Source organism: Amphibalanus amphitrite, unplaced genomic scaffold, assembly GCF_019059575.1.
Source record: "Amphibalanus amphitrite isolate SeventyFive unplaced genomic scaffold, NRLGWU_Aamphi_draft 001058F_arrow, whole genome shotgun sequence".
Taxonomy (NCBI): domain Eukaryota; kingdom Metazoa; phylum Arthropoda; class Thecostraca; order Balanomorpha; family Balanidae; genus Amphibalanus; species Amphibalanus amphitrite.
This window is the reverse complement of record NW_024882552.1, coordinates 119582-191670: the sequence shown is the minus strand read 5'-3', so window position 1 is coordinate 191670 and position 72089 is coordinate 119582. Positions and strand designations below refer to the sequence as shown.

The window sequence follows — 72089 nt, the reverse complement described above, 5'->3', positions numbered from 1 at the left end:
TGTGCAAACTGGAAACTAACTACAGGGTGTTCCAAAAAAAGTGAGCCCCCAACTAAGATCGACTGTACCTCTGCAACCGTGCATCCTACAGCTTTGGGAAGCCGCTCATTAGATAGAGCAATCAAATTCCATCCAGATAGGCTGAAATTCCGTTACATATCTCACACAACACGGCCAGCATTGTGAAAAGCACAATTCTGTACCAAACTCTTGGTGAAACATTTAACGGTATCGGATATGGTTGAAAGTTCTTCGCATCTGACTGCATATTTCAGTTCACGTGCTTTTATTCATTCTTCGCACATGAACTTTTATCATGAAAATTGAACACTGAATGGATGACCTAGTTCAACCAGTATTTTTACCACTCCGATATCGGTCATGCGTTGCCGTCAGCAATAGGTACACGTTTACCGCCGTCGCCGTGTTTCACCCGATCTCGCAACACATTTTGTTCTGGTCGTTCTCGGTGTAATACGTAATCATTCAGAGCCACACTAGGTAGCCTACTAGATTCGATTTTGACCGTTCTTTCCAACAAGGGGTCTCTCATTATCGTAGGACGTACGGTTTTGGAGATAAAAGCAATATAAGTAAGGGGGCTCACTTTTTTTGGAACACCCTGTATTTACGGTATTTCCGTTTCTTTTACGGAAAATTAATAATATTTCTTCAATATCTCATCTTGGTATTTCCCTACAGCTGATTAGCTATTCTTATCGCATTGTCATGAATAAAACATAGGGCGTCACATCCCGTTTTATCTTTTTTTATTTTACCCTGAGAGATATAGGTACCTACCGAATGTCCAGAGGGCCAGATGCTTTCAGTTGTTCTTATCATATCAACCAATGACGGTGAATTACAGAATGTTTTTGGTGTGAGCAGCCTAGAAACATCTTGACTGGGGCTTGGAAAAATCTCAGTACTGCGCTTGTGGAGTGCAGGTGATAGTTGAAACAATACAATACAAAGAATGCTGTCAGAAGGGACGAAGAAGTATCAGCAGCGCGGTCAGGCCCGACAACTATTGGGATTAAATGCAGTTACAACGGGACTGCCATCGGCACGTGGATAAGTGAGCCAGCACTCCTCCAGTACCTACACCTAAAACCATGTTGCCGTGTTATCCGCGTCATTTTTGTCGTCTGTGTCATTTGTCGGTGGATGTAGTTCAACAAAGCTGCTCCTGTGGAGTGTGCCTGGGAAGGGACACCTCAGAGACAGCCTTGTTACTTTCTCTTCGAGAGATCAATTTCAACGGGAGCGGCTTACGATGTACCGATGGCGGTCAAGTGTTTCAGCATGTAGCAGCTATTTGCTCGCATTTGTTGCAGCTTTTCATTTAAGCATTCTAACGGCATATTGCTCAGCAAAATCCTGCCAGATGTAGGGCTCAAGCTTTTATTTTGAGATGGTAAATTAGACAGTTTTTACTGCTTAGCTGATATTACATAATGGTAAGGGAGCAAGGGAACCAAGGAAACTAAAAAGGTTTCATTCCAAGGCTGGTATTTAAGCGAAACATTATTTATGAATGAGAAGAGGAGAATTTTCTTTGTTTTTGAAAACTGTTTAGCAGCTCAGCAAAAACCATGGACACATTTTAATTGAGCCCGCCGTGCAGTCACCATCCACAAATGCAGGTAGTTGATTTAGGGTTCAAATAATCAAGAAGATGCGCAAGAAATTCAAATTTGCGCTATAGCAAAACTTAAGTTTAGCACAAGGAGTCCACTTAAAAACGAAACGTTTATATGCAACGGTTGGTTAAATTTGCGAGCAGGACGTGAATTAATCAACCCTCGCATTGATGTACATTATATATTAATACATACTTTACGGTGCGTTCACTGGAGATTAACCGTGCGTTAATTCGAAGGTAGCCGTGCACCAATTTAAATTGGTGCACGCGCGTGCAGTGACGAATTCCTCGACTGAAGTTTTTTCGGAGGGGTCATTGACTTAATTCTAAGAATTCCCATAAAAGGCCCTTTTAGTGTCATGGACTAAGTTTACTTTTAATTTAAATTCGCACCGTTAAGCATGTATTAATTAATTTAACACATGGTTTCCGTGCATAAATGGTTTTAACGCACTCGTGGATGGAATGGAGCACTTGTGCGTTAATGCACTCGTTTCACTCGTGCATTAACACACTCGTGCTCCAATCCATCCACGTCGTGCGTTAAAACCATTTACACACGGGAAACCATGTGTTAATATATATTAACACATGGTTTCCCGTGTGTAAATGGTTTTAACGCACGACGTGGATGGATTGGAGCACGAGTGTGTTAATGCACGAGTGAAACGAGTGCATTAACGCACAAGTGCTCCATTCCATCCACGAGTGCGTTAAAACCATTTATGCAAGGAAACCATGTGTTAAACTAATTAATACATGCTTAACGGTGCGAATTTAAATCAAAATTAAACCTAGCCCATGCCACTAAAAGGGCCTTTTATGGGAATTCTAAGAATAAAGTCAATGACCCTTCCGAAAAACTTCAGTCGAGAAAGTCATCACTGCACGCGCGTGCACCAATTTAAATTGGTGCACGGCTACCTTCGAATTAACGCACGGTTAATCTCCAGTGAACGCACCGTAAAGTATGTATTAATTCAAATTAATTTCCTTTGATTACAGCTAATAACGCAAGTCAGATTGAGCTGAGATGTCCTTGCCCTGAGTTGAGACTTATCTTTAAAATCTATAAACTATAAATTTCAGCAACCACCTGTGACATGTGGCCTCACTAACACGTAAGCGAGCCGCAGTTTGCGAAACCCCGGTTATCTCCTATTCCACCCGCATCCAGCGTTTGATTCTATTGTCAATCACTTATGTAAGGCGCCGAACTTAATCCATGGTTTATCCTGGTAATGAGTTGTCCATTTCACGGCCTGCAAGGTTGCTGTGATTTATGTTTGTAAGAGCTGAGTGACGTGTACTTGATGAATAAGCATCCCGTTCGGTTAACTGGGCTGTTAAGTATTGCGAAAAGCGACTACTGAACTAGCAAGACTCGTGCCATTAATGGGATGACCAGAATCGCGTAATCAGGGAACAGTTTGGGGCAGGCGATGCGGTCACTAACACGGGCAAATGGGGATGACCGTGAAATCGATTATAGTCCAGTTAGCGGCGTAACTCTTGAGCAATGCTCAGGTGCATTCAGTGGTATCATGACATTTTTTAATGAGCGAAGCAGGGATGGCAACTGACAAGGTTCCTCTAGGAAATTCTGCTGTGAGCAACACCAAATGATTAGGCACCATAAACATTTAACAAAAAGAGAATAGATCAACATAATATGCCCTTAGAGTATAGTGGTGTGAGCTCAAGTCATTCATTCTACTAAAGGTGTCGCACATTTTTTTGCACACAGACATAGTGGACTCGAAGCCTCTATTTTGACTTATGCTCAATCACACAAGTTTGTGCACATACGTTTTGAAATAGATTTTGTCTCACAGTCTCCATGACCCAAACATGAGTGGTTTATGAAATCCACAGATGTTCTCTGAATTCCAGTGAAGACACTCGACACCTAGATATTAATGCGCTTTTTTCTTGGCACCTGCACGATAGATATCGCTAAATCGATTACTCACACAACTTGTTTGGAATGCGTGTCAATGTTGTAAAACATTGCGTCAATGGCAATATTTTGTGGTAAAACCTGTAGTTCTGACAGTTTGATTAAGTGGGTAACGCAAACCACACATGCGCTTCATGGCATCAATTTTGCTGAAAATCTGCGTGCGCTGTTCAAAGCGGATTCATTAGGCAGATGATAAATAGTATGTGTTGATCAGCATGCAACTTCTCTCCTAAGAAATAAGAAACAGATGTACAACTCAACTTCATTTTCAATAAATTCATAAAACTCATACAACATAGATAAGACTCATTAACAATTTAAACCATCACTCCTGCGCAGACAACATAGATAATAGAGCGATCATTTAGCCAGTGACATAACTTGATCATTGATTAATTAAATCGACCCACTTCGTGCATGCCACTTCCCAGATTTGCTATGCAACCGGAGACTTCTACTACACTGGTTAGTTCTACACTTCGTGCTACCTGGATTTGGATAAATAACATGTTGATGATCTTATTCGCACGCATTTACATTGTCATCTACCTCAAGGTTTATCTTCAGGCGGCTCTAAACTATGGAATTTTCCCTATCTTCAACATGTAAATGCCCTCAGGCGTCCTCCTGGTGACGTAGGCACGGGAGTGCCATTGGATAGGAACTATAGACTTCGAAGCCCTCTGAGCTTTACAGCTCCACGAAGGATACAATTACATCATGAGTTGCAACATCTCTACAGGAATACGGGCGCGTGATATCACCTCCGATCGCCGAAAAAATGTCCGTCACCATTCCCAGATCAGCAATGAGTTAACAACAGCTGTGTGATTCAATGCTCCCTGAAGAAAGTAAAGAACTTTCTGAAGAAAAAAGGCCCAACCAGACTTGTAATACCAGCTTTATTTTCCCGAAGATAAAAACACCAATTTGTGACTGGAGATGAGGTTCAGTTGACTCGATTCGGTTCGCTTTGGCTTGTCAAGTGGGATCACGTGGTTTTATTAGCCGGGATCTGCCCCGATTGCAGACTACTTTGTGGTAAACAGCGAACCCAGAAGATCCGCAAGTAAATAAGGATAAAAGCGGAATGGAACAAAGTTGCTCAGTGCCAGATTAATAATGGCTTATCAATAGCACCAGGAGATGATTTTTTTCTCATCATATTTCATCATCATCAGATGATTTTTTTTCTCATCATAGCTGACCCTGAATCCCAGTGAACTGGAGGGCTCATTCGTGATGCAGATATTCGGCATGCTGAACAATGACTTCAGAGAAGTGCTGGAACTTGCCGCTGGTGGTCCGGTAGATCGTGACCGGGTTCGGACTCCTCGCATGCCAGATGGCCTGAAAGACAGCTTGAAGTTTGTTTTACAAGGCAGCTGCGAGGCATCCCGGCGACTACTAAGGCTGCTCACCTGCTACTGACCGTGCTGCAGTTGACGTGTTACACTCTGTTATTACTTATTGTTATCAATTGTCGCACAATGCGATGCTAAATAAATGATGATGATGATGATATATTATTAACGAAGGTCAACCGTTAAATGCATTGACGGTCAATCAAACACCAACTGTACAACAAAATAGCTAAATACAGTGTTAGAGTAGGAAATCATTTTCAGTTAGCATCGCGTCTCTAGGAAAATGAGATAAAACTAATTTCCTAAAAATTGGACAAACCAGGCGGTTTCACCATAGTTTCGGCTCTGAAAATGACGGTTTTTAGCTAGAAGCACTTTAAAGAAATAATGAACAGCCCGAATCTCTCATAAATCGTAAATGGAAAAAGAGTCACGCGGGTGAAATATAAAAAAGTTTAATGCAGGAACGATGTTTGACGGTAATCATTTTGATAGCAAGTCTAGCACTCCTAAGATAACTTATAGATCCTCCGGATGAATTTGATTTTGTAGCAGAATAAAACAGATGTATTAAAGGGATTATCAGGGTTTAAAAATTGAAAGGAATCGGCATAAATTTCCAATCAATGAACTCCCCAGACTCTGCCGATTCTAAAGATATGCATAAAATGTAAATCGGTACCAAAATTTGCGAGATATAGCCGTTTCAAAATTGACAAAATTGTACTTACTCACGCAAAACAAGTACTTGGGCGGCCAAGTTGGCCCATCACTAAAATGTAAACAAAGAGCAGCCTTGGGAAATTTCGCCAAGGCCGCCGCACCGCACTGTCGATTTCCACAAGACGGGCCTTGTCTGTTTTGTTTTTGTCTGTTGTTTTTAGGGCCTTGCAACAAGACTTCAGTGCTTGGCATTGAATTTGGATATGAACAAATTGAAGATTTGCTTTTCAATAAGACAGCAAGAGTTATCAACATTGCTAAAGTTATTATTTTGATTTGGGTGTGATTTGAATAGCTTGAGCTTGTTTGCTGATCATCAAATCTTGATTAATATCATTTAAATGTCAACAATTTTCAAGGGTAAATTTGAGTGTTTTATTTCAATAAATTGAAATGTAAGTGCATCAGGCACAAGAGCTAAGTTTCAATCTGATTATTTTGTCAAGAGTGGTCAATCTAATGTAACGTCTTGCGTCTAGCTTACCTAAGTGACTGAAGAAAGCGCTACCTACAGTTTTTCAAGATCTATGTTGATCTGTTTTTTCGAACAACAGGTTGTACAACATGATGTTGTGACATGACCTCTGTGTCCTGTACGTCTCCCCTGCTGCTGCAGCAGGCTTCAACTATAGTTTGTTATGGGTGGGCTCTCCGTGAACGTCTTGGTGCGTTTCTACATATTGCTGCTGTGAAAGGATGGTACATGAAAAAATATGTAACTTGTATGTTTTTTATTGCCCTGGTACCTACTTAATGTATATTTTTGTTGTTTATGAGTGATAAATGAATATATTTTGAGGAAAATTGAGGCATTTCAGTTTTAGTTTGTGGAACAGAACAGAAGAAGCTGCTGAGTGCGGATCATGCTTCAATTGAGAGAATCATCCTCAGTTATCTACATATAGGCATGCTTTGTAAGCTCCTTGCATTTTGCCAGCTTCTACTTGCTAGTCAAAGTTGTAAGAAGGGTTAGGGAGAACAATTGGTACACATGCCACCATGTGCAATCACCAAACGAATGAATGTGAGGGCCAAGTCCTTCACACAGCATGGATGCTTATAGGTACTGCACTAATGTATAATGTTCATTATGTTCATATTAGCAACTCACCCAGGCAGCCTGCCTTGTGGTATTTCTGAGTTTAAGATTTTGTAAGACTCACACTAATCATAAGGTAAATTATATTGATATGTATGGATGAACAATGTGCAAAGGGGTCGCACGTGCCTGCTCAGTGCTCAGCCATGGATGCACGTGCCTTCTCAACAATGGGCGTGCTTGCAGACATCTCCATGGACGAACAATGTGCAAAGGGGGGGGGGGCGTGCCTCCGCGGCCGCCTGTTGGCTCAGCCGCTGCTGCTGCTTGGCGCCGCTGCTGAGCGCTGCCGAAGACGCCGCTCGCTGCCGGAGCTGCCGGAACAGTCACCGGAGCTGCCGCCCGCTGCCGGAGCTGCGGGAGCCGGGCCCGCCGCTCATCTGTCAGGACCGCCGACGGCAGCACGCCCGTCTGTCAGGGTCTGTCAGTGCCGGCAGTGGACGCGCGCGGGTGCGGGCCGGGTACGGACGCGCGCGGGTGCGCGCCAGGTACGGGTGCGCGCCGGCTATGGACGCGCGCGCGCTTGCGTGCCGACGATGGGCGCGCGCGCGTGTATGCCGACCATGGCTGCCGCCCGCTGCCGGAGCTGCGGGAGCCGGGCCCGCCGCTCATCTGTCAGGACCGCCGACGGCAGCACGCCCGTCTGTCAGGGTCTGTCAGTGCCGGCAGTGGACGCGCGCGGGTGCGGGCCGGGTACGGACGCGCGCGGGTGCGCGCCGGTACGTGCCGGATACGAACTCGCTTGGGTGCGCCCCGGCTGTGGACGCGCGCGGGTGCGCGCCGGGTACGGACGCGGCGTGCTCGCCGGGTAAGGACGCGGCGCGCGCTTGTGTGCCGACGATGGGCGCGCGCGCGTGCATGCCGGCCATGGCCGCGCGCGTGCGCCCCAGCCATGGACGCGCGCTAATGCGCGCCCGCGATGGGCACGCACGTGCCTGCTCGGCAATGGATGAGCGACGAGCGTGCCTTCTCGGAAATGAGTATACATGCAGACATTTCATGGATGAACGCTTTCAATATGTTCAATGTGTTGAGACGGATCTGAGTAAACTGGAGAGAAACTAGGATAGTTTTAGTCCTGCTCAACTAGTTCTGCCAATAAGTACAAACACCACCTTGCTGCAAACTGCTTACCAAATACCGCATCTGTTGTACCCTTGCATGATGCATATGTACATACAGAAAAAAATACAGTCTGTTGAAATCTGAAAACATACACTGCTGAGCACTGTGGATGAATCTGTATGAACCCTGTGGCTCAGCGAAACCTTCTGGCCCAGGTTATAATTGACAGTGAATTAGGAATCAATCCTTGCAAAGAGAAAATAGATCTGCTTTAGATGAGCATAATGAAGAAGCGTTCCTGAAGTTGAGTTAGTGACTTTCCATCATCCATGCCAGATGGCCAAAACACACCATTTAAATACTGTCCCAAAAATATATTTCAAAACACTTATTGCATGGCTATACACACCAGCTTACTCAGTCACCACACTCAAACCAAGGCCATATAAGGGTAGTAGTATAGCAGGCGTCACACTTGTTTTTTTGCAACCATGAACGAACGAAGAGAGGCGCTGTAGGTTAGGTTTGGTTTGGTAAGGTTTGGTGAGAAAGCATCTCTGGGTATAGCGCATCTCCTTGGTTGCAAAAAGAAGTGTGACGCCTGCTTTATGACTACCCATATAAGTAGACTCAAACACAGTCTACTGATACAAACGTCACTGGTCTCAAGTCTGCGCTCAATGCACCAGATGTACACTACTCACAATACGTCAGGACTCAACGTCAGCCACCAATTTTCTACATCAAAATTCACATCAGGTTTTCAAAGTAACAATGTATGTGCCACTTCTGTACTTTGTGCTACAAACACAGAATAAATGATATCAGTCAGCAATGCATTGCTCATTGTCAGCCAAAGTCTGCAAAGTCAGTCCGCAGGCTTTGCAAGTAAGTGCAAAGTCTGCGGAGATCAGTTGCTTTACACACCACCAATATCATGCTGCAATGTGCTCAAAACATGCCTATACACCAACAACAAAGGACAACCATGAAGCACCACTGATAACACTTAACCTCAAAGCACACAACATGATAATTTATTTATTTTGAGTACCTACAGAAACAGAATGTCTCAAGGCCACTCGTGCTCACTCCGAAATCTGCCAGTCGCTCAGCCTTGAACATTGACATTATTTCATCTGAAATCTATTTTCTTCACTTGATCAAAGTTGATCTGCGTCATACATCTTACAACGGATGTCTCGAATTATTGGTAACGTTCAGCACTTAGCATTAAAAATGATAGGTAACTTTGATTCAACACTAGTTCCATCCAAGCTTCTTCATTGCTTGAGCTATATCACTTTCAAGTTTAATTACTTAAACTAAGACATTCTTGAATTACACTCGGGATGAGCTTAGTTTGAACGTACACAACACAATTTTTAATTTGAATTATTTTGATAACCCACAGGATATCTAGAATGAGAAGCTGAGAAGAATGAGAAGAAGGTTGTGTTCGTTGTGCTACGGACCTATGCTATATTTCCCTATTTTGTCTTGGGAAAATATAATGGAGCATGTAATCCATTATATTTTCCCTAGATCCATTATATTTTCCCTAGATCCATTATATTTTCTCTAGAAATATTTAGAAAAGTCTCCGCTAGTGTAAACCCTATGGGCGTTTAGAGATGGACCACCAAGTACTCGCAAGTTTACGCGGCTGGCAGCCGCGAAAACTTTGGAGGCCCACCATTGGAAAATTAGGCAATTTTGAGACGAATGACTTTGGATTGGGGCTTCAGTCACCTTCTTCTACACGTTTCACTGAGTAAGTCCGAAATTTTGGAAAAAACCCTGATAATACCTTTAATCAGCTTAAAATAACTGCACAAGAGATTCCAAAAACATCGTATCATACTCACAATGACATTTGTGATTTGAATACCATGACTCGAGTCCTCTTATAGATGGTTTTCAGACGCTGTGATACACCGGCGAGCCAGCAAGCCAATTTCACCCATCTGAAGTCATAAATGATCGCATCATAAGTATCTGTTCTCTCATACCTATGGCATCCTTTTTACCTACACTTTCATATCGATGACTAAATCACAGAGCGGGCTCACGTAATCGATAAGCTACCGATGGGGTTTCCAATGATGTGACACTTTCCAGAGAACAAAGTTGGCTTCCATCACCTCTCTAAGCGATTAGGTATATATGATAGCAAAACTTGATCATTTAAGAGGAGACACGGACTGTGTTGGTTATACAAAGATAAATGAATAAATGGATAACGACAGTAATTTAAAGCTTTATCTGTCTCATCTGTCTATCTCACATTGCATTTTTTTTTATCCAATTTCGTCCACCGTATTCCACCGGTTGGAAGCCATTTCGATCAAGTAACAAATCTTCACAATAGGGTCGTTTTTCAACATGAGCAACGCGAAAATGAATATGTGTGCGTTTTATCGTATAACTCGTGCCAATCATTCCATAATAATGCATCATCCCAAGAAAATCTCCCATTTTCCAACAATTTGCTTATGACATCAACATATCACTAATAATGGCTTAGTGGTAGCAAGTTTTCGACGTCATATATCATTGATGGTGACCATGAATGCTTGTAAAATTTATGTCCGTTCTCATGTCATCATCTATTCTTTCTGCTTTTTGGTTGCTAAGCATAGTAAAAAGTCATTTATAGTGCATTCAGATTTTGAGATAAAGGTATTGATGGATATATAGTCCAGTCGGGAACGGTATCAAAGCTGTAGATAATCGTAATAGTCTTTGCACAGCTGGTTTATAGCACATCAAGTAAGAATGAGTCACGATCGCAATCCCACACCGCATGTGATGCACCTGATGTTATCAATTATATAATTTTCCCCAACAATATACCATTGCATTACAAAGAACTGATAAAAATATCACTCAGCAAAAACTTATTGAATGAAAACCATTATTCAGTAATCCAACCTGTTTTGATTTAAAAGACCTCAGCTTCTTTTGTTTACGATTGATCAAGTCAGGGGCGTCGTTTTGTATAGGCCTGGTAGGGCCCGAGCCTTACCAATGTTTATTTGGGCCCTACCAATGTTCGCTGAGCCCTACCAATCTTTTGTCACTTATCAGTTGATAAAAAATCAAAATAAACAGATAAGCAAATATTAAATAAGCACATATGCAAGTACATAAATAAGGTTCTAGCCACAGTAGGTGCATGTAGCTGACAATGAGGTTTCACGTGTCTAGGACTCCGGTCCTTAATGAATTTTAAGAGGCTCGAAAACGCAATTGGTTATAGAGGTCCATAACTGCCTCTGAGTCCCGCATACCACGCGACCGCCCCCAAATAGACCCCGATCCGTCTCCACACCAGCCGCTGGAGGCCCTACACCGACTTCGGAAGGTGCCGCGGTGCTCCAGAATAGGCCATAGGTATATTGATTTGAGTGGGTGATGCAGCCTGATTCCCCAGGGTTCAACGCCAGGTCATTACCGCATCAGACCCCGAAAACTGAAGCTCGTAACTACGAGGGGCGTTCAAAAAGTTTCGGGCCGAACAATGAAGGAGCTGGAATTTTGGCCTGCAAGGCGGTGTGTTAAATGATGTGTTATTGGGATGTCCACTTACGCAAATTAAGTAAGTGGCCATTAATTAAGTCTCTTCTGTGATTGATTCGGGCTTCTATTCGTAGCATAGTTCGCCATTTCGGATAGGATGGGCGACGCCCAGAAGAGAGCAGTGATTCGTTTCATAGTAGTTAGTGCAGAAAAGGCACCAAGCGTTAACCCTCGCCCTGGGCATTTTTCATAACACGGCCTGGCAGGGGGAGGGGTCGATGCGACCCCCCTCCGCTCGTCAACTTTCCAAAACAGGGGCACACAATTGATGATGTGCGTCCATTCGATAAACATCGAGGAGAGGCTATAGGGAAGCTGACGTAAAGTGTGCACCTGATCCGCGACCACGCACCTGCGTACATGGGCGGGATGACGAACAGTGAAGCGATGAGCTTCGAGTTGTTGTCACATCCACTTTTTTCTCTCCGAACCTTGCACACTCTGGTTAGTGGTTGCCACCTCTTCCCCAACATAAGAAAATTAGCAGCGGCAACCTCGCTAACAGCAGGGAGACGAAATCAGCCGTCTTGGACGTGCAGGATGGGTCCAACCAAAACCCACTTGGTTATGGAGGCCTTGAGGGCTCTCGCGAAGCGCTGCGCGAAATGTGTTTGTCTTAACGGTGTTTATTTGAATAAATGAACTTTTTGGTCTAATGAGTCGATGCTGTATCTCTCTGCTCCTTCATGGTCGGGCCCGTAGCTTTCTGAACGCCCCTCGTACTGTCATCCTTTTATTTTGGCAAGCAGGTCTTTCTAACTATCGTTGTGTTTCCAGTCCTCGTTAGTTGTCGAACCCTTCAATTGGCGTGGGTCTTCAAAACCGTTCCTGGCCCCGCAGCCGTCTTTTTTAGTCGGCTTGGGCCCTCAAAGCTGTTCCTGTCCCCTTTCAGCACAGCCGTCCTTTTAAGTCGATGTGGGCCTCTTTCAGAATGGCGTGCATTCCTCCGACACTATTGCCTATATATCTGCACGTTTTGTGCATGGCGTCCGGTGTGGACCCAGATTTCCAAAGTTTTTTTTTTGTGTTTTTTTTAGATTTCGGTTAGTCTTGTCAATGACCAGGGCGAAAAATAAGTGGCCGAAATCCGATGAGAAAGGCAGATTTGGGGGTACCCTACCTTGTAAGCCCCGTCATATATGGCCAGCCGCCGCCTTTGGGCACTACCAATCATTTTCGGAAAACGACACCCCTGGATCAAGTGGCACGGCCGTAGCATGCATGATAAAATAGGTGTTTTAAGCTGTAATAGAAATACTTTTTAAATACGCAAAACAAAACCTACCAAGACATATCTGTTGAGTCTCACTTTTACGATCAACCGCAAGTATAAATAACTGTACTGCCGCAAATATCAAAATCAAAACCGAGAGCAAGACCGATATCTCTGAGAACGCATCTTATCACTTTTGAACACCGAGAGGTACGGGTCTAGCCATACATTCGTTTGCCCGTCTGACCATGAAACGAGTCCGTCTGTTCACCCGTTGGGGTGTGCTGGGCGGCGCAGTATCTATGGAGCTGCAGGGGCCAGCGAGAAAACTGTGCTACAGGGCCACTGTCTAACACAAAGGAACTAATAAATCACACTCATGCCTAACTGAAATTACATAAGGTTTACCTCTGTGACCATGCATTATCTACTTCTTCGATTCCCTACGAACCACACGAGACCTCCCAGCACGAAGCAGACATTGCGTAACTCGGTGGACAAACCCGTAACTGTAGAACAACGCATAAACGGTTCAGCTATGACAGATCACCTTTTGATCGATCGAAACTGAAACAGTGACCATGCAGACAAGGACTTATTGTTCCAATAATACTTAGTGTCCTGCATGCGTACGGAGCATACATTCTTGGCATCCCAATGGCGGCTAAAGCATGATAATTCCATAGACAAAGGGCTCGAGTCAGAAGACTTTTCCAATGATTTCTGCTGTCACCAAGTTGCGTAGTGAGCATCGGTGACGAGTAACATTGATGAATTTATAACTATTAATAACTAGCCTCTTAGTTTTCATATAAAATAGCTAGCAAGCGTGTCATGGCCAGTTAAACAAAATTATTTGATTCCCATGGGGGATGCACACACAGCTATTGGCCCGCAATGCTATGCAGTTCAAGACCCCTTTATTCACCTTCGTTTCTTCCAGCAAACAATATCCTGACCACCTCTCTCAGCAAACAGCTTCCCGTTAGTCATCGCCACCCCACTCCCGACGATCTTCCCCGAAAACCTTGACGTCGTCTCCGCTTCAACAACAAGAAGACCAACCGAGCTGACAGATCCAGCGCACTGGTGTCTGCACTCTGCAGGGATACCGCCACCTCCCCCTCATACCCTATTGGGCGGCGCATCTCCCCGGAGAGCCAATCACCGGCCGCATCTCATCCCCATACTCCACCCTACGGTGGACATGCGAGTGAAGGACGCGCGCGGCTCGACTTTCGTTTTTGTTGGCGGTCGACGCGTCGGTGGCGTCCACTCGACTGCGGGGTGCCGTCGAGGAGCGTCGTCGGTGCCGTCGGAGATCGTCGGTGTCGCACGGAGAAGTTCGTCGACGGCGACGAGAGGAGGATTGCCGACGCGCCCGAACCAGGCGAGTGCACGCAGAATGACGGAAGGGGAAACGAGTCGGGGTAACGAGAAGGGAAATGAATTATCCTTATGGAGGTCATTTGACAAGCAAGTTGTGTCTCCAGCGAAATCATCTACCTAACTGTTCAGTCGCGATGATGTCCTTGTTATGTGTCATGTCATTAGTTAATAATCATTAGACAAAACAGCAAAAGCTTGAAGAGTATGCCATTTGTAATGCGCCACACCAACAAACTTTTAACAGCATCCATTTAAATTATTGTTACATAGAAATGTTGATGAAAATTTAACTAGTCAAAGGATCGCCGTCATTTGACATGATTTTAAAGACGGAGCACAATATTCGGAAGCAGGCACCCATTAGTGGAGAAAAAAAAACAAATCAGCAGGCTAAATAGTTAAGTTAAATGCCATACCTTGCTACCGGCTCTTCCACGTTCAGTATCTTGCCCATCTAAAGGTACAACCCATTTCACCAAACATCATTCACCTTCTCTTGAACTGTCGTCAGGAAGATGAACCTCTCCTGCCGTATATCCTCAAGCCGCTTGATGGGTGTCCGTAAAAACTGGCTGAAAAACGTGCATCGCCACGGCGGGTGCTGAAGGGAGGCACGCTTCCGAATGCGGCAGAGACTAAGCTCAAGTCGGAGCCTCAGTCATAGCTTTAGTCGGAGTGTCAGCCTGAGATTCAGTCTGTCAGACGGAGTTTTTGAGTGTCTTTGATTGCCTTTGTTTCATTTCAGTCTCACTTTCAGATTTGGTCGAAACATACAATTTCGGATCTAATTAGGTCCACGAACAGAACTGGTTTTGATTCGGCCATGTTTTGCACAATAATCGAAATTATCGCTCTGATTCAATCAGCGCTTCGGCTTATGACCGTCCCCCAAAAGTGCATGAAATACAATCCATGATCAGACATTTTGCGGCATTGGGAAGAAACCAACAGCTGTCTTTGCACACAGTATTCCACAAAGCAAAGCTTGCTGTTTTGTTATTGAATTCAAAGTAAATCTTACTTGCTAACGCTCCGCCAGCGAACCGAGATTGAAGATTCAGCTATATTTAGTAGGTATGCGTTTTTGCGCAGCAAACAGCCACCTATAAATGCTTTCACGCACACCACGGTATAAACTCGGGTTGTCGAATTCGCAACATTTTGCATGACTGGGTCATAGCTAACGCATCAATGCGTCATTTGCGGAGAAATACGGAATGGAATGAGCTACCCTTAATCTTTGCGCTCATAATTCAGGTATGCAAGACTATCAATTTCTACGCTGTCAATTTTAGAAACATCGAGCCTAAACTGGTCAACGCAGCAAGCAAACATGTTCAATCCTTGTTTGCAACATTTCCAAACTGGCTACATCAAACACTATTTTTCTCCCACGTGACATGTCGCGTGTATTGTGTCATAAGTCACGTGACTGGACATGCCGAAGACTAGCCGTGTCAAAACCAATCAGCAGTCCGCTGTTCCGGTGCGCGAACAACAAAAACAGGCAAGCGAGCAGGCACTTGGGCGCGAGCGCAGGCATGTCACGCCCGCAGTAAAAACACAGCATCGAATGATTGGCACCCGCTCGCTGTTTACTGTGATTCAGAGTGTGAGAGTTCATTTTATAGTGGATCTGATAAGCCCACTTTTTACCCATAAAGTAGCTCATGTTTCATTATCACTGCTTCTTATCGTTTTATTACAGACAGCGGATAATTATTACGGGACCGATTGTCAGAACGTGCAGTGTACTTCATGCTAAGTAGAGCTTCTTGCACAGGTCCTGATCCTACCGTCCGATCAAGGAATCGAAGCATTGGTGGAAATCCATAAGCCAAATTATGCGAGATTTGCCAATCAAAGCTGGACACGGTCCGTCCTACTCCCCATCAGGGGCTTCAAATATCGGGCGCGAGCTCGAACACAAGCTCTTGCCACCACTGGGAATTCATGGTCTCAGTGAATAAAACTCAATGGATCCAACGCTCTACCATCTAATCATAAAACACGACGAGGAAAAACGAAATCCCATTGCTTGGTTTCAAGCGCTTCATCGTTCACTCCAGAATCCTACGTTGCGCAATCGTCAAATCCCATGCAAATGCGTCTCGCTGGGATACGCACGAACTCGACCCTATAGGGCTTCTGTGCAGACCATAGCTGCCTCGCCATCATGTTTATATGTATGATCATCGGTGGCACAAGGTCCTCAAGAGCGGGTCAGTGGGACGAGGTGTCTGCACGTCAGACCTGCATCGTGAACGCCCGAATAAAACGCCGCCTGGACAGAAGTGGGCACGGAGAGATGAAATCGAAAGTGTCCCGGTCTTCTTGTCTTGACGGACATCCGATAAGACTTGAAGTCGTAGTAAAGTGAAGCGCGAACGAGGAGCGTAGATAGATGAAGAGGTCCTTTCAACGTTGACGTGTTCTCTAGTAACATCATGTCTGCGGCAGAGACAGAGCGCTGACAACAGCCCTTGTAAGGAATGGACAAAAGTTTGATTTACTGGTGGTATGTCGATGGCACAGAGCTCTGCCATGACAAGGTGTCGTGATAGCTATCAACCCTTTTTCGTAATTTGATAGACGCGTGGATAAGAAGTTACATACACAGAAGGAACGCTATAAATATAAATACAATGATCCCGTAGCATCATTTTCAGAGGGTTTGTCAAGCTCCTGTAAATACACAAAATACAAATGTTGCAAGAACAGTATGATAAGCGGTCCATGCAGCAAGTTAAGCGGATTGTGAGAGTTCACCCAAGAGTACGACCACAACGTAGATACACGGCCGATATCTTACAGTCGTAATCTCCAGAACAGTGATGCTGTCTCGTGTTTGAGTTGGATTATCGTTGCGAGTTATGGCTTCTGTGGCGCAAGGTGGCATAGCTGGGTCATCTGAAGTTGTGTGGACATAATTCAATGGGAAAATATCGTGTCAATTGGGTATTATAACTCATTGTGTCAGCGTATTTGTGGTAGGCAAACAACACACGGTATCCGAAACGGAAATGCATGAGATTTTCTTAATTAATCAGTATGATTTAAACCAGTAAAACGCCTTTTGGGCGAAGAACGAGCGAGCGAGATAGTGAGCCCTGCACGTGCGGAAGGGCGAGAGGGTGCTTCAAACGGGCTTGCGCAAAGCACCCTTCTAACTGGTCGCTAGCGGTGTGCCAAATTTGAACGCAATCGGCCCAGCCGTTCCTGAGATCTGAAAGCGGCATTCTGCACGTGCGCACGTGCAAACGGGGTCCAAAATGACTTTTGCACGGCACCCTACTAACTGGTCCCCAACCGTGTACCAAATTTGAGCGCAATCGGCCCAGCCGTTCTCGAGATCTGGAAACGCCCCCTGCACGTGCGCACGTGCAGTAGCACCCTAATCGCAACACATGGGAATGCATTGCCTGGTGGGTGCCTACCTGTATGCCAAGTTTCAGCGAAATCGCCCCAGTAATTACCGAGTTACTGAAATGGGAACAAATTTGGCACCTCTTATTGTTGTATTTTGCACGTGCACTGGGAGTGACCCACATGCATCGAGAGTATCCTATTTTGGGTAGAAGGGATGCTGCTACCCTACAAAAATTACCGCAAGTCAATCGCCCAAGCGGCTGCTGAGATATGAGCCTCTCAAAATCACTAATTTTGCAAAACAGCTTGAACACCCTTGACTTTTCACGTGGCACGTGCCACGACGGTCACTGAGATGTATCAAAAGTAGTCAATTACGGGGTAGAAGGGATGGGGCTACCCAACAAAAAAGACCGCAGGCCAATCGGTCCAGCGGTTGCTGAGATATAAGCCTCTCAAAAGCGTTACAGGCCGGGCCGGGCCGGGCCGGGCCGGGCCGGGCCGGGCCGGGCCGGGCCGCTCATACTGAGATTTTTCCGTTATATTGAAAAGACTCACTTCGCTCGCTGCGCTCGCTCGCTCGTAATCAGACGATTGACAGCGGATTCGATGTTACAATCGCCAGCGGAATGATTTTTCATGTATTCTTAAGGTTTTTCAACCGTCACATAGGTCATCTAACTTACTATTCAAACAGAATCCGTCTGTCTGTGAGTCTGTGAGTCTGTGTGTCCGCACATCGTGTAGTGGGTTCAATTAACCTCGCCTACAGGGCAGACGGTATATCGTAGGAGGTTGAAATTTGCACACCTTCTAGGTGACAGAGCGGGTCAGCGCCTTTTCTAGGTTTCGACTCGCTGGGGTGCACGGTTCGCGCGTGGCGCGCGCTGGAAGAACGCCAATGAAATTTTGATCGGTTCGTAGATCTTCATTGAGAGCCGGGGTCGACAAACTTTGTGCTTTAAATGCATGCCGATCGGTGGCGGGTGCCTCGCATTGGCGGATGGGCAAGTTTTTAATTTGAATCAAAAGTGGCGAGAGAATGTGTTGATTTTCGTTCGATGGGAACAGTTTGTGATACGATTTTACAAATTCACCGCATTTGCCGCAATGCGCCACAATTATCTCAGGGCGTCATTTTTGCCGCAAATCGAACAGTTTTGTTAAATATGGTCCGATATGGGCGCAATTAGGTGCAAAGATGCATGCTCAATCACCGGGTGAAAATGCGCCACGTTTGCTGCAATGCGCCACATTTGTCACAAAGCGCGTAAGCGCCATTTCCGACAAATACGATTAAGGGTAATGGAATGGCACGAATAGGAGCAGTGCTAAAAGCACTTTTAAAGTCTTTTTTTTTAATACTCATTGAATCCAATTATTATACGACCTGACATGACCCAGTGGTAGGTAGTGGTAGTGGTAGGGGTAGTGGTAGTGGTAGGGGTAGGGGTAGTGGTAGTGGTAGTGGTAGGGGTAGTGGTAGGGGTAGTGGTAGTGGTAGGGGTAGTGGTAGTGGTAGGAGGTAGGGGTAGGGGTAGTGGTAGTGGTAGGGGTAGGTGTAGTAGTAATGGTAGGGGTAGTAGTAGCCAGTAGGGGTAGAGGTAGTAGTAGGGGTAGTGGTAGGGGTAGTGGTAGGGGTAGTGGTAGGGGTAGTGGTAGGGGTAGGAGTATGGGTAGTAGTAGTGGTAGGGGTAGGGATAGATGTAGTGGTAGTGGTAGCGGTAGGGGTAGGGGCAGTGGTAGTGGTAGGAGTAGGGGTAGGGGTAGGGGTAGGGGTAGTGGTAGGAGTAGTGGTAGGGGTAGGTGTAGTGGTAGTGGTATGGGTAGTAGTAGGAGTAGTAGTAGGGGTAGTGGTAGGGGTAGGAGTATGGGTAGTAGTAGTGGTAGGGGTAGGGGTAGGTGTAGTGGTAGTGGTAGTGGTAGGGGTAGGGGTAGGGGTAGGGGTAGTGGTAGTGGTAGGGGTAGTGGTAGGGGTAGGGGTAGTGGTAGGGGTAAATAGTGGTGGAGGTAAAAGTAGAACAGTGGCCCGGGCTGATCCCATCGAACGAGAGGTGACCTACATATGTGACCTGGCCTGACCCAAAGTGACCGGAACTGATCCCTTTGACCCGCCTTGACCCCGTATCAGCCAAGTTTTATCCAACAAAGCCCCCAGAACAGTTCTTTTTTAATTCTCTTCACATTTCCGTCCATATCTAAGCTTCTAGACGACACATCGATTTGAATCGAACACCATTCGAAAGCAAATTGGCTGGTGCCGCAATTTTTTCCTACCACGCAGCAAAGCAAGTGGCGGAGCCGCTTGTCTATATTACTATTTGAGGAGGGTGCGTCTGTCCGTTACCGAGGTCCCGACTTGGTGGTGCTTTGCGTGGACTACAGGCCAGACCGTTGCACCTAGCCCGGTGAAATTTGCACAACTTATAGATCAAGGATGCGCGACGTGCCTTTGAGGGGTCTGGGCTCGATCGGATTGATAGGGAGCGCGTGGCGCGTGCTCAAAAAGTGCAAATTCGCGTCATAGACTTTACATGTATAAATCGGCGTGCGAAATCGGGCGAAAACGGCTAATTTTGGCCGACACGGGTCCAGTTCCCGTGCAATATCTTGGTGACCAGGGGTCCGACCGGCACGGGGAAAACAGCATCGTGTACAGAATTGAACGGGCTATTGAATGGTGTGCAATGCAGAGGATAGCACGCGCCACGTGCACCGGAGAGGGCACATTTATTTGAAAAATTGCGGTTTTTGAGGGATTTTGGAATTAATTTTATTTTTAGGTGACCGTTAAATGGAGCGAGTTGAATCAACGCCTATTTGCAAGAGAAAGGTACCGCCTCTCATATAAAAATTGTGAAAAGCTGATTGATCCAAATCAAGGTGGTGCAAATCACAGGAGAAAATGGTTTTTGTCAATTTTGTGCCACTTTATTAATCACACGGGGTTTGCTGCATAACCTGATACCTTTGGCAATTGAATATGGTACCATTGGATAGAGCATTCAATTCTGTCCAATATTCACTCTTCATTTTTGCATGATTAGCAACAGTATCCTTAAAAATGTAAATGTTCCAAACCATTACATTGTCATTTTTAGCGAAATTCATCGATGGCCCTCAAAAGACTTCACGCCAGTTTTCGAATCATTCTAAAGTAGAACGCATGATAATACGACACGGGCACCTCGATGCGATGTATCTTTTTGTTTTCTTACAAAATGCTTGGCCGTCAAAAAGCAATCGAACGAAATGGATATAACTTTATAACTAGCAATCGATAATCTTAAATACAACTTTTTGGCTCCTATTTCAGATTTATATTATGAGGTTACTGGTTATTCTTATATCAATCGAAATGGATATCTACCAAATCGACACAGACCAACCCAATACCCACGGGTCAAAAAATCCCCCCTTCGCGTTGCGGAGCACGCGGGTAACCCTAGTATTTTCTATTTAGGTATGTCATGATCGTAATAGGCAATACCAACTCATTTAAATCAATTATGCAAAGTGTCATGTTTCATTACCTTACCTAATGCCTAACAATTTCCCTGTAGTTGAATTTGATGCCCCAATAGGCACCCTTTGCTTTCTAAATACAGGGTGACACAAAAAAAAACGGTCATCACCAAAATTAGAATAACTTCGGAACTTTTATTCAGATCATCACCAAACTTCAGCCACTTTAGGTCACACCTATGTAGCAGACATCCACCAAGTTTCAAGTCTTCAATACGAATACTTTTAGTACAGTGTGTGCTTTACGGACGCTCCACAATGTGCTTCAGGTGAGCGCCCCGGCGCTGCAGGGCGTAGGCACACCTGCATCCGGCGGGCAAAGTTGTCGATAACCCGATAAGAATAACGTTTCAGGGGTAGCACACCCCCTGAGCACTGTCTCCAGAGGCCATTGCACTCTGTAAAGTGCACAGCCATCGGGTTATCGACAACTTTGCCCGCCGGATGCAAGTTTGCCTACGCCCTGCAGCGCCGTGGCGCTCACCTGGAGCACATTGTGGAGCGTCAGTAAAACACACACTGTACTAAAAGTATTCGTAGTGAAGACTTGAAACTTGGTGGATGTATGCTACATAGGTGTGACCTTAAGTGGCCGAAGTTTGGTGATGATCTGAATAAAACTTCCGAAGTTATTCGAAATTTGGTGATGACCGTTTTTTGTGTCACCCTGTACCTTATCCAAAACCATAGAAAATGTCCAGTTTTTTTATTTGATGTGCTCGCTTACCCAATTACATCAAAAGTATGCCAGCGGTATCCACACATCGGATTAAAATCAATGATGACTATTGGTTCCAAGAGCGATGCAGCCAGCAGGCGACATACGTGGATTTGTGGCGAGCCTTGCAGCATCTCGCACAGCTAGAACTCATAATCCTCCCTCTCACCCTCCCTGCCTCACCCTATCGCAAGGCGTCAGCTCACATCGACACCAAATATACTTGCGTCACATTTCTGGGACATTGCTCCATGAATGAATCCGCAAGCGCCTGCAAGCGTCAAATAAAATGCGCGTTTCTTCACATAATCTCGCCATTACAGCCATAAATGTAAGCAATGATGACTACACTGACACGTGCTGATGCTATATCAGCCCCTCTCTGTAGTTGAAAGACCTCTGACTGCAGCACCGCTAGAATCCGCTATGCTGAGGGAGGGCGGGTAAGTACGAGGGACACTGCACAATGCCCAGACTCTCCGCCTGCCACCGAGACCCATTATGACATCACAGTGACGTCACCAGGGGCGCTAATCTCCCGGATGTAGTCAGGCCGAGCTTATCATTAGCTCCCGCGCCTGTCCCTAGAGATTCTTTACCATACAGTCCCAGCCGTCTCATTACACGCCAGAGTTTGAGACTTGGTCGTCGGTAAATGCAGAGATGAAGAGATGCAGCGAGAACGATGTCCCCGGTTCTTCCAAGAAATGACCACAAACCAGCTGAGTATCAAATGGTCCGAAAACGTGCAACACAAGCTGATTGTCGGATTTATAAGCCTGAAAACATTGTACCGAAATGGTTTCTTCAGGGTTATCTATTGCATCTTGGGAAAAGAATGCTCCCACAACCACCGACCGCATTACAAGCGACAACTTTATGCAAATCTCGCAAACAATCTCTTGGTGTATTTTTCACGCTGTCAAAGATCGATGGACAATTTGGCCTTCAGAGTTCCTTGCATTCAAGGAAGGTCGAATAAAGCGATCGCAAATGTCCCTAGCAACACACCCAAGCATCTGAAAACACGGATAGACTTCCGCTCACACAATGTTCTGGTCACGGTAATAAGGGAACAGCTCACACGGGCTCTGCTGCATTAACCAAAAAATGAAATTCATGGCCAAAGGACAAAGAGGCCAGGGAGGAGGCAATTGTCTGACCATCAAAAAATTAACAGTTGTTTTTATCCCAAAGCAAAACAACGATATAAGGTCATCCTAATTAGACGCTCTTCGCGGAAACGCCAGTAAAAATCGAATAACATGTCAAGACCCTCTCAAGCTCCCTCATCTCTCCCTTCTTCTCTCACCCACTCTCTCTCTCTCTCTCTCTCTCTCTCTCTCTCTCTCTCTCTCTCTCTCTCTCTCTCTCTCTCTCTCTCTCTCTCTCTCTCCCCACTCCCCCTCTCTCTCTCTCTCTATCCCTGCCTCCTTCACTCCTTATTCTCAATCCACCAAGTTAATGACCAAACGTCCGGCAGTGACGTACTTGACATTCCGCTATCATCCAACCACGACAGTGCATTGCGGTGCAGTATCTCCTAACATCTCGCTACCCAGCTTTGCAATGAAATGGCTAACACATTCTCCGTAGTAGCTGTGTCAGGGCCCTGAGAATCCCAGGGAGGCCTCTTTGGACGCGCACAAACCGGTCAACCGCTTACCAGCATCCGGCTAAGGTGTCGGAGATAAATTGATCACTTCGACATTGACCGAAGCGAGAATCCGCACACAGCGAGATTCTGACAGCTGTGCATGGCTTTAACGATAGAATGTAAAAGTTAATAAAACGAGCGGCGAAGTATCTTGGTCATTAGTCGTGCAAAATCATCAGCCAATCAGTAACTGACGCTGTGGCTTCCACGAGGCCAGACGGCACTTCGTCTAACAACATCCTGTACCCGGATCAGGGCCGGGAAACTGAAGCGGTGACAGAACGCTCCCTTGTAAGACACCTGACGAAGGATGCGTCCTGATGGACGACGGTGTGCAGTGGATGTCGCGGCGTCCGGGCCCTCACCCGCACCCACCGGTGGGCCACCTGGCAGGGTCAAGGGTGCCGCAGGAGCCTGGCACGGTGGTAGATCAGGTGTCAAAAGCGTTTGCGACGTCTATGAGGATGCTGTCTGACTGCGGACTGTGACAAGTCGGATGCTGCGGTGAGGTCAACCAGGATGTGCCAAGCCCTCAGCCGTGGTCGTGCACAGAAGTTTATGAGTTATTGTCTAGAGGTGCATATATAGCATAATCCTGTATTCAAAAGACAAGTGATGATTGCATCAGTGGTGTGTTTTAATACCGCATGAAATGAACTTCAGTAATTGGAACTTGTTAGTTAAGCTCGTACATGTCACACGTGGCCACCGACCACCGCCTGCACTTGCAGGCGGAGATAACAACGCAAAACATGACACAAATTACGACACAAATTCACAAAATATCTACCATCCTCACAAAGCACGAGTCACATACCATTATCATAGGCGGCGGAACGGGGAGGGCACCGGGGCACCGTGCCCCCCTTTGATTTTGGCATTTTAACATTAGCCCTATGGGCTTTGCATGGAAAGAATGGGACCAAAAGTTGGCGGTGCCCCCCCCCCCCCTTAATTGAAGATGTTCCGCCGCTACTGACCATTATAGCACATCAAACACGAACCAACGTTGTTTTATTGTAACATAAGACTTCTATCCCTGCAGAAGTAAATATGATGGCTAATACCTGACTCTCCCGCCGGGCCCGACATGTAACAGCACTAACTCATGCATGCATAAGCACCCGCTTCCCCAAAACAATAGCATACTACATACCTGGCCCCATGTGGTCCAAGGACACTACTGTGGTCTCTCGACCACTATAAATCTTCCTGTAACATCTCATTTTCTTTCACACTGGTCATCCTTTCCCTTCTTCCCCATTTTCCTCTTCTCAGACTGTCGCTCTCCTTCAATATCCACGCCGCTTTTCCTTCTACCTTCTTCCTTTCCCGTCTTTCCCCTCCTGTATTATTCCTCTAGCTTTCCTTTTCATCCTCTCCTTTCCCTTTCCTCTCTCTCTCTCTCTCTCTCTCTCTCTCTCTCTCTCTCTCTCTCTCTCTCTCTCTCTCTCTCTCTCTCTCTCTCTCTCTCTCTCTCTCTCTCTCTCCCCTCTATCTCCATCTTCCTCTCATTTCTGCCATCCAGCCTACTGCCTCTAGTACCTCCTGTCACAAATGAGTTTCCACTCCTCCAGTCCTATCATCGCTCCCTAGAAAAACCACAGCCTGAATCAGGCAGCCAGTAACCACCCACTCAAAGATGCACCAACCACCTCACCAGTTGCATCATCCCCTGCACCACAGCCTGCATCACCAGCTACCAGCTGCACCAGCAACTGCGCTCCTGCCACCAACGTCAAATAGGGACCGTCACAAGGCATTCACTGCCACATATGGAGGGTCCGTGAAGTCATCCATCTGGAATTTTGTCTAAGCTGGCCAGGTGACATACAGTACCAGTGGGATGTGGGTGTGTGGGGCTGTGTAGGAGCGAGGAGGAGGATGGGGAAAACTGATTTTATAATCCGAAGCAGCTCAGAGGCACCTCAGATAAAAGCAGTACAGAAGGAGGTAGTTTGAAGCAGCACGCAGGTAATCACCAAAACAAGAAATGGAACGTATGGAATAAGGGAATTGTAATACAGAGGGCACGATAATACGCATAGCATAAAGCCATAACAGAATAAACTGCATACACTCAGCACACATGCAACATACAGCAAGAGTCAGAGTCAGAGTACATTATACAGTATACAGATGCAGCCCAGGGCTGCGTCCGGCGGCGGGCGGCGTTACTCGTCTGCCGAAGGTTAGCCACTTGTCGGTGCGGCCCGGCGCGAGGCGGCACGTCTCCGGATTAGAGGCCGAGAGAGGATGCCGCCGACCCCCCCCCCCCCCCCGGCCGGAGTTGGGGAGGTCACGTGAACTCTGTCACGTGCCGTTGGATGTCAGGGAGAGGTGTGAGGGAGGGAAGAGGGGAGGGGAGGTGATGGATTGCGGATGGTGCAGCAAAGAATTTCTCTACGGTATGCTACTGAGTACTGGTGATCGCATAATTTTTATTGCTAATAGCCGTATTATGTAGCGATTGATAAAATGATCGACTAGGTAAAATGGAAAAAATCGATATTCTTATATCACTTAAACTTTAATAGAAACTATCATTCACGTTGATTCACGAGCTCTCAAAAGCTAACGCGAGATTCAAATCTCCGCGAAGTAATGACTGGTGGATCGTTCTCAACAATCGCTTACGGATTATATGACCTTCATTACACTGGCTCATCTCATATGATAGCTGCGTGGGATATCAACCAGTATCAATCAGAACACTATCAAATTCAAATGTCACCACATAAGATAAGTGTCACCCTTCAGCGTCATATCGTTTGGAAAATCTTCTGCCCACCCTGATAAATATTTGCCGGAGATCGGTACCAGAGATTACCAACAAATGCATGGCAGTTCGTGACTGCTGGATGAAATTTTTCCTCGTTGACAAGGACGCTTTGATATTTTTACGCATCGCCGTTTGAAATTTTTCGGCCACTAAATCCAAACTACCGCTTATCTGTCAGCACACACCTACTGACTAGGATGACAGCAGTTTTCAGGTCTAATCCCAAGATAAATCGTGTCATACAATGAGATACGAATCGGACAATCGTTTCGGGAGTCTCCGAGCCTCTAGACTATGTGGCAGCATTCCGGCACAGCCAAACGACTAGCAAACACCGCAGTAATGCACGCACAAACGCGATTCTCGAACATATCAACCATAAACAAAACAACATGCTTGTCGGGCGTACTGTATGCTGTTACGGCAGTAAATTCAGCGCATAAAAATCCACGAATTCCCACACGCACTTATATGAACCGCTTCTTCGATAATTAAATGAATAATCAACATCATTACACCTTCATCGTGCATAATCAACATCAACATCGTCCTCATCCTTTTCATAATCATCATCTTTGTCGTCAGTGTCATCCTTCTGCGCAGCTTTACATCACAATATCTCCAGCTACGGAACGTGCAAGAGTTTCATGACGCAACACCAGATCACCGCTCCCCGTTGAGCCAGACGACAGTGCACCGACAGGGGGTTGGTCGGCTGTCGACGCCCCCTCCCTGTCATACACCCCTGTCGACTTAGCCTGTGCTAGTCGACCGCTAGCTGTGCCGACAAGCCAGCCTTGCAGCTAAGCTCGAAGACGCCCGTTATGAGGCAATGCCGCGTACCGAACGGGGCAGCAAGTTATTGATGAGAGAAACGGAGGGCGAAGTTCAATGGATGAAGCACGTGACCTGCGCAAAAGTTTGCAGATAGTGAACAACGTGATTGAGCTTTCTGCTGGTGCTTGATAATCATGACATTTCGCATTTAAGCTCAGAGAAAAGGAATCACATACTTTCCTTAGGGATAACCGAAAAGATGTTGGAGCGTAAGTGGTTTCTGAGTTTTCTCTGTGCACCACTTAGACATGACGGTAAACTAAACAAATGGTAGGTTATCCTATGACAAATATCTTGACCGTCTTTAGGCCTCCAATCCAGGATTCAGATCCTCACTTAGGTATTTCCGTGATACCAATTATTGCCGGAATAGCATGTTACAAAAATCGTTGAAGGACAAAATGCATCAAATATTCATATTCATCCCATAAATTTTATATTCATCAGTCATCTTGAATAAGATCTTGAGCTTCACATGAGCACAAATCGAGTTATCTTTATGTGTGTTATCTGGATGATTGGATCTGGAAACTATCTTAACCCGCGCCCTGGTGGGGTCTGTTTATAACGCGACCTGGTGGGGGGGGGGGGCTATTTTTTGCCCCCCCCTCGTATCTCCGAAACTACTGGACGGATCCGCAAAATTCAAACGGCGTTCGAAAGGTCTGTCAAATTTGTCGAAGGAAATCAAATTTCATTGACCTCGGGGTCACCGATGACGTCACAGGTCAGGTCAAAGATGAAATGTTTCACCGGTCACGGGTCTTCTAGGGAATGCGCTATAACACCGAGGAAAACGCATTTTGTCCAGAATCAGCGATAGGGCGTCAGTTGTCTAGTAGATATGTTGCTATTAGAGATCACTGACAATACCAGGTCAGGTCACAGGTCAGGTCACCAAGGGTCACAGGTCAGGTCACATGAGCCCAACTTTACTAAGGTTGTGTGATGCATGTTTTATGGCCAATTTTTCATTTCCAACTCAATGGTGTTGGTTATAACATCGTTGCAGCAGTATACCCTCACTACGTGGCTAGTGAGTCCTCAATGTCAAATGTTAGGCACTGATTGACTTAATGGAATATTCCAAATGTTTCAAAGATGAGTATTGAGCTCAACACATCTTACGTCAACGCGCCTATGGATATAATCAGAGCCTCCGTATAATTCAAATCAGCCTTATGCTGATGGAATACAAATTTCCTTTGCAATCTGGATTCACTTGGAAATGCATTTAGACGAATTCAAAGTATTGCCTAAATTTCATAACACATTTGCAATGAGTGCGGCAAAATTAAAGAGTGAATTTGAATTCTGTCAAATTATGCAGCCACTTTAGGTTTCGAGAGACGCATCCTAGGTATACCTAGTACTGGACATATGATCCAATCCGCCATGACAGTTAAGCTGGCTTCATACTTCAAAAGTGCATTCCCAGAATAGCAAGTCATCGTATTTCACTCATCACAACCGGTGCACTTAATTCTAATGAGTATCCTAGCTCATTCAGTATGTCATCGCTTACCTAATTAGCCATGACGGCAAACTAAACAAATGATAGTTTATCCTGTGACAAATGTCTTGACCGTCTTTAAGCTTCCAATCCACGATTCAGATGCTCAAAGATTTACGTAAACACCAATTATTGCCGGTCATGCATTTATCTTGTTGAAGCTGAGCTTTTTGATGAGGCAGCGGAGTTATCGGAATTGAGGATAGCCTACGAATATAAACCTGCCCTGTTAATCAAATTCGTTCTTTTAAATCACAATTCTTTTTAGCTCAGACATAAAATGCACGCCTTTACGAGTATTTAAAGGTAAGTTGATTCTCGATAGCCCTCATGTTTTATGGGACAGGTTAGGAAGCTCCACCCCAAAACATCGTTCAACCCAATCGATTAGAGCTTAGCGAAGGCCAGCCAACATCACTTGTTCAAGTCGGTGGCATGTATAATTTAACAGCTGCTTCCATTCCAGTATATACTTACCATCTTGCATGCTTCCTGTTCTTGCTGGTAATTTAATGGAATGACGCATTTACACGCTATGAAAGCACGAGAGGCACCTATTCTACGATGGTGTATTAATCTTTACACAGTGAATTCATGCATTGACTCCGCCAATTCATTGGGTCAAGGATCGAGGCAGGAACTGCCCAGGAGAGGGATGTTTCGACCGAAATCCAGCCACAAGGTCAGAAGATCGCAGCAACTGCCGGAGGGCGTTATAATGCACACTAAATACGCCACGCAACACGAGGGTTATGATAGTTAAACTACGGGTTATAGGGTTCGCGGACTGGATTATCACATTTTTATTGGTGATTTAGTTTAGATAAAGCAGAGGGCTGATGATTTTATAAATGTGCAGCGGAAATGTTTTGCAACAGCTATATCAATTCCATAGGAATTGCGCTGCTTATTCTGGCATAATGCCTATCAAATACTGCCTATTTCGTTGTGCTGCTTATTCTGGCATACTGCCTCGTTACCGTATCCACTTAGCTGTTCGATTAGGCTTATCTGTCCCTTTTAAAACAAAACAATTAGCAATAAGGGGACTTTGCCGGTCATTTAAGTAAAAAGGAACTCCTGGACGGTCTGATACCAACCGAAGTTACGAAACTCTGAGCCTAAGATGAACGATAAATTGCAGAGTTTTTGTTGGTAGTCTTTTTCTATGTAGCGAATCACAAGTGTTGTCTTATACAAACCCGTTTCGATGCATCTTTAAGTTCTCGTCGGACCTCTGATTTACCAACAATTAACTTATCTTTGTATGTCTCCTACCAAAGAAAAAACTTCCCACAGAAAAAAATTACCATTCCAATAAAAACATGCGCAATCTTTGACCGCTTATCGATTCCAGCGTCAATGTCAATGCTCTCGGAGCCACGAGTCTCGAAAAACTGGTCAATAAGCCTGAGAGCGGAAATTCACGGCAGATCGCTGGCGATTAAGCCCCCATCTGCCATGAGTGTTATCTCAAATATGGATAGAGCAATGAACGCGTGACGCTGCCCGCTTACGTAAACCCGGGGCGAGCCAGCCAGGTCCGGTGACATTTTATGACCTCCGTCTTCTGACCGATTAGACCGTGGACGGTCTGAGGGTGGTCCTGAGTCGGTCCCCGGTCGGTCCGGGTGGTCTTGTGGTCCTCTCTGGTCCCGAGGTAGCAGCTGAGGGGCAGTGTAGACGCGGGGCGGACAGCAGAGGTATTGTTCTAACGCCACGCCGCCGCCCACCACGTCCACCTCGCTGATCAGCATGCTGCCTGCTGTGCTGTGGCGTGGACTCGCCTCACGTCTTCGGAATAATCCAGCTGTGGTCGCCAGAGCACCCATCAGAGGCTGCACCCTGGAGCACCCGCCAGAGCACCCATCAGAGGCTGCACCCCGGAGCGGACCCGTCCGACGGGTCCCCAGTTTGGCCGCGCGCGACCCTGGCACCGCCACCGCCGCCGCCGCCGCCGGCAGCAGCACGGCACCCCTCCCCTCCGGAGGGAGCCGCTGGGGCTGAATGAAGCCCGCTGCAGGAATCGGAGGGTGGCTGTCGGCTGCAGCTCCCAGAGAGGGACAGTGGTGACCGGTCCTCTGCGGAGCGGCCACCGCGAGCTGTAGCAAGCCACACAGTCGGAGCTCGCTGGCAGTCAAAGGCACATAAGCGTGCCTTGGAGTGACTTCAAGAATTCGGTTTCGCCCGAGACGCATCCATTCGATATTCGGGGCACACTTACAAACAATTCAAGTGGTGTCAGATTCTGAAGACATTCGCCTGAACCTGGCGTGCAAAGAATCACGAGTGCGGACTGGAATCAACATATTTCAAGTTTGGAGTGTCAACCCTCACATCTTCTGATCCCGAGGAGAGTCGAGGAGTGCAGAGCTGGGAGTGAGGGAGTTGATCCGGCCCCCGGCTGGTGGAGAGGTCACAGAGATCGCCACGGAAGGTGAGAGTGGTCGTGTCCGAACCATCGCAGGGCCGGATGGGGAGTGGATATAGTCTCCGGTCAAACCGGCTCGGAATGGGAAGGATGTTTTACTCTCGGATTGGCTTGGAGGAAATGATATTCACTCTCGCTCTCAAACGCGGGCAGAGCGACTGATATGTGAGTTGACTCTGCAAGGGTGTCCTGGAAAACATTTATTAGGGAAACATTTGGAAAACAGCCTGCAAAACATTTAAACCCGCAAAGGAATCCGAACAGTTTTTTAAAGGTTCGCAAGCTGTGAGTGTCTTTCAAATGCCGTCATATTTTTTAATCAAATTTTTGTGAGAATTTTCAATTATGAGCACAGTGCATATGTATTTTATGGTAAAGGGTAAAATACTAGCGCAATAACACCGTATTGCGCTAGTATTTTGGAGCTCCAAAATACTAGCGCAATACGACCGTAGCCTTTCTTACTTCTTGCTCAGATACTGACCACACAAGAAATTCCGGTCATCTATTATGCGTCCTTGGCATAAAAGCTGTTCAAACCTTCCAGCACCACATCATCCTAACCGTTTTAATATGAAGATTACATGCTGTCAGGTAGGGAGCTAGATGATACCAAACACGCCACGTTGAGTGGACTGAATCTTGCGTAAAAACGGCAGTTTAGTTTGACACGACAAGCGCTGATGGAGACACAATGGAGTATTGACACCACTGACTGAAGCGTTTGGGTTTCGTCTGTCAGCATTGTTTACTGGTCTTAAGTGATACTGGTTGGCTAAACGCCATCATCATTGACATCTTATGAAAGCATTCTCGCGACAATGTGTCCTTTTTAGCATGTCGCTGAATGGCATGACCTTTTATTTCAAAATGTATTTTGAAAGATGCCGGTTGGAAGCATACCATGTTGACGACCTGAGCACTGTAGCTTTATATGGAAATGACATGGATCTTCTTAGCTACATTATTTTAAACTTAGCTTCTCTGTACCATAATTCAAGTATTTTTAAAATAAAACTAACGACCTAAATTTTCTTTTTTCAGTTACCTTTTATCTGCTGAGACCAGATAACAACTCGACTGAGGGCACCTCTGGGTTCTCTTCAATTGCGCCATGCCCCCACGTAAGTACAAAAAGCTCCAGCCCTAAAGCATCGTGAAATTAAGCTGGAACTAAGTGGTCAACGGGACAATATTTGCATTTTGAGAAAGTTGTTTAAGATAGGTACATTGTAAATGAAAATAAGTGGCATGCAATCCATTTTCTATATGGACAAAATGCGCTAAATTCACGTTATCTTGAAATGTCATAAGAGTATCCCGAATTGATCTTTATCACCGAGTGACCGCGTTCCGCATTGCCCGTTTTTCAGATAATACAATGTGGGGAGCCATGCTCACAATCTTATTTCTGGCCATCTCACCCGGTCCGGCTTATTCACAAGGTAAGTCTCAAACCTAAATCACTGCTCAGTGTTCACATTAAGTCAATAACAATAATCGGCCTTCAAAACGCTGTTTGAAGCATTGGGAGAATGAATTGATGTTATGCACTCACGTTTTATTTGTGAACTCAGTAACAGAATGTTTCTAATTTGCATTACAATGTCATGGTCTACGATATTACTATGCAAGATGGACATTGTAGTGGATGTCGCTGAGTATAACATAGGACGCATCATTTGTTTTCGTTGGTTCACCATGTCAAGGCCGTATTTAAACCCAACTAAGTTTACACATTACTTGGTGAAGATTCATCTGCTTTTTATATCAGAGTGAAAGACACACCATCACGACCTTATAAGCTTTACGTTTGGTACGATGCTCATAGCTTTCCAGAAACCCAACACAAAGACAAAGTATCACATGATTTATCACAATTTAGTAAGTGATTTCATGACGTCGTTTTCAGAATCCTTGTGCCTCTCCACAGGATGCGCCGGTCCCGCCGACGGCCAGACTCTGATCTGCTACACGGAGAGCTGGTCTCCCGTGGAGGAGGCCAGCACGTGCGGCTGCTCCCACCTCGTCCTGCCTCCGATCCAGCTGGACAACACCTTCAGCGTCATCGGTGAGTACGCGGGAGCGGGATGTTGGAGGACTTGGAGAGAAGGAAGCGCGTGGTTGTGAGGCCAGGCATGCGCGTGATCGAGGTTACATGTGCTCAACCTTGTGCGGCGGATTAATAGATGGATACATCGAATGACTACTATCAATCAAGCGGTATTCACGCACGATTTTTGTACATAAAGTAACTCTGGAATGTTTTGAACATAATGCTTGACGGTATCAAAATATCTACTAAACATAGCTTGCTTTATTATCGCCATTTTATTCAGCATCTCAAGAGTGACTACAAGCTTACTACAACATACGCCAAATCCCAGTAGCATCACTTCAGTAAAAGTATTCATCTCACACTATCAAACCGAAGTCCTCACACTGTCTCGCTCGCACTTGAAAAACCCGATCGTGCGAGCAAAGTAGCCACCCTCCACCATACTTTGCATCCACGTCAAAACTCGCTCGGAATGCAGCTCGATGCTACGTCGACCTTGAGCCCGGCACAGGCGGAAACAAGCCGACTTCCAACCCGTCCTCCGACCCGTCCATCCGGTCGCCCTACCGATCTGCCGAACCTCCGGACCTTCGAAACTGAGTCCCGTGCATCCGTTCATCCGTCCGTCTGTCCGGACCTTCGAAACTCCGTCCCGTGCTCCAGTCTGTCCGTCTTATGCACGTCTGCCCGGCCCTCCATCGGCCCGTCCTAGGGTCCTAGCGTCCGTCCGACAGTCCGTCGGTCCGTCCATTGGTCCGTCCATACGTCCGTCCCATCCCGTCCGTCCGTCCTCCCGTCCATTTGTCCATTTGCCCGTCCGTGCTTCCTTCCCTTCCGTTCATATGTCCGCTCGCCAGTCAGTTTGTATGTATGTATGCATGTCCGTCCGTCCGTCCAGACCTCCGAAACTCAGGCTCGTCCACCCCGACCTTCCGACCATCCGGCCACCCATCAGCTCCCCCGCTGGCTGTCGGGGGTGGGGGAGGGGGTACCTGGACGCTGGGGCAGCTGTACGCTGGGAGGAGGGGGTAGCCGGGCGCTGCAGAAGCTCCGGGTAAGCAGCCACCAAGGCTGACGCCGTCAGCGCACTGTGGGGACTTCGCCCCTCCCAGCACGACTTTACTCCTGCGGCGGTGCGCCGCAGTCAGCTGACCGCCGCGGCGCCGGGCAGCGCGGCGGAGCGCTGGAAGCCACGCGACATCTTCTGCTTTGATGTCTCGTAGTAGCTGTTTGGGCAAAATTGGGCAAAAGATAAGAGTTGATTCCAATGCAGAATTTATGGGAGAATATTTTGATATGTGTTTCCACACGTAACCCCTGCGGCGGTACACCGCAGTCAGCTGACCGCCGCGGCGCCGGGCAGCGCGGCAGAGCGCTGGGAGCCACACGACATCATCTGCTTTGATGTCTCGTAGTAGCTGTTTGGGCAAAATTGGGCAAAAGATAAGAGTTGATTCCAATGCAGAATTTTTGGGAGAATATTTTGATATGTGTTTCCACACGTAACACCGCGTAACTCACTTTGTAAGGCTATGATTTGCCGAGTCAAATCTCCGAGACAAGTGGCATAGAAACATGTTTTGTATTTCATTCAAAAATCATACCTTTGGATTGTTTTTCGAACTTTTTATGCATATGCTCGTATTCCTCATTAAATACAGATTATAAAAACATGTCGCAACGTCGAATTGGTGCTTGATTAAACGAGTGAGCATGCGTTCCGTTGTCAAGTATTTTTTCGCCTTATCCTAGGAGCACGGTGCTAGTCAGCGCAACTCTTCACTTTGTGACGTATTTTGATGTATAAGTCATCATCTTTAAAGCGATTTAAGGTCGGATTCGGATACACTGGACAATTCTGCATAGAAAGCATATAAAGAAAGTGGAAATCAAAATAATCGTATTTGCCACTTATGTCGTGCTAGGATCGCAAAAGTCCCCACGGTGCAGCGGCCGGCCAACGACGCAAATGGGACAGTACCCGGGGAGAGGGGCGGAGAGGGGTAGCGGGGAGGATGCAGAGGTTCATGTGAACTGTGAACCAGGGTTTATATGAGAGGAAGGGGGATAAATAGAGGGAGGAAAAGGAAAAGAGAGAAGAAGGATGGAGGAAATGCTTATGGAGTGTTCTAAAAGTAAGGCAGAAAAAGGCAGAGAGAAAAAGAGAGAAAAAAAAGAGAGAGAGAGAGAGAGAGAGAGAGAGAGAGAGAGAGAGAGAGAGAGAGAGAGAGAGAGAGAGAGAGAGAGAGAGAGAGAGAGAGAGTAACCAAAATTGGAATTATAAAAAGGATAGAATAGCAGATGTTCTGTCCATCTCTGCTTTAAAAAGGACGCATCCTTGAGATTGACAAAAATATTCAATAACCAGTCAACATCCTGCAGCGTTGCTGCAGTATTTTTATTTAGATAAATCACTTAAGTTGAGCTGCTGGCTGACTCAATCAATGCTACGACGTAAAACTGAAAGAACTCTCCCGGGTTTGACCCATATCCTCACTCAAACGGCCGTGAAACGATTTATGTTTGTTTGTGCTTAAAGGAAGGGTGCCACCTTTTGGACACAACGCAGTTTTTACAAGATTAGCCTCACATGAACCTAAAAACCGGCTTCACTTACCTATGCTCGAGACGGTCAGCATTGAATCCGCACGTGAAGTTATCATTTGCGAGTTTTGCTGCCAGCATTCGGGCAGGCAAAAATCTTCAGCACTATTTCCTCGTCGTGTTAAGGGTATTTTATAAAACATGAAATCAGCAAAGGTATGTATAAAAGTTATACTTTTGAAGCATGTTTTATCATTTTGAAAGGGTATATTTTTTCTTTATGGTATACACTTAAGTTTTAAAATTTTAATTGGGAAGTTTTTCTAGTAAGTTGCATGAAGGGTGAAGGGTTCCATAGATCTCTTAAGCATTGTAAAGGAAAAACCTTTACTCGACTTATTTGATGTTCTTTAACTGTTGGCAAATATGGCCAACAGTTACCTACTTGGTTACCTACAACTTAGTTCAAATCATGTTATCTTCTTCCTTTTTATTTGTTCATCTTTTTGTCTCAGTTGCGCCATCAATGCAAATGGCAGAATGATATGTTGCCATGACAACAGGATATGCCAGCCGTCCTAGCTGCCACATCAAACGACCTTGAGTTGTAGTGGTGATATAAACAACGATCTTTTTTTTTGGCCAATGTATTAAATGCAACGTTTCGGTTTTTTGTATATTGTGGACGCGCTAACCACGTCTAAAAATTCAAATAAGTAAAATAGATTCATAGAACAAAAATTTCGGAAGGTGGCACCCTTCCTTTAATTCGTAAAGAAGCAAGCATATTCTTGAGCGATGAAATGCTAGCTAACTATCGTGTTATGATTAAAGGAATAACAAGCATGCAACAAGCGTTGGTTCATGTTTATGCATATCTTTTTTGTAAGAAATGCATCAAAAAGGACATACCCTTCAAATGTTCGGAGTATCGGGCTATCCTAAAAAGGATATTATTTGAGAGTGAGACGCTCCACCAAACCTGTTTTGCACCATCTGAAGTGTCGCAAACCCTGTAAGTTTAGTCTACAAACCTGTCACTGTTCTGACTGAGCTACTAAAACAGCTCATAATAGCCCTGCTAAACCAGTTTTAACTTACCGGGAACATTTGGCCGATCGTAATAGGATATGGTCTCCGGCAGATCTATTCCACAATCAAGCTAAATTACTCGTTTTTAATGCCTAGTGGCATTACAATGCTTGCAGAGGTCACCTTGAAAATTTGAAATATGTTTACGTCTTCCAAACATCAAACATTGCGGCATATTTATGAGTGGCTATCACATACACTATCAAACATCTAATGTAAGCGCGCAAAATGGAAACCATCGCTATCCAGGCGTCTGGTCACCCTTGTGCTCTGTGGCGTTAAAACCCTCCTGGTATTCAGCAGTAGCGACAAATGCGATTACCAACATTAATCATATTACAACTTCAGAGATGCGACAGTCTCTCTAGGCACTAGGCAGAGACATGCCGACAATACCGCACGCGGAGACGTCTTTTCATGGACGGTAGGGCCGTTTAGCATAATCAAAAAGTGACGAAATCACGACACGTTATACAGCGAGACACTCCCAGCTTGACGCTCATGAAAATAAATGATGAGCGCGACCGCAAAGTAGAATCTGTACATATATTTCCATTGAAGTTGATAATACCCCTATAAATTGTACATTATATCTCAAACCATGACACATGATAAGGGTTCACAGGGTACGAGATAAATGAACGGTTTTAACCCAACGATCTACCTACACACATCCTTGAAAAAATCATCATGAATAAAAATCTCCTTTCAAATAGTGAATAGATTTTCAAAGCTTGTTTCACAATTTTGGGCAGAATGAATTCGTGTCTACTCGGTTGTTCAACCGAAATAATGTATTTAAAACAATTTTCCGGAAAACGCCATGTTAATTTTGTGTTTTAAATATGAGGTTGCTGTGCATAAATCACGTGCAAACTGCTCGCAGACAAAACAAACTGACATTTTTGCAAAACGTCGCCGTCGGCGTCGCCGCAGCCAAGCCCCAGCCAGGCTGGCACGGTCCGCCGACATCAAAACAACGGTGCGTCAGCTGATTATTGGTCCTCCGATTCAGGAGAAATTATTAACGCGGGAACGCCGGCGCTAAATAAAGGCGGTAGGATTCACGGCTTCGCATGATCGTGTGCAATATTTTTTATAGTATCAAGCGAGGGGTATTGCTGGAGTTTTGCAAATAAATATTTTGTTCTCAGTTTGGCTATGCGATCGTGAACACTTTATTATCATAGATACGATATGAAACAGGATAAACAGGCCAACCCAAGGCTTATGTAGGCCAACCTTAGACTTCGCATAGCCATGGACATTGCGTAGGAAGGTTTAGGTACTCGCCGATCGTACCACGATACCACGGGCAAGATATCAGACTTTTGGGAGTTTTGTGTCGCTGAAATGTATTTTAAGTGCTAAGAAGGAAAATAATTCAATTTAATGATGTCATGGACAATGGACATTTAGCCATTCCAAGCATATAATTTGCCTGGCTTCGACAACCAGATAGCCAGGTTTATTTCAAGAGCTTCTAAAGAGGTAGTGGATTTAATATCGTTTCAATTACATTTATTTGATAATCCTACATATCAGTAAACCTGCCACGCTATCATTCTCGGCGAGCGAAGCGATTACCGGCACATCGTACCAATGCCAATGCAGCGTCGAGCGTCCGATGGTTTACGATAGGAATTATAACAATAGTAGCGCTTTTTAGAACCATGGTCCGAAATGGTAACTCAAAGAACCTCTTCCCCTTTCAACTCACCTGAAAAAGCTGCTTTCGTGTACCACCCAGCACCCGTTTCGTAGATATATCAAAATCATAACCGGAGGCGAAGATTATCTTTATGATCTACCACGATTCGTGGGGCTGACTAGTACCGACGGGGATCCCACAAACACGACGGTCACATTCATTAAGCATGATGTACGGCGTAAAGCACCACAACTCGGCCCCAAAAGCGCAACCTTCTGAGATATCTTATATTTAGTTTCAATGCTGGTACTGGTGCAGTTTCAATGCTGGTACTCTGCTCATTTCTGTTCAATGAAGTTATTTCTCGCTTAAATGCGCCTCACATTAATCGTGTGCTGTGCTCCACAATCATTGCGCCGCGCGCTCTTCCTTCTTATCGGCCCCCTTGAGATCGTATCCATCAATATCTACTTGCTTCTAAGTTCTAATGACTTGTAGAGAAACAATTTTAGAGCGTTTAACAAAATAATTGCATAACGAGCGATGGGAAAAGCCCAATCGTCCAACTCATAAAAAACTTTGGGACACAAACAACTGGAAACTGTTGGTAGTTGGTACTTTCGCGCATAGGCGGCGGAACGGGGAGGGCACCGGGGCACCGTGCCCCCCCTTTGATTTTGGCATTTTAACAATGGGCTCTATGGGCGTTACATGGAAAGAATGGGACCAAAAGTCGGCAGTGCCCCCCCCCCCCTTACCCAGTTGAGCTGGGCGCAGGTACTAAATGGCATCAAAGGAAATCCTATATTCATCTCGCCGCATTTAAGCGCACCAATCGAAAGACGACAGCGTGACCGCGCTGACAGGCAATCAACCTGGCCACATAAAACTAGCTAGTGCAAGGAAGATGTCTATATAAACCACTGGACCATGCAAAGCGTTCAGTAAATAAAATACGAGTAAAGATGACGCGTTTGAGGGCAGACTGGCCAAACAGTGACGTTACACGCGGATCTCAACACTGCACAACACATTCATCAAAAAAGATCTCGTGGATCCCTATATACGTCATAACTAGCCCTAGTACGGGGGTATATAGCCATGGACGTAAATGGCCGGCTTAAGGCACAGGATCCCAATTGTCATCCCCATTACGTGGTCCCCAGAAGTCGCCAGGACGAGAGCTAATGGCAGTTAAGCACATCTTACACGTGCCGACAAACGTGACACAATGAATCCAATAATGAGTCCGCTAATAAGCCTGCCTAATTCTGCATGTAGGCTGCTATTTACCACCACGGCGGAAGGCTAAAACGCATCCATACAGCTCAACATAGGTGTCAATTTCCGCCGGGTTGGGGGTGCTCAAGCTCTTTAGATTCCCCGCCGGCTCGGCTGGCTTGACTTTGGAGCCCCAACAGACGGTGCGGGTCAAGGTCACCGCTAAGGCAGCGGCGGATTTGCTGCGCCCGGGCAGTGGGCACCCTCAATTCGGTGAAAATCGACACCCATGCAGCTCAACATGACAAAACGCTGCATACAAGCGCACGTCCTCGCATTTAATTGACGCATTTAACTGCGTCACTAACCTCGTACACTGTACAACACTGGTGAGATGACTGTCAGAAGGAAACTGCCGACTTTGGCTGGCAACATTCAGGGTTGGTGACTTATGTACTGAGTTCGGCTGGCTGACGGCGATGTGACTTCAGGACCGGTTGATGAACGGGCCATCCTAGCCCCATACTACAGGAGCCCAGCTGGTCTTGGCGAGCGGCGGCGACTGGACGAGGCTGGACCCCTACTACAGGAGCCCAGCTGGTACTGACGAGCGGCGGTTACTGGACGAACGGGTCAGCCTGGACCCCTATTGCAGGAGTCCGGCTGGTCTTGGCGAGCGGCGACGACTGGACGAGGCTGGACTCCTACTGCAGGAGTCGAGCTGGTCCTGTCGAGGAAATAGTTCACCTTTAACATGGGATTTTAAACTGAGATAGCAGTCTGATAGAGCAGATTTGTGTATGCCTTAGAATAAGTTAGAATACATTTAAATTTTATTCATCACATTTTTAACACACCTTTTTAAATTTTATTTATCAAGTTACTCACAGAAGGTGAACAATTTCTTTTAACACTTACAGATAGCCGGTCCCGTAGCTCAGTTGGTTAGAGCGTTGGACTCCGCGTGGTGAGAGCACGCGTTCCCGGTAATGACAGTCCGGGTTCGAAGCGCGACGGGCGCTCGAAATTTATGGGCCTCCTGACAGGTATGGTTGCGGTTGGTGGCAGGCCGTAGCCAGGCGAAGTCAGCGAGGGGACCGGCCGTGCGCGGCTTTGTGCGCACGTTAAACTTTGGACTCTAAATTCTGCCATAGAATCGGAATTGCGCGATCGGAGGGTAGAGGGCAGGGTCATCGCAACAAGCTTCGCTTAGCGGTGGCTCTGTCCTTGTGAATCCTTCCCATCTAAAGGTTCGGACTAAATTTATAAAAAAAAAATGCCTTATATTTGAACCGTTTGAGATATTCACCTTTTATCAGTGAATATTGGTGCTTAAATTAATGTTCTAGTGCTCATTTACAGCAAGCAGAAACCTCTTCAACACACACAGTGGCCAATCAGCGATGAGAGCACTTACAGGAGCAGAATCCCTTGCAGCTGATAGGTTGTTCAGCTGTAAGTGTTCATAACTCTAATCATTAAAATAATGAAATCCCTTTAGAAGAAGTGTGTAATTCCAAGTTAGAATACATTTAAATTTTATTCATCACATTTTTAACACACCTTTTTAAATTTTATTTATCAAGTTACTCACAGAAGGTGAACAATTTCTTTTAACACTTACCTGCTTCAATGGTGACATGTAGCTCTTGCAGCAGAGAAGGCACAGCATTTGGCTGCAACTTCAAATATTTACTTGTTGCTATCAATTATTCAGTTTTGAAATGCATACAGGTAGGTACAATGAATCTTGGGTTCTCCTGTAAGAATGCCGACCGCAGAAGCAGAAGTTCATCCAAAGCTTGCGCCTGAAAAAAGGGCCAGGTTTAATTATCATTATACCATAATCACATTTATGCCTAATTTGTAAGAAATAGGTTTAGGTTAGCAGAAATAGGTAAGGTTTTGACTAGACCCCCTGGGCCCTGGGTCACAACAGATGACCCCCGTGATTGGTGGGACCACCAGGCACCAGCACTGGCACAGTCCGTTCTGACCACCGCACACCTATCAGCCACATTTAAAATGCACTACACTACATCCCCCACCACCTGACCACACCAGACCAAATCTGCACCGCGCTACACAAAATCCGCACTGCACCAAGCTAAATCCACGCCACACCAAAGCCTCACCAGCCGGACAAGCCAGCACAGACGAGATCTTGTCGAAATTGCCATGCTTTGCAGAGTGCATACTGGCCTACCTGAACCTGACCTTACCCAGCATATGAGCCTGACTGTCCTTAGCAACTGGGAGCTCATTATTGACCAGGCCCCACAAGCCTAGTGGCCTCCTGAAACCTGATTTCCATATGGGGTGAGCTATTTAAGAATGGTGATCGGATATCGAACGTGAGACAAGACAGCAATGAGCAGTGGGCGGTTCATGCAACCATAATCATGTTTCCTTACCACAAGTATCAAAGCAAAATCAAAAATAGCTACCTATCGAATTCAAATTTCACTGGAACCTCACCTGCATGGATCTTAAGTGAAAGGATCTTGATACATCTGCACGAAAGATACATCTTGATCCACTCATCTCAATCTTGTTTTTCTGCATCCAGAGCATGCAACACTTCTGGTCAAGGCCGTATATAGGACATCGCTTCTGGTATTTTTGGCACCACACTCGACTGCTGAGCTCAAATGCAAATTTGGATTGCAATCACGGTCATAAAATACTGAATATTGAATCGCAATGTATGTTCAGTCGATGTACCCCTCGTTCGATGTCTCTCAGACGACGAAGATTGTACGTCGTCCGGCCAATCCCGTTCTAGATCAACGGGGGCTCGGCTGCAATTATGGAATGTGATTGGCCGAATGGCGTAGAATCTTTGTCGTCCGAAAAACATCGAACAAGAGTAATGTCGCTACTGCGCCATTGTTGCATCGAATTCGCCCCATAGAAGCACGTGTTAACTCTCTCCCATAGGGCCCTGGGTTGACTCTCTCCATAGGGTCCTGGGTAAACTCTCCCCTTGTCTATTTTCTTTAAACGGGGATAGTTTGGACAACAAAATATTTTCGACCTCAAAAAAAATAAAACTTAATTTTTGATGTACCTCATTGATGCAAAACATCAGAAAAACATTAGAAATTAAGTCAAAGAAACCGATTATTTATAAATGGACAGCTGACGGCATGCCTCCCGTGTCCCCTGGCTTGAAGCTTCGGCTCCGTGTTACCTTAGTATTCTATGACCGTGGCCCCAGCAGCCCTTGCAGCAGCCTTGGCAGCAGCATTCACTTGGTTATAGATGAAAACATGAGGTGAAAAATCGTAATGATCTTTAAAACCGTAGTGTATTATCTAAAGTTTCTGAAATTGGAATTTCAACCCGATCAAGAAGACATCAGGACTTGCAGCTGAACGAAGAGAGCAAGTGTGAATTAATGCAAGGAGCCGAACAAACGACGCATGTTTATAAATATATTTTCTGGCTGCAGTCGGGTTATTATTTATGATCATGTGCTCTTTCCTCTTCCCAATAATCAAGTCCCAACCTTTTTCTTGACCTCACAAATAACCCTCCTTACACACAATACTATACAGAAATGGGCAGTTTTGCACATTCGTGATAATAAGTTACGGCATAAAATTGTTTTAAATACACTTAACATCACTTTTCCGTCGTGCAAGAATGTTTATGCACTCAACTTGGAAATTTAAGACCACTCGTGCTTAAATGATTATTTAAGCACTTGTTCATAAATGAACTCCCTACGGTTGTTCATTTATGAACATGTGCTTAAATAATCATTTAAGCACATGTGGTCTTAAATCGCAAAGTCTGGTGCATAAATATTCTTACACTCCGGAAAAGTGACGTTAACATATATTTAAGCCAGTCCCGATAAAGTATGACGAGATTTTAAAGCACTTCACTATAGTTCGTTTTTTTTCAAAAGGACGCTGGCTCCAAGTGCATTATCGAAGCTCTCACGTAAGTTTTGGCAGCTTCAGCGTCTGGCCAAGAATTTCTTACCGAAAAAATATCCGATTTCAAATTGTGCACGGTAAGTACCCGGAAATTGTGTCCTTAAAAATTAGCATACTATGATGACATCACTGGTGGCAGCAGGCACCCAATGTCCGTACGATGGGACAAAGTTTTGACGACTTTGGGGGAAACTTCGTTTTTCACTGTTGTCGAGGTTATAATCGAGTAAGCGGTTTCGTCCATGATAGTTATCGTTACATTGCAATACAAGTTCGACAGCATGACGTCACCACTGTTCTCATATCTGGCTGCAAAACGCACGTATGGAAATTATCGGGAATACTTCACGTGTTAACCCGCGCCCGGCTGGGGGTCCTGGATTTCCACGCCCTGCTGGGGGGGGGGGGGGTGTTTGAACACCCCCCCCCTTGTAACTCGGCTCCTGGGCCACGTAGCGATACGCGGAAGGCGGCGTTCGAAAGAGCGTCAAAAATAATGACGAAATCACTTCGGTCAATTTTTTCGTCAGGTCAAAGGTCAGGTCACCAGAGGTCATTGAAGGCAAAATTTCGCCGATTTCCAGGTCGAATGTCGAAAATTTCCAAGAAGCCAACGCATAACTCGGGAACCAATAGAGCTACAGCGCCGCGGAAAAGCGCATTCGATAGCCCTATTAACGCCCTTTCTGAGTAATTCTCTCAGATTTGACCTAACGTCAACGGTTTTGCCTGCAGGGGGCAAAAACTGCAAAAATAGCCGATTTTTTCGGAAACAGTTTTTCTGCAATAACTTTTGACCCAAGCCTTGTACGAGCTTATTTTTACCAGCATCGTGTTCCTCTCGTCAAGACGCATCGAATGAACTATAACTTGACCTTGAAAGGTCAACTTGAAAATTTGACCTCAGGTCAAGGTCATGACCTGACCGGAAAGGGTCATGTTGCATATCAGTCGATCCGTATCGTCGAGCTGAACACATCTAAGGCGCTTTCATCGCTCTAGCATGCCTCTATCAAAAGTTATTTGCGAAAAACTGTTAGATACCATTCGTGACCTAAGATGACCTCAGGGCATAAACAAGGGTCACGGACACCATTTTCATGTTCTGTGTGTCTAAGCTACTTGTAATTCGGTGTTTGGGAGTGTTTATAATGTCTTTCGTCCAAAAGAGGCGCATTTCAATTTTCTCCCATTGACTTATAATGGGGAGGTCGCAAAATTGACCTGACCTTAGGTCACCGATATCAAAATTCTGAGATATACATTTTGTACATGCTATTGCTCTTAGCACTCGCTGAAAGTTTCAAAGCGATCGGTCACTCGGTGTAGCTATGACAGACATTGAAACTTTTTATGAGGTGAGGTCACTTCAAGTGACCTGGTGACCTGACCTTGAATGACCTTGGTCTGAAATTTTCACAACATGTGTAGAATTGATGTATGATAAGGTGTACCAAAAACGGCGGCGCTCCGCGCCGCCGTTTTTGAGATATTCGCGAAAAACCTTAAGGGGGGGGTGTTCAAACACCCCCCCCCCCCAGCAGGGCGCGGGTTAAAATAAGGCGACGTTCGAGTTTCTCAGGTTCAGTTTTTGCTCGTTTTGCTCGCTAAAACGCGTGCTTTTTCGAAAAACATACTTGGAGCCAGAGTCCTTTTGAAAAAAACGAACTATAGTCACTACACAGCAGTCAGCACACCACCGCAGCAGCCCGCGCTCCGCATGGTGGCTCGGCCTGGATACCGGACGGTTCGTCACTGGAGTGGTAGACTGTGCCGCAGCACACGTACCGCCGCCCGGTGTTACCGTCTTATGCCGAACTGCAGTCTCCAGGGCCACATGGCTGTGGTGAGGCTATAGTGCTACAGTGCATTGCAGTCTCCAGTGCTTGCGCAACGTGCTATGTTTCAGTTTCAATAGCTCAGGCCATTGTCAATTTGTTGCAGTTTCTCAGGTGTTGTCAACATCAGTAGTTACACATATATCGTCCAAGCTGTCGTATCGACTCAGCTGTGCCATACTTCGGAATCGAAGCGATGGCGCTAAATTAGCCGTTACTTGAAGTTTAATACTTTTGTCAAGGGCTAATTCCGTACTACTATCAAGCATAAATTGAGGCGTGTTTCCAATCAAAAGTTTAGCAAGATGATTCAAAAACATACACGCATGACATGCAATATGGCATCTTCATTATCGCAACTGCGACTGCAAACTAAGATCACCTAAGTAAGTCACACTTACAGACGCTTGTGCACTGCATCGCTGCTCACAAATGCACATCTTCCGTGACGCAATACCCCAACTCGACCGGGTAACCATAACCGTCTGTGTACCGGTGCCGGCAATGAATTGCAAAGCATGGAAAATCCTCGCAGACCATGACGACATTGCTGTGGGAGGAATACGGAGTGCGCATCGTGGAGTTTTTGGCTATGAAATGGACTCCAATGTATTTCATCGCGTTTGTGCCGTTCGGCATAGGTACCCCTCAGGATGCAGTTTTTTTAGGTCAAGGTCTGGAAATGACTGGAACTCTGGATGGAATGTGTCTCTACATAAGCCTGTGTGGTCTGAGCTAACATATATGACGGCATGTTAATTAGACAGCAAAGCGGCATATGGATTTCGAAGATCGCTGAGAATTAATTGCTATCAATTACAAAACTGTCACTGTGGCCATACCAAGCAACTCATGGATATAATTCCATCAAATGTTGACAATACACTCAGACAATATTCATGTGTGAATTTCATTGTGACGCATAGATGACGTCGCTCGGATTGGGCAGTCTTCGTAACAATGAAACAGTTTAATGAGTATGTGGTAAAATTAGTCACATAACCATAGTTCGTTTTTCCTCACTGTAAACATCTTTTTGAACACAGCACGAGAATTGCTAGCTGAAATACTGAGAAAACTGGTTGGCGCACATTGATTTGACCAGATTTCACAGACGATCAATTTCATCAAATTTATTTACTATTTCACAGACTCATAGCTCGTATTTGCCAATAACTACAGCCCCACAGGGATAGACGACTTCTCAGGAATTATATCTGAACTAATAAATAAGTTGCACGGCGCTTAGCATAACGTTACATCGTCGGTGTTCAAAACTTATTTTGAAAATATTATTCATATCTACAATACAATGTGCGCTAACCAGTTTTCTCAGTAATTCAGCTAGCAATTCTCGTGCTGTGTTCAAAGAGACGTTTACAGTGAAGGGCAAGCTTAAAAACGAACTATAACCATGCGTTTTTTAGCCAAAATGGCAATCACAATCAATTAACCATGCCGCAAACACCCATAGCGCTTCATTATCGTTTTTGTGCTTCACCTGTGGTGAAAGGGACGCATAACGGGAAGCTTTTAATGAGCTAATCATTGTTTTGCAGAGGACGGGCAGGGAAGGTCATTGGTTTCGATTGTCCGATGGCACGCTTTTGGCGAGAGGACTTGTCATATGGTATTGACCTATGACCCATGGAGGAACAAGTTTGACCATGTAATAATAAAACAGTTCCAACATTCTCGGGTAATTCACTAAACCAAAGTTTTACAAGTTCGTAAAACTGATGAAAATGAAGAAACAACTATCAAACATCAATTTATAATCTCGTCTCAAGTGTCAGCTTGAGCGCAGTGACATGGCCTTAGCTACAGTTTGCCACAGTCTATTGTAATTCTCGTCTTGCGCAATTCAAGTGCTGTGAATGTAAATAACCAACAAGACACCGCCATTGGCGCGATTACACATTCCTGTCTACCTCCTAAAGCCCGTCCACATCAATTCCCTTGTAGACACATTCTTCTGCAACCAATTAATACCGTCCATCTATGTCCTGTTTCTGAGACACTAAGCCACTGACTCTGCCGATGGCATCAAGCGCAGCTCGTTAGTTACCTCATGACACGCCCTTGGCACGTTGCCAAAGTTCTACCGCAGACGGCAGAGCCTTTCACCTGTGTCAAATGTCAAGGTCATGCGGCCAATGGTCATCTGCATAAGCCCGTGATGCCACTGCAAAAGGCATAACAGATGCGAGAATCGAAACGCCCTGTAGTCGCGCATTATGCGTGGGGCTGCTACCTGCGGCGAAGTTTTTGCTTTAGATTTGCAGCTGAATCGGTCGCTTGCTATTCTGGCGCCGCGAAAAGAAGCGAGAGAGGAGGCTGTGATTCGTGAGATGCTGAGCGAAACTGTCGTGAGATGTTGAATACAAAACTACGAATACTTGAAAATCTGTGGCGCTCCCTTCTATAACCCGGCAGTTGCTGGGGTATTTCGCCACCAGCCGATAACTCGAGAACCAATAGGCGCAGCGAAACGCACGAGGCGGCAAACGAAAGAACGCGACGAGACGCTTCAGATGAATACTTTAAAGTTGAATTTTGAGGTCACAGGTCGGGTCAAGGTCAGGTCAAACACCTGAAATCGGGCTTTCAGTAGCATGGACTTCAGGACTGCGCAATGGGCGCCTCTCGTCATAAACTCTGTCAAAACGGTGCACAATCCATCATATAAGGCCTACAAGAGTGTCAGCTCCATGTAGGGGTCAGTCAAGCATAGGTCAGGGTCAAGGTCAGGTCAACCGGGTAGGCAAATATCCCCGAAAATCAAAACTGATATTCGCAGCCTGTGACACATGTTTTATGGGTAATTTGGGGCGTAGAACACGATGGTGACATTCATTTTATCATATGTGTACGTGTTTGGCTCAAAAAGTTCAATTTAAGAAATGCATGTATCATGGTCGTGAAGTAGTCACGAGAAATTGCCAAGATTCAGTTCAAGATTTTGGAAAATGCGGAACGTTAATCAATAATCAAAGATAGCCATTTGATTGTTCATGGTATTGACAGTCTAATGGCGTTTACGGCATGTCTGTATGTCTATTCTGTGATTTTATATGATTTTTTGAACATATGCCGTTTTTGGTCGAAAACTCAGAAATCATGACGTCACTAAAACCTTGATATCTCAAAAATTTTCCGACCGATTTTTTTGAAACTTTGTCACAATACACTTCAATCAATTCCCTACAGGTACCTAAAATTTGGCGCGCCTGCCGTTTTTATGCTATGGCCCGGCGAAAAAAAGTGGGGGCGTTTAACGCCCCCCCCCCCAGCAACTCGCGGGATAAATATGGCAGCCAGCGTCCTTAGAGGCTTACTCGCAGAGAACGGAGAACGATGTCAACTCAAACGTGAGGCGCATTTGGTGTCAAACCTTTAATTACGGAGCGAGCGAAGCGAGCGCAAAGGCGTGGTCACGCTTTTGCGAGGCTTATATCTCAGCAACCACTTGACCGATTTACATGCGGTAATTTTTGTAGGGTAGCTCCATTCCTTCTACCAAGTATTGCACTATTCCCGATGCATGTGGGTGACCCCTTATGCACGTGCCACGTGCAAAACGAAGAGGTGTCACTTTTGTAATTGTTGCAATATCTCGGTAACTACTGGGCCGATTGCGCTGAAAGTTGGCATGTAGGTAGGCACCCACTAGGCAATGCATATCCATGTGCCAGAGTTGGGGTGCTGCTGCACGTGCGCACGTGCAGGGGTCGTTTCCAGATCTCGAGAACGGCTGGACCGATTGCGCTCAAATTTGGTACACGGTTACGGAGCAGTTAGTAGGGTGCCGTGCACAAGTCAGTTGGGACCCATTTTGCACGTGCGCACGTGCAGGGTGCCGCTTCCAGATCTCGAGAACGGCTGGGCCGATTGTGCTCAAATTTGGCACATCGCTAGAGACCGGTTAGTAAGGTGCCGTGCACAAGTCAGTTGGAGGTACCCCCTCGCAATTTCGCACGTGCAAGGGCCACCCTCTCGCTCGCTCCGTTAGTCGCCACAAAAGGCGTTATACTGGTTTAGTGGATGTGTCAAAGTCTAAGGATGAATGGATAGGTGGATAAACTTTAGAATCCCGCAAAAATGCAATTAATGAAAGGCTTGTATTTTGATAGAGGAATTAATCTGCATAGGAAATCAATCTCAAAATGCAATCTTCGGCACTGCCGGACGTCATGATGGAATTCGCACGAGCCACGAAACAACTCGTGACTGTAGCAAAGATTACGAGTCACGAAACCAATAGCCACGTGGATAAAACCTTGCACATTTCATAAGTACCAGCAGCAATATCTTTCACTTGCGCTGGTGACACGATTTTATTGCTACCGCTAGCCGCTGCCGTTGCGAGCGAACATCGATGACATCAGGAACCGGTGGGCGATGATTCGAAAATAGACCGCAACAGAAATAAGTATCCTGGGAAGAGTATGACAACGGTCGTCGCGTGGACTGGTGATTTTACCTGCAAAAAATGTGCTGATTGGGCCGTATAGCTGTACAGTGTACACGCTTCTTACATTAAAGGAAATAGTTCACTTTTAACATGGGGTTTGGAACTGGAATAGCAGTTTTGTTGCTTGCGCTGAGACTAGCACAAATCAGAAGCTTTTACGGCCCAACGATCACCCTAGACGAAGATATTCCATTTTTCGTTCCGAAAAGAGTGCCTTGCAGAGGAATGCGTGCCTTGCTGAGGAATGCAGTCACGTCATCGTCAGCCAATCAGAATGCTGCTTACAGCCGATGGGTTTGTCCTACGCAATATGATTGGTCAACGCGTAATAAGCTTCCGCGTCAAACATTATTTTATATAGAATATAGTTCTTCTTATACTAAAATATCGAAAATAATCCTTTTTACAAAAACGTTTTGTTTTATTTTCTGATCATTTTGAGCATAAAAGAACATAAATCCATAGCAAAATACTAATTTCAGGAAAGTGAACTATTTCCTTTAAGCTTATCCCATCGGGAAAAAAATGCAGTACCGCGTTCCCCTACCTTCTGGCTTTTATCCAACTTTCATTCATATTCCAAACACCTAAGATTTCGCTTTTGGTTTATTTCGGGTTTTGGCGGTTACAAGCCGGCCCGTTAGAACCACTAAAGCCATAAGACATCCAGGTCTCTGCCGGTCACAATTGCAGCTGCTTACGGTTGCCGGTATTTTCGATGCCCAAGATAAACCAATCAAAGATTCTGTAGATCCTGTTCTTGGTTTTCAATCGGATGAGAATTGCAAGCTGATCTTACATATATGAGCACAACCGAGCCACAGACAGCCGCTGTTGCGACCCTGGACGGATATTTGTGGTCAGGTGGACTCGGAGATGAACAGATATAGCCTCGCGAACGGTAAAGATGAAGTCAGTCATACCCATGCGGTGAATTTACAATGAAAAATCTCACAAGCCGATGAATGCATTTTAAACAGAGCGCATAACGATTTTGATTGAATTGTTGATCACTAATAGGTATTCACAACTATTTGTCGCACAATATTTTGTGATTGAAATAACGCACAGTTGTAAGCAGAAAGCCTGGTTAGATGGCGCCAACTGAAAAGTTCCTTATGTATCGGTCATGGATCATGAGAAGGCAAAAACTAGCAAACACAAAAAAAATCATCCCGTTGCATGTTTCCGTACAAAATCAACCTGAGAATAACACCTGTGATGGCCATTTCGGAAATCAAATAAACTTAGCTCAGCTGATCTAACTGCTTGTAGATGACACCAGTCGCATTTTAAAGCTGTTCGATATTCAGCAGCCCTCCATGTCACTTGCTGTGATGTGGCCGCTGTTTACCGCCACGTCAGTCGCGACAGAATAATGCTTCTCCCTGTAGTATAGAGGGAACAGAATGAAGATAGTGAATGAACAGAAACGCCCATTCAGACATCTTGTCATGGGGCCATCTGTCTTTGTGAAACCTTGACCAACTTGTGGGTACCTGTCAATCTCTCAGTGAATATCCAATTACCATCATTCATTAGGTCTCTGTTGCAATGTGCAATGTAGCGACGGTTGTTGTCAGGAGTTACGTGGACTTCGAATTCTTCCGATGTTATATAGTCAATTTTCGGCTTAAACATGCGGTAAGTTGTTTAAGTTCCATTTAATCTGTTGATTTAGTGCATACTTAAATGACTGAATGGATTATCAGTCATAAGAGGGAGGGCCGAGGGAGGAAAATCTCATGTATTCCTACATGCCGGGGTATGTCTTAAGCACAGCACGAGCCGGGCAGTAAAACTATGACCAAGAAACTGTTGGTGTCAAAATGCCATGTTATTTGATAGGCCGGGCAGGAAACAAAAGTTTACTGCCCGGGTTTACTGCCCAGGGCAATGACCTCTAAACTACAGTTTATCGCATTAGCCCAGAGGTATAATTGATAGGGAATGTATAATTGATATCATTATTGCATGATATTTGCCGCGTAAAATTAGAAAACCAACATTTTTTGGTAAAAAAATATCTGCTCTGCTTATCAAGGGGTTTGAAATACTTTGTATTGGTTACAAAGCCGAAATTATGGCAAGATATGCTTCTATCAATCGAAATCCGTTATCGCTGGTTTCTTATCTTCGTTTGATATGTCCACTGATACCTTGGGCGTAAGTTATTGCGTTATTATTTGACAGTTGTAGTCCTTTCCTCAAAACAAACATGTAAAATATGGAAAATATGTATTTCACGAAAGTTTAGCCATAGGTCATCAACAAAGTACGATTACATAAATAAAGAAAAGATTCTTGCAAGAGCACTAGAAAATTCACGTTTAATCACTAGGAATATTATACCTTCTACCTTCTTCTTGTTCTTATGTCGTGGCAAATTATTCATGTATGATGTTCCTTGGATATCCAATTGTTGTGCCATTCTGAGTTGATATTTTCAGACGCGATTCTTTTTGAAGTGAGGTATTTTGATGCATTTTCTTCTATAAATTTGCTTTAAAGCTTTATCCACAGCAGTAGCGCAATCACTGTTCGGAAATTATGGACAAAACAATTGTATAAAAGTGTCACCAAAACCTGTCGAAACTACTTAGCAGGTATGCGGCATGTAGGAAAAATCTTACTGACCTCAGCCGTACGAAATTATTTGGAAACTCGCCTAAATATATATATATTCATCGTACACTTCAAACATGGTTAAATTACAGACACTTTGCAAACTCTTTGCAAATTTTGCAAATTTTGCAAACTCGGTTTGCAAAATTTGAATCCGGCCCTCGTGCTTCGCACTCGGGCCTACGTCAATTTTGCAAACCTCGTTTCCAAATAATTTCGTCGGCCCGGTCAGTAATTACGGAGCGAGCGAAGCGAGCGTAGTCTTTCCTTAGATTAACGGAAATTTCTGAGTATGAGCGGCCGGCCGGCCGGCCGTGCGGACGCTTTTGCGAGGCTTATATCTCAGCAACCACTTGACCGATTTACACGCGGTAATTTTTGTGGGGTAGCTTCATTCCTTCTACCAAGTATTGGACTATTCCCGATGCATGTGGGTGACCCCTTATGCACGTGCCACGTGCAAAACGAAGAGGTGTCAGTTTTGTAATTGTTGCAATATCTCGGTAACTACTTGGCCGATTGCGCTGAAAGTTGGCATGTAGGTAGACACCCACTAGGCACTGCATATCCATGTGCCAGAGTTGGGGTGCTGCTGCACGTGCGCACGTGCAGGGGTCGTTTCCAGATCTCGAGAACGGCTGGACCGATGGCGCTCAAATTTGGTACACGGTTAGGGACCAGTTAGTAGGGTGCCGTGCACAAGTCAGTTGGGACCCATTTTGCACGTGCGCACGTGCAGGGTGCCGCTCCCAGATCTCGAGAACGGCTGGGCCGATTGTGCTCAAATTTGGCACATCGCTAGAAACCGGTCAGTAGGGTGCCGTGCACAAGTCAGTTGGAGGTACCCCCTCGAAATTTCGCACGTGCAAGACTCACCCCCTCGCTCGCTCCGTTAGTCGCCCCAAAAGGCGCTATACTGGTATATATGCGTGCAATTTAGTCCGAACAAGTATCGAACGTTACGAACAAATGAATTAATTTATTCTCCCTTCCACAAACTGTGGCATGTGAATGCCAAAGAATGTTGGAAAGAAAGAAACAATATTAGCCTGATCACCCATGTTTTGCTCAAGGTCTATTATAGAATATATAATTTCATTATCAAATAGACCGTGCAAGATACCTTTTTTACACGCCGACCAGTGCCTGATCAACTTGGCTGATCAAAGCACCAAACAAGTTCCATTGCATACGTAATTAATAATCAATCCATCTATAGGATCTATCATCCATCCATCCATCCATCCAATCCATCAATCTATCCATCCTACGCCCAGTCATCAACTCTTATCCACGCGCTAAGCGCATCCTGCTATCAAGCACAGCTAATTCGTAAATGGTCACAACATACATTATCGCATTGTGATGTGACAAGATAACATCAACAAAATTTACCTCTAGGATAGTAATTAATGAGAAACAAGTCGCAATTGGCAATCACAAATATGTCCCACTGAATCGTGTAAATAATTCTATTTGATTCAATTATTTGATTCATTACTACATTTGTTTAATTTGAGACCGTTTAATAGCTTGTATGCTTAAATTCTTCACTCCTTTTCTAAAGTTTGCATTAAAGGCCGAACTGACAGGCCCTTGATCGGCTTGTAAACTAGAATCATGAGCAGCGACTAGAATCATAAGCAGAAAATGCATCACTCTTTGTCTCAAATACTAGAAGGCTCTCATATATTGTCATTCAGATCACAATCCCACAAGGACAAACTGTAAGTAAACTGACTCAAGACAGCGAAGGTAAAGCTCGCTTCACACGGCACCGCCGCTGGGTTTTCCACGGGGAGCTATTCCGCTGAGGTCAAGGAGGCCACGATAAACCTGCATCCCAACAACAGACAAGCGGCGAATATCGCCTGGCGTTCCAGGGTGGGTGCGAGCGAAAGGCGAGGGGAAGGGACGCGGGCGGTATAAATGGGCTACACGCTGTATGGACGTGTAACGAAAGGAGGCTGGTTTCGGTGGAGGGGAGACTGGATGGGGCTTTAACTCAGAGGTGTGTCGGTGACAGCCGGGGTGTTGCGAAATATGGTTGCATGGGAAAGGCTTAAATAGTTGATGTTGTAAATAATGATAGCAGCAGAAAGCTATTCGAAGATTTAACCCTCGCCCGTAAACGGCGATCTGCCACCTTCGCCCATGCAGGGGGAGGGTTGGTGCGACCCCCCCCCCCCCCCCGCCCTTGGCGTTTGAAAACGGAGCGTCGTAGAGCTTAGCGGAAAAGACCAACGGATTGCTCTCGCCGAGATCTCGCGATTGGTGGTATATTTTTTGGTCCTAGGTCAACATTTGACCTACTTTTGACCGGTCAAAGGTCAAATTTTCGGAAAAATAGACTTTTTTCAACTTTCCGCGGCGATTGCGGCAAAACGGTGGGAGATATCGACTTGAAACCTTCACTATCGTGTTCCTTGATCAATTCTCTATCGTTTGGTATGTATTTCGTTTCCCTAGCTCTAAAAATGGCGCGTTGGGAGCGCCGGAAGTCGGAAAGGTCACAGTCGGCGGCAGAAATTCGAAAAATCAAAATTTAAATTTTTGAAATCTGATTGTATTTTTGGATTTGGGAGGTCCATTTGCTCCCTATAGAAGCTAATATTGCTGCATATTCCCATTGAGGTGACAAGCATTAGCAAAATAGTGGTTCGGGCGCTTTTCAAAAATAGTACCGGACGCTGTTCCTCTTGTGACGTCATAGCTCCGTGACCTGACCTGACCCGGTCAAGTTTCTTATACCATATGATAGCCAATACCTGCCCCAACATGCATGGGAAGTTTCATCACGATCCATCAACCGATGTCCGTACCACCGGCAGGAAACCTCGGGCGTTGGCACTCAGTTTGTGAAAATCCGGCCGGAGGCTGTTCCCTTTGTGACGTCATAACTCCGTGACCTGACATGAACTGGTCAAATTTTTTTATCAAAAGATGCGCAAGGTTTGCCCCATAAGGTACCCAAAATTTGGCGGCGCTGCGCGCCGCCGTTTTTGCACTATTTCCGAAAAACCTCAGGGGGGGGGGGGGTTGCACCAACCCCCCCCCTACATGGGCGAGGGTTAAAACTGACCCAAAATGTTAAATCTGACCTTTCTCGGGCACACATGTTGCAAATTTGCATTGCCTTTATCTAGATTTTGTTCAGAAGCATGTGGACATGATTACCTAGGGGGAATTATTTTCCTCTCACGTCGTATTTTGCAGTTTTCCGTTGGGATAACCAATATACCTACTAACTACTCGTACATACTTATTGCCATTCAAGAACACCGGTGGACAAACAAATGGGCAAACAAATGCATGGGTAAGTTAACGTCACTTAACAGAACTCAGGCTTCAGCCAAACTTCACCCAAAACATCAACGTAACTTAACGTGACATAAATTAACATAAGATCCGTCCCCGGACCCACACCAGTGTAGGTCATCTCAAACATCTCTCCTATCCACCTGGGGGCACCCACCGCCTGGCACGGTCGTCTCCGCAGGCTCAGTGGCCGGATACACCTAAATCAGTGGAGGTGCTCACCAGTCGAACTGCACCAGCAGGTGATTGGCCCGCGGCACTCGCGAGACACTCGGAGTGACCGGCACTCGGTGGAACCGCCTGAGGCGGCAGGAGACTGCATGAGAGAACAGGAACGGATAGGGTAGGGCGAGAATGGTGACTGTTCTGGGGATAGGGTCATGGGGGTTGGACGGGTGGTTTGGAGATGGGAAAGGGGGAAGAGATAGAGGGGAGAGAAAGGTAGATAGAGTAAGAACAAGAAAGGCAGAGAAATAAAACAGGATAAAAGGGAGAAGGAGAACCATGGATAACTAATAGAAATGGTTCGCACTAGGATTTTCACCCGCTCATTGTCAAGAAGAGGGCCGTGAAAATGAAGGTCGCTACTTAGGCACCTACAGGATAAACCAAAGAAGCTGAGACCTCCAAATACAATGCATAGAGCCTGCAAAACAACAGCAGCCTCGCTGGCAGCTCCATCGTACACTAACAAGAGCTTAGATCAGCTACAGGCCCGTGGCTGGTCTGAGAAGCGGCGATAAATGTTCGTCCTACTGCAGGGCCATGGAGATCCGGCTGCACTGCCACCCTAACAATGCTAAGTCGCTAATTAAGGCGTGACGCATGAGGGGGGGGGGGGGGGCTAGCGACGCGTGGCGATGACGTGAGCTCTGTAATGAGATATCTCTGAAAAAGATGATGATATTTGTATTTTACGTCATTATTTTTGTTACTAACAAGCATACAGATTAGAGTTAGACGACCATCAATTTCACGCATTAACTAATTGTAAAAAAATATTAAGTCCTATCTATCACATCAACCAAATACATCATACCGAGGATACGTCCGTCAAAAATCCAACAGTCGTTTATAAACGCCGGAACCTAAGTATCGATAACAGATCAATCCCAAAAGACGTCGATTTCAGACCGGTTTCATCCAGCTCCCACATCATAATAATACCAACATCTGCTTGTCAGATGACCTTGCTAAGCAGAAATATCACTTCATTGCTACACCATGCAAATTTTGTTTGCGCACCAAGGCTTGGCTGCGAGACGTTGTCAGGGTAGGGCTAGGATGGGAGTCGGAGGTCTGAAGTGAAGGAGGGATTTCCAGACAGGGGTTCCTACAGCTGTCATCGTTGACAGATTGTGGCGGATGTGGGCAATATGGACATATGACAGCTGGCCGATGTAGTAGATCGAATGGGTCTGCTGAAGGCTGCAGGCTCAGAGTGAAGTTAGAGGTTGGGTTCAGTTATGAACTTCACCAAACTCTGATTTCCGGTGGTAGCAGTCCAAAAACTCTACGGTTGACAGCAACAAATAAATGCCAGTACCACCAAGAGCTCCTCATTATCTCATCTCTCTCTCTCTCTCTCTCTCTCTCTCTCTCTCTCTCTCTCTCTCTCTCTCTCTCTCTCTCTCTCTCTCTCTCTCTCTCTCTCTCTCTCTCTCTCTCTCTCTCTCTCTCTCTCTTTCTCTCTCCCTCTCTGCTTCTCTCGCCTCTCTTCTACCGTTCCGAGCGATCATTATTCCCCCACCCCCCGAAATTCAACAATCGTCCCGCACCCCGACAAGCACTGCAAAGAACGTCTCCCCTTCACCATTTACAAATTCCTCCACCTTCATGGCAATCTCCTATCACAGACCTGCTTGTAAAAATGGCTATAAGAACAGAGACCTTTGTTAGTCGACCCCGGAATATCCAGCTTATTCCACCACAACATCGCCGACCATTCTGACAGCGAGCAGACAAACATTAGCCACATAGCAAATATCAAACGGTACCTCGCTAATGTCATGACTTGGATCGTCAGATATGGTCAACATCTGAACATAATGGATGGGTAGGATGATTGCCCACTGGCTTAGGAAGGGGATTTGAATAATTTGTGAGATTTCAGTTGCTATGCGCCACTGTCTCATCGTAGACCTTTAGGGATAGGGAAGACGTACCGAAGATGGGGAAAATGCCTGGGAAATGGGGAAATCGTTGTCTATCTGATAACGATATAGCTTCTCCTTTTCACGTGACACATCATAACCAGCATCTATGGAACATTAGCAGATGATAATTATGATACTTCATGCTCAGTCACAATGTTTCTGAAATTGATAGACTTCTCTGACGGCGTTCCATGACAACAGCGTTAATGGCATATTCGGTATGACTTTGGTAATGCTGACAATGACAATGAGTTCTTCGTGATCCGTTACGACGCGCTGCACGCGGCTAACTCCACGAGAACTCTGCATTAACGTCGCCACACTCCGATAAAATTTCCAAACGAAGCATCAGCTTCAGCTTATCCCCATCCCCATTATTAGCACAGGCCCGTAATGAGCAGCTAATCATTAGACTCTTGTAAGCTGACTCACAGAGCGGATGCTTAGTATAATGACGTCAGTGGTGTTCGTTGGTGGATTTTATGACGTCACTGGTTTCAAGAGCCGCCGGCGACTATGGTCAGCCGACCCAGATGTGTGGGTTAAAGCCGGTGTCAAGGTCTGGTCGGGTGCGAGAGGTGATCAAAGGTTAATCACATAATGCGACTTAAAAGCGCCGTACGCGACAGCGAAAGATATGGACTATTGAGATGTGCTTATTGGTGGGCTCTTAGAATGAGTGAATGGAAGTTATTGCGAGGTAACTTTTGCATAACTCATTCATGAGTGTGCTGTTGCTCGGCGGATCTAACGGTATTCAACGTAGTCAAGAGAACAGGTATGAAATACACGTATAGGTACCTATATACCTGTAGCGAAGGTGTTTACGAGAAAAAGAGATGAAGATCACAGCGCAAGCCAAAACTCTAAAAAAATGCTGTTAGCATTGGTTGCTAGGCATAAGCGCGGGAGCCGGGGGGGGGGGGGGCAGTGGGGGCAGCTTGCCCCCCCCAACTCTGGGGCCGTGGGGGCGATGCCCCCACAGCTTTGAGACGGAATACCAAACTTTTTTGGCAAATGTTTTTTTTTTTGTTGAAAAAGCGAAGGGATGAAAAATAAGTGGCCTAAAACCGGTGAGAAACTTGATTTGGGGGTACCCTAGGTTGATCTCTATTATGGTGTGTCCCCCCAGTCTGAACGTAGTTCCCGCACCCCTGTTGCTAGGGTTCTAAAAAATCGCATTTTCACGCAGATAGCAATTAGCAACAGCACTTAAGCTGTCGCTAGCTGTTGCGAGCTCTGGCTTTTAGGTGCACGAGCCAATCAGGTCAAACGTGACTGATCCAGTCAATCAGGCGTACCGACACGCAACCGTCCCTCTTCCGCCCGCCTCTGCTGTCGCGGCGATTTGAGTCCAAACACCGTAACTAATGGCAACCGGCTCGGACAGCCGTTAGGCACGTGAGCATGTGATGCAACAGTTGCTGAACAGAAGACTGAACGAGTGTCATCGAGTCATCTCGCATGTGTCGTGCCGGCGTTAACCTGATATGACACGCTGGGTCATGAGATGACCCGCTGGGGTTTGACACACGGCACATGATGAGCTGACAATGACAGGTTGACGGGCAGCCTCCGGAGGTCGATGGATATTGGATATAGTCTGTTCCATGTCAAGTTTGCGGCCGAACTGCCCTGCCGAAAGTAGTGCGTGATTTTTGTACACACACTCTCACATTCAAATTACGCAACTTACTGAATGGAGGAGAGATCAGAGAACTGCCGAAAAAAAACTCCGACCGCAATCTTGGTATGGAACAGACTATAGTGAACTACACACGCTGTTTTATGTAGGTTCTTTTAGCGTCTCAATGCACGCCACGACAGTATGTCTAATGGCATTGTGCAGAGTAAAACTTTGTTCACAGTCTTATCATTTAGACTTCGGATGGAACCATACCAACCAATTCTCAACCATAAATATGTATTTATAAACGATCCCGGATGGCTGAAGAAAGCCAGCTAAAACGCTGACCGTCCGCATTGATAAGCTATCTTAGATCGGTTGGGCAATTATCAGCCTAATATAGGATATTTATGTGACAGACAAGTTGTGCTTATCCGTGATGAGAGCGACCAAACAGATGCCCAAACCGGACACACAGGAGACACACCTGGGTGCAAAGGCATACCAGGCACGTCTAATGCGCTGGAAACTGGTAACGGAAAGTATGGAGTGAATAGCAATGATCGTAACTCACAAATCTCAACTTTAAGTGACTTTAGCTTACCCACGCCTACCTAGCTGCATGCGACGAAGAGATTCTTTACAGGTATCGCTCACCGGTGATGAATATGATCTATCTCCATCTCTCTTTTATTTCCTCCCTGCCTTTCATCTACCTAGCCCTTTATCCTTTTCATATACCTATACCTATACCTCCTTCCCTCTCTTCTCAGCCTTCCTGCTCTTCGTCTCTCTCTCTCTCTCTCTCTCTCTCTCTCTCTCTCTCTCTCTCTCTCTCTCTCTCTCTCTCTCTCTCTCTCTCTCTCTCTCTCTCTCTCTCTCTCTCTCTCTCTCTCTCGACTCTCTCATATCCGTCTCCATCCCTTCCCTTCTCTCCTGATCTCTTCCCTCTCACTTAATGTGCCATCAGCATTCCCTGCCATACCCTCGGCATCCTAAAAGCGGCATACCTCCCGACCAAACACTGATCCATGACCCGTCCATAGTCTGCCCAGCGTAACGGGTGGGCATGGCTTATTGTTGAGCGGGGAACAGACGGACCCCACACAACTTCTGGGAACTGTAGGTCCGCTCCAGCACTGAGCACTAAGACGGCTATTGATGACGGCATACCGGGGGCGGACAGGTAGGGGAGAGGCGTAGAGAGGGATGGAAACCGACAGAGGGAGGCGTACGGGGGAGGAGACGCGAGTGACTATAAGAGTGGGTGACTTACAGGAAGAGCGGGAGAAAGGGGAGATGGAGAGAGAGAGAGAGAGAGAGAGAGAGAGAGAGAGAGAGAGAGAGAGAGAGAGAGAGAGAGAGAGGGAGAGAGGAGAGAGACCGATATAGAAAGAGAGGAGAATATTATCTTCGGACAGAGTGGAACATTTCCGACAATTTTCCTTCCTGGAGTCGCATGGGAGAAAGGGAGTCTCCGTTGTTCTTTTTCTTGGCATCAACATCAACCCTAAATCTGCAGGAGAGGGTCATATGAGCCGCATATACGACTTTTACAACCACATAACATCAAGAACCGCAGCGGATAATACGATATTGCAACTGGCCGGTTCAACCCACAGCATGTCTCGGCGGGGTCCATAAATCTATCGACTGTGAGACAAGTGTCTATAGAAAGGAGACTGAAGTTACCGTTACAGCAACAGGACATGTAGCTCGACAGTGGTCATGCAAGGATCGCTCATATTTGTTGTCAGATGAGTAAGCACGATGGATTGATAATGACATATCGACCACCAGCTGAATTGATAACGGTTGCATTGGTGCCGCTATTTTTTAATCGAAATACCTGATTGCACTGCAAAGGCGAATTCGAACGCATTTGGGCAAAAATGAAGCTTTTCACTTCTCAAGCATCATTTTCCAGCTGGTAAATCGATTTGAAAGGTCTCAGGCTGTCCACGAATATGAGTATGTTTTTGTATGGTTGCGTTTGACCTTCCTTCTCCAGCCGATTCTCTTACACTGCATCAGAAATATACCCTGTTATTGGCCCAAGCTATCAAACATGATTTGAGCACTCTTCTAAGCCGCTAGAAGTTGGGTGTATTGGTGATCATTTGCAGCAATAACTACGACATAAACAAGCCAAGGCCATTCGGCTTTAGCCACATCATCCTGAGAAATGTTTTCGAGATCTGGTCAATCGACAGCAGTGTGCACTTAGGCGTTAGCATATCAGCGTTCGCGGTGTTTTATGACGTGACCTGTATATTTTCAGACTGTTTTTCACTGAAACTCAGTCAGAAGCTGGCTTATGCCGTTCTAAATTCGTGGATATTATTCGAAGACACTGAAACAGGCACCAAAAGAAATTTGAAAAAGAATCACAGCCCGATGTGGCAAGACAGCGGCAAAATACTTACACCACTTTCCCGCTACAAGAATTGTTGACTGCCTAGGCATTATGTGACGTAAGAGTAACTATCGGTATCCATTATATTACAGTTAGAGATAATTATAGCAACACAGCATATGCCTACTTGCCTAGTGCGTAATTCGGTCACTACGTTCCAAAGTAGCTAGACGAGAAGGAATAAGTACAGCTAAGCTGCTAGGATTATTTCAGCGCTCAACAGCTCAGACGGGCCACTTACTATCACATGATCTGGCTAATGTACGGGATCCCTAAGTGAGCACATATTATCCTGACGCCCTACGTGAAACGGGATTTACCCTCCCTGATAGCGTTCAGGGATTAATTAAAGGTGCGCTCAGACAGAACACACATTATTGGATTCAGACAATTGAAGCACCGGACTCATTTTCCACTGCGAATAGGCCAATGGAAGGACGGAGGCAATGTAGCTATCTGCTCTACCTCTACGAATAACTAACTATTCAACATCAATCTCTTCAATATCAACAAAAACAAATAATCACAGCTAATTTCGCCATCTCGGAAAAAACACATCTGAGTCGTCAAGGTGTTCTGAATCAGCCCTTAATACGACACACAAATAACATCGAAACCTTTTCCAGAATTGCCAAACAAGTGGCTGACATTAATCTAACACTTTCCAACCTTTTCTTTCAGATGTTGAGTCCGTGTCAGCCGAGAGCCCTGCCGGGCTCAGGAGAGCCCTCTCTATCGGCTCGGATCTAGCATCCGGACGACTGGCACAGCTGGTGACATCTAGCACCGACCTCGACAACTTGGTCGACAGTGTCAAACAGACCATGAAGGACGTGGCCGCAGAGGGCGTGGAAGTGGACGCCTCGTGGATCTCCAGCTCAAAGGACAAACGCAATTTGGAGAAACTCCTCAAGGTATGGAGCGTAAGGTCGGCTTGAGAAGGATCCGAACATTTCAACGGATGACAAAAATAATAAATGGCTGTGATGGTGGAAACTTCTTCAATGTTCCATGCTAACTTCTGAAAATATCCAAGGAAACAAGTACCTACCCTCCGTAGGCAGCATAAGTTTCCCATTCTCATTTGGTTATTTACCTCTTTCTCTCATTTCTTCATTCCTACCATTCTCACTCTTCCCTTCCCTACTGTTCTCAGGCACTCAGTCCGCTGACCACAGACCAGCTACTCGTCCGACTTCCGGCGGAGGCCAATCAGCTGACTGCGATCGGTGACCTCAGCGACCTCAGTCAGCTGACCGACCGACTGATACTGGCCACGCCCCCGGCTGAGTCACGTGACCGGCCAGAGACGGCTCAGCTGGCGCCTCTGATGGGAGACGGAGCGCAGGCGGAAAGTGTGGTAAGTGGGGAGGAGCAGGATGCTGGCATGGGCAATGGGCGTTAATCATAACGTGGAGAAGGTCAGGATGGAGCGAATGGAACATGCGTAGTGAAAGACGCCGCTGAGCATGGAAAAGCAAAAATAAACTTGCTACAGCTTATGATATTCAGCTTACCAGACCCAGCTGTCACTTCTTCCAGGCGTCTTCTAGTCCGCACCCACTTTTTCGCATCTGACCCAATGTTTGACATCGTACAACAGGTCCCGTTGCACCAGGAAGATTCACTAAATAGTCTCATTTGTCTCCGTCAGGATGCGCTGCTGGACGTCCTCATCTCGCTGGGAGCTCCAGCGGAGAAGCTGGTGATGACGATACCCTCCTACGGCTACATGTACCAGTTGCAGCAGACTCACGTCACATCCCCCGGCTCGCCCGCCCTGCCTGGAACCGAAAAACTGTCCAGGAAGGAGGTGAGTGTGCTTCATTTCGTGTGGAATCAAGAGATGGTGAGAAATGCCTTTGGCATATATTTGACAGCTAGTTTTGGGATATCACGGAAGCCCAACGAAGCCTTTTAGCGTCGAATGGTCAATCACAAAGAGGCTGAGATTTATCAAGAGAAACATTTCCACCTATGTTTTAGGCACCAGACCTCCAAAACTTCTTCGAAACCAATGTAAAACGAGAGTAACGACCGAGCCTCAATCACCATCAACATACACGTAACCTCACATATGACCTCACCACAGTCTTTGCCATAGCTGCCGTTGCACTTCCATCCTCAACCGATATCCATGCCCCTATCATCCGATAACTCGCATACCTCTCCAATCTACCCCACGTCACTTTCACATCGAACCACTTCACGGCACCTCATCACATAGGTACGATTCTCTCCCCGCAGATGTGCAACATGTTCACGCCGGACTGGCTGGAGGATCGTAACGACGATATGACGGCGCCATACGCCTACCACTATCTGTCCTGGGTGGCTTACGAAGACGAGCTCAGCGTCGCAGTCAAGGTAAGACGGGAGAGCGTGACAAACGGTATGGTCTGTTTATTTGAATCACAGCTGCTGGCTTGAGTGCGAAGATGTTTCCTAAAAGTTTCAGCTACAAAGCTATTACAGGGTGTCTCAAAAGTTCGTTCACACATTTCCCATGCCAATAAAGCATATAAGAACCGGTCAAAAGTATAAGGTTTTGGTGTCTGTGTGTACACTAGACAAATATGCATGCTTTGACAACTGATTAAGAAGGTTGGAAACCAACCCCTTTGCTGTATCTCCAAAAATATTTGCCCATACCGATTTTTGTTGCTCCGTCAGCTGCCGGAGGCTGATAAAAGGTTACCAGCTTTCAAGCTCTTGCAGGGGAATCCCCTGCAGTTTCTGCGTCGGATTTAGTTTTGACTAGCTCCCCGGCAACATCTGATTTTCCCTGAAAGCCGACAGCTTGCATCGACACCATTCTTGAGTATTTTGTAGGCATTCTCTGGCGCTAACTCCTTCATGAATGACTGGCGCCGACATCCCAAGCGCCATTTTCCTTTTCAAAACGACCCCAGTCCTGAACGAAGGGGAAGTGCCAGGAGTAAATTTTTCGCATCATATGGTAGCAGAATGTGTCGGACGTCTGTTTCTCAGACACATTGTGCAAATTTTGCAAATTCCAAGCGCTCGTCATTCCCCATGCCAAGACCTTCGCTCGGTTGCGGAGTGTTTTCCTCGGGAGATGTTCTGCTTTGTTAACGGCCCAAACCTGTCCATCGTGTGGTTTTATCGGGATTTTGTGTTTAAAAGAAAATTATTCGCTGCAGATCTGCCTCTTAAAACTTCGTTAGATAAAATTTTACAATAACTGACACTTTTGGAGGGTCAGGTGTCCTTGGCATTGACGATTTTTGTGTTATTGTCCCCAAAAATTAGCGTTATAGATATTATAAACAATTTTAAATTATAATTTGTCTTTATTTTACGATGACCTGCACTTTTTGAAAATGGGTAACCTCTGTCTGCGACCTTCTTGCCAGTTTTCAATAGTTATGACCGCATTTTCAGCTACTTTCCGGAACACGAGTCTGCTGTCGTGCGAGGGTCGTTCAAAACGCCGTTAGTCTCGCATGGTTTCGTCCTTCAAAAATTTTAGCCACCGTTTTTATGAGATGATCATCATGTTGCACTCATCCTCGCCGACACTTAGCCATGTGTCATTTCCGACTTAACCATTCTCATTACTCCTGAAACAGAGAGTTTCACAACATACCCGACTTTGCAACCTACATTTTCGTGCCTGACCCATGGTCAGAGGTGAACCCTTTTTGTGAGCTCATGAAGGGTCGAATGCACTTGAAAACAATGAGACTGCTTGAGGAAGGTTGTCACCAATGCCCATGCAAAATTTCGACTGTTAATTTCTTGTTGATTCAGAATTATTGACAAAAAAGCATGGCTGGTACCTGTGAACGAACTTTTGAGACACCCTGTACATAACGCAAATACTTTCAAACTATTTTCTTCTCCAGTAATTCGTCTCGACGCTATCCGTTTACCTCCGCCTCACTTCCACTCAATCATCGCTCACGACTCGTTGTTGCCTTCACAGACCCAATATGCCGCTCTGCGTGGTCTCGGTGGTATCGCTCTGGACTCCATCGACAATGACGCCGACTGCGGCGAAGATCGACTTTCCGAGACTGCCGCTGGATGGCAGCACCGTCTTGCCGACCTCTCCAGCGACGAGCTGCAGGCTGAGCTTCAGGAACTCCTCGCGCTTGACGAGGAGAGCGTCACACCGAAAGAGGCCGATTTCCGATCACCAGGATGGAGAGCGCTCCGCGCTGGGGCAGGGCCCGTGCGAGAGGTCACCAGGGTGTCCTCCTGTCGGGACCAGGGGTACTTCAGGAGCAACGTTCGCTGCGGGGAGTACCGAAGGTGCTTGAAAGACTCCGATGGCGAGGGTGGTCTGGAGCTGCACTACCGCTGTCCTTCCGGATGGCTGTTTGATGACAGGTGAGATAAGAAGCTGATTGGAAGTGAAGATATAAGTGACAGAAAGGAATGACTGGGTTCCATGGATATTTGAATTAGCAGCAGATGCATTTACCCTACCCTGCATGTATTAACATCTATTTGCCAAACTGAATAAGAAAGCCACGTTTCGCCTGGGTCACACTTTGCTCTTTGCTTTCTCAGGTGGGAAATCTGCACCTGGCCGTCAGCCACCGAGCCCTGCCAGGATGACGAGGACTCTGACACCGAAGTACCGGCAGTGGCCCGGTCAGACGCCCCCTGCCTCGACGATGGGTACTTCGCCGATCCCACCAACTGCAAGTACTTCTACCTTTGTCGCGACTACTACGGAAACGGCACGTTCACTAAGTTCGAGTTCAAGTGCCCGTACGGACTCGGATACCACGAGGAGAGCCTGACGTGCACCTGGGCCTGGCTGGTCCCGCACTGCGAGGCTGCCGTCACCGTTGCACCGCCGATGGCCGACGGCAAGCTTCCGCGCGAGCTGCGTACCATCGCAAGCGTGGCCGAGGCACCCACTGAGCTGAGACGTTTCACAGACGAGCTTGGCGAGTTCGAGCGACGTCACGACAAGCCGGACTCGCCGGCCGGAAGGCACGCATCGCTGAGTGAGAACGGATTCGTGGCGGCCATCGTCAGCTCGGTGGGTTCCATGCTGTCCAGCGCCTGGTCAGCGCTGACCGGAGCGTCGCTGAACGTGGAGTCACGTGCTGAGGGAGACCAACAGGTGCTGTCCAGAAAGAAACGCGGCTACTCCTATCTGCCACCGACGATAGAGTTTGAAGAGGGACCCAAGAGTGTCGGACAGGAGGTGCCAGCGACGAAAACGGGCGCCGGAGGCATCTTCAGTCTGCCGTCCGAACCTGCAGTTGGTCCAACAGCTGGCGCTAGAACACCATCGAGAGAGGGAGCTGGGCCAGCGAGCATCTTCAATGTGCCCTCGCTGCCTGGAGCTAGTCCTGATGAAGCGCTCACAGTGTCTTCCTTACCAGACCCTGGCAAAACGGACATTGAAGTGCCTTCGATATCCGTACCTGGTCCAGCTGGCATCGCCGAGGCACCTTCTCCAGTTGGAGTCACACCAACGGAGGAGTCGAAACAGCCAACGCGAGCAGGCGCTGGCCCGGCGGATACTTTCAGGGGTCCGTCTCTAATCGCTGCTGGTCAAGAACCTGGCATACAAGACACCGGGATTTTCGGAACATCTGGAACATCGACCACTGGCATACAACCCGCCACAACAGACGCTGGAAGACGACCTGGTAGCGTGGACTCTTCGCGGAGACCCGGAACAGGCGTTTCAGGAAGGCCTGGAAGTCTAGAATCAACAGGAGCTAGTGGGATTTCAGGAAGACCAGACACACAAGGAATAAGTGGCGTCCCAAGTACACCAGGAACAGGCGGGGGTCAAAGCCGACCTGGACGACCAGGAACATCAGAAATCAGCGGAGTTTCAGGAAAGCCAGGAACACCAGGAACAAGCGGGATTCTAGGCCGCCCTAGGCGACCAGGAACAACTGGAGCTGGTACGATTTCAGGAAGACCAGGAACACAAGGAACAAGTGGGACTCTAGGAAGGGCAGGGACACCGGGAACAGCTGGGACTCCAGACCGGCCAGGAACAGCAGGAACTGGCGGGACTCCTGGAACACCAGGAACAAGCGGGAATCTAGGCCGTCCTGGGCGACCAGGAACACCAGGAACTGGCGGGATTTCAGGAACACCAGGAACAACAGGAACAAGCGAGACTCTAGGAACGCCAGGGACACCGGGAACAGATGGGACTCCAGGCCGACCAGGAAGGCCAGGAACACCAGGGATGGGTGGAACTCCAGGAACACCAGGAACAAGCGGGACCTTAGGCCGTCCTAGGCGACCAGGAACACCAGGAACTGGCGGGATTTCAGGAAGGCCAGGAAAACCAGGAACAAGCGGGACTCTAGGAACGCCAGGGACACCGGGAACAGGTGGGACTCCAGGCCGACCAGGAAGACCAGGAACAGCGGGAACTGGTGGGACTCCAGGAAGGCCAGGAACAAGCGGGACTCTAGGCCGTCCTGGGCGACCAGGAACTGGCCGGATTTCAGGAAGGCCAGGAACATCAGGAACAAGCGGGACTCTAGGCCGACCGGGACTACCAGGAACACCAGGAATTGGCGGGATTTCAGGAAGACCAGAAACACAAGGAACAAGTGGGACTCCAGGAAGGCCAGGAACACCTGGAACAGGTGGGACGCCAGGCCGACCAGGAAGGCCAGGAACAGCCGGAACTGGTGGGACTCCAGATAGCCCAGGAACAACAAGAACTACTGGGGCTTCAGGGAGACCAGGAACGCCAGGTACATCGCCCGGACCAGACGTGGCAGGACAAGTTGGAGGCAGTGGTCCAGACGGAGGATTTCCCGAAGGTCAGGCTGGACCTAGTGGTAGTTCCCCACAGTATCCTTCAGGATCATCTGGTCCCCTTGGAAGGCCAGAAGCTGGCGAGGGATCTGGAAGACCTGGATTCGGTGGCGGATCCGGGAAACCAGGATCGGGTGATGGAGCGGGAAGACCTGGCTTTGGTATAGGATCTGGAGGCCAAGGTGGAGGGGATGGTTCTGGAACTCCTGGAGCTGGCGAGGGACCTGGATCGTCCGGTACTGTTGGGCGGCCTGGATCACCGGGTACTGGTGGACGTCCTGGAAGACCTGGCAGCCCCGGCACTCTGGGAAGACCGGGCACAGTTGGGACAGCAGGAAGAACCGGAACAGGTGGAACACGCGGAAGACCTGGAACGGGTGGAACTGCAGGAAGACCTGGCACAGGGTCTGGAAGACCGGGAGGCGCTGGTGGACCTGGAGGAGTTGGGGGACAGAGAGGCAGCAGCGGACCGGACGGTGGCGTAGGACCTGATGGCGGATTTCCCCAAGGAAGCCGGGGTCCAGACGGGTCGCGAACTTCACCAACATACCCCTCAGGAGATGGTGCAGGCTCTCGAGGAAGTGGGTCTGGAAGCCCAGGATCAGGTGGCGGAACTGGAACGCCTGGAACTGGCGGCGGAGCTGGAAGACCTGGAACTGGTGGCGGATCTGGAGGCCCTGGAACAGGAGCTGGAGCTGGAGGGCCTGGAAGTGGCGAAGGTCCTGGATCACCAGGTACTGGTGGGCCGCCTGGATCACCAGGTACTGGTGGACGTCCTGGAAGACCTGGTAGCCCTGGCACTCTGGGAAGACCTGGCACAGTTGGAACAGCAGGAAGACCCGGAACAGGAGGAACACGCGGAAGACCTGGAACAGGTGGAACTGCAGGAAGACCCGGAATAGGAGGAACACGCGGAAGACCTGGAACAGGTGGAACTGCAGGAAGACCTGGAACAGGATCCGGAAGACCGGGAGGCGCTGGTGGATCTGGAGGAGTTGGGGGACAGAGAGGCAGCAGCGGACCGGACGGTGGCGTAGGACCTGATGGCGGATTTCCCCAAGGAAGCCGGGGTCCAGACGGGTCGCGAACTCCACCAACATACCCCTCAGGAGATGGTGCAGGCTCTCGAGGAAGTGGATCTGGAGGAGGGTCTGGGAGTCCAGGATCAGGTGGCGGAACTGGAACGCCTGGAACTGGCGGCGGAGCTGGAAGACCTGGAACTGGTGGCGGATCTGGAGGCCCTGGAACAGGAGCTGGAGGGCCTGGAGGTGGCGAAGGTCCTGGATCACCAGGTACTGGTGGACGTCCTGGAAGACCTGGCAGCCCTGGCACTCTGGGAAGACCTGGCACAGTTGGAACAGCAGGAAGACCCGGAACAGGAGGAACACGCGGAAGACCTGGAACAGGTGGAACTGTAGGAAGACCCGGAATAGGAGGAACACGCGGAAGACCTGGAACAGGTGGAACTGCAGGAAGACCTGGAACAGGATCCGGAAGGCCGGGAGGCGCTGGTGGATCTGGAGGAGTTGGGGGACAGAGAGGCAGCAGCGGACCGGACGGTGGCGTAGGACCTGATGGCGGATTTCCCCAAGGAAGCCGGGGTCCAGACGGGTCGCGAACTTCACCAACATACCCCTCAGGAGATGGTGCAGGCTCTCGAGGAAGTGGATCTGGAGGAGGGTCTGGAAGCCCAGGATCAGGTGGCGGACCTGGAACGCCTGGAACTGGCGGCGGAGCTGGAAGACCTGGAACTGGTGGCGGATCTGGAGGCCCTGGAACAGGAGCTGGAGCTGGAGGGCCTGGAAGTGGCGAAGGTCCTGGATCACCAGGTACTGGTGGGCCGCCTGGATCACCAGGTACTGGTGGACGTCCTGGAAGACCTGGTAGCCCTGGCACTCTGGGAAGACCTGGCACAGTTGGAACAGCAGGAAGACCCGGAACAGGAGGAACACGCGGAAGACCTGGAACAGGTGGAACTGCAGGAAGACCCGGAATAGGAGGAACACGCGGAAGACCTGGAACAGGTGGAACTGCAGGAAGACCTGGAACAGGATCCGGAAGACCGGGAGGCGCTGGTGGATCTGGAGGAGTTGGGGGACAGAGAGGCAGCAGCGGACCGGACGGTGGCGTAGGACCTGATGGCGGATTTCCCCAAGGAAGCCGGGGTCCAGACGGGTCGCGAACTCCACCAACATACCCCTCAGGAGATGGTGCAGGCTCTCGAGGAAGTGGATCTGGAGGAGGGTCTGGGAGCCCAGGATCAGGTGGCGGAACTGGAACGCCTGGAACTGGCGGCGGAGCTGGAAGACCTGGAACTGGTGGCGGATCTGGAGGCCCTGGAACAGGAGCTGGAGCTGGAGGGCCTGGAGGTGGCGAAGGTCCTGGATCACCAGGTACTGGTGGACGTCCTGGAAGACCTGGCAGCCCTGGCACTCTGAGAAGACCTGGCACAGTTGGAACAGCAGGAAGACCCGGAACAGGAGGAACACGCGGAAGACCTGGAACAGGTGGAACTGCAGGAAGACCCGGAATAGGAGGAACACGCGGAAGACCTGGAACAGGTGGAACTGCAGGAAGACCTGGAACAGGATCCGGAAGGCCGGGAGGCGCTGGTGGATCTGGAGGAGTTGGGGGACAGAGAGGCAGCAGCGGACCGGACGGTGGCGTAGGACCTGATGGCGGATTTCCCCAAGGAAGCCGGGGTCCAGACGGGTCGCGAACTTCACCAACATACCCCTCAGGAGATGGTGCAGGCTCTCGAGGAAGTGGATCTGGAGGAGGGTCTGGAAGCCCAGGATCAGGTGGCGGACCTGGAACGCCTGGAACTGGCGGCGGAGCTGGAAGACCTGGAACTGGTGGCGGATCCGGAGGCCCTGGAACAGGAGCTGGATCTGGAGGGCCTAGAGGTGGCGACGGACCTGGATCACCAGGTACTGGTGGGCAGCCTGGATCACCAGGTAGTGGTGGACGTACTGGAAGACCTGGCAGCCCCGGCACTCTGGGAAGACCTGGCACAGTTGGAACAGCAGGAAGACCCGGAACAGGAGGAACACGCGGAAGACCTGGAACAGGTGGATCTGCAGGAAGACCCGGAATAGGAGGAAAACGCGGAAGACCTGGAACAGGTGGAACTGCAGGAGGACCTAGAACAGGATCCGGAAGACCGGGAGGCGCTGGAGGAGTTGGGGGACAGAGAGGCAGCAGCGGACCGGACGGTGGCGTAGGACCTGATGAAGGATTCCCACAGGGAAGCCGGGGTCCAGACGGATCGCGAACTTCACCAACATATCCATCTGGCCCAACAAGTCCTCAGCGCAGGCCTACCGGATCAACCATACCAAGCCGCAAGCCTGAACCGGACAGAGGAATTGACAGAGGTTCAGGAGGACCTGGGTATGGTGATGGATCTGGAAGGCCAGGATCAGGTAGGGGAACTGGAACGCCTGGAACTGGTGGCGGATCT

General features: G+C 47.0%; 3 protein-coding genes across 4 annotated transcripts; 2 read left to right on the top strand and 1 right to left on the bottom strand.

Moving 5' to 3' along the window:
* The first annotated feature begins 30493 nt into the window (after positions 1 to 30493).
* Positions 30494 to 64318, top strand: LOC122369649 (chitinase-3-like protein 1). The gene is made up of 7 exons (XM_043344550.1): positions 30494 to 32002; positions 32252 to 32323; positions 32812 to 32949; positions 62528 to 62760; positions 63003 to 63206; positions 63501 to 63659; positions 64094 to 64318. Exons 1-7 carry the CDS (start codon positions 31993 to 31995, stop codon positions 64274 to 64276), a joined length of 999 nt encoding a protein of 332 aa, XP_043200485.1. The 5' UTR covers positions 30494 to 31992; the 3' UTR covers positions 64277 to 64318.
* A 3404-nt stretch (positions 64319 to 67722) lies between these two features.
* On the bottom strand, positions 67723 to 68554 carry LOC122369642 (cuticle collagen 3A3-like; the record flags this gene model as incomplete). Its single annotated transcript, XM_043344537.1, has 3 exons — positions 67723 to 67793; positions 67840 to 67902; positions 68290 to 68554. Coding segments are annotated over 3 exons (399 nt in total), but the record flags the coding sequence as incomplete, so codon positions are not given.
* A 477-nt stretch (positions 68555 to 69031) lies between these two features.
* Positions 69032 to 70111, top strand: LOC122369647. Of its 2 annotated transcripts, XM_043344549.1 has the most exons (2): positions 69032 to 69387; positions 69919 to 70111. In XM_043344549.1, exons 1-2 carry the CDS (start codon positions 69118 to 69120, stop codon positions 70042 to 70044), a joined length of 396 nt encoding a protein of 131 aa, XP_043200484.1. In that variant the 5' UTR covers positions 69032 to 69117; the 3' UTR covers positions 70045 to 70111. The 2 variants fall into 2 exon arrangements, with proteins under 2 accessions (XP_043200484.1, XP_043200483.1); XM_043344548.1 differs by lacking the exon at positions 69919 to 70111 and having other exon boundaries at positions 69032 to 69643.
* The last annotated feature ends 1978 nt before the right edge of the window (positions 70112 to 72089 follow it).

Coding starts and splice junctions, on each gene's coding strand:
- LOC122369647 (XM_043344548.1), top strand. CDS start 69,118: ATGGCGGATTTCCCCAAGGAAGCCGGGGTCCAGACGGGTCGCGAACTT.
- LOC122369649 (XM_043344550.1), top strand. Junction 62,761..63,002: donor ATTTGGAGAAACTCCTCAAG/GTATGGAGCGTA, acceptor TACTGTTCTCAG/GCACTCAGTCCGCTGACCAC. Junction 63,660..64,093: donor AAAAACTGTCCAGGAAGGAG/GTGAGTGTGCTT, acceptor CTCTCCCCGCAG/ATGTGCAACATGTTCACGCC.